The sequence below is a fragment of the Spinacia oleracea genome, chromosome 5 (genome assembly GCF_020520425.1).
Source record: "Spinacia oleracea cultivar Varoflay chromosome 5, BTI_SOV_V1, whole genome shotgun sequence".
Classification (NCBI taxonomy): domain Eukaryota; kingdom Viridiplantae; phylum Streptophyta; class Magnoliopsida; order Caryophyllales; family Amaranthaceae; genus Spinacia; species Spinacia oleracea.
In genome coordinates, this window is record NC_079491.1 from 36,968,070 (window position 1) to 37,040,158 (window position 72,089).

The 72,089-nt window shown below is 36.6% G+C and overlaps 3 protein-coding genes and 1 long non-coding RNA gene across 6 annotated transcripts; 1 reads left to right on the forward strand and 3 right to left on the reverse strand.

Moving 5' to 3' along the window:
- Window positions 1–7,614: 7,614 nt before the first annotated feature.
- Window positions 7,615–11,048, reverse strand: LOC110788564 (probable pectinesterase 15). 2 transcript variants are annotated; one of them, XM_056828563.1, is made up of 5 exons: window positions 10,457–11,048; window positions 10,166–10,337; window positions 9,788–9,994; window positions 8,536–8,786; window positions 7,615–7,867 (listed from the first exon to the last, which is right to left on the reverse strand). In XM_056828563.1, exons 1-5 carry the CDS (start codon window positions 10,888–10,890, stop codon window positions 7,843–7,845), a joined length of 1,089 nt encoding a protein of 362 aa, XP_056684541.1. In that variant the 5' UTR covers window positions 10,891–11,048; the 3' UTR covers window positions 7,615–7,842. The 2 variants fall into 2 exon arrangements, with proteins under 2 accessions (XP_056684541.1, XP_056684540.1); XM_056828562.1 differs by having other exon boundaries at window positions 7,615–7,899; window positions 10,457–11,041.
- A 2,406-nt stretch (window positions 11,049–13,454) lies between these two features.
- On the reverse strand, window positions 13,455–33,379 carry LOC110788572 (uncharacterized). Of its 2 annotated transcripts, XM_021993197.2 has the most exons (23): window positions 31,798–33,375; window positions 31,552–31,623; window positions 31,263–31,467; window positions 31,039–31,147; window positions 27,858–27,941; window positions 27,591–27,686; window positions 27,352–27,441; window positions 25,424–25,516; window positions 25,088–25,180; window positions 24,902–24,994; window positions 22,857–22,938; window positions 22,722–22,781; window positions 22,588–22,640; window positions 22,332–22,498; window positions 19,721–19,931; window positions 19,163–19,220; window positions 17,091–17,147; window positions 16,733–16,978; window positions 15,828–15,892; window positions 15,669–15,725; window positions 15,487–15,580; window positions 13,939–14,079; window positions 13,455–13,853 (listed from the first exon to the last, which is right to left on the reverse strand). In XM_021993197.2, the coding sequence occupies exons 1-23, from the start codon at window positions 33,001–33,003 to the stop codon at window positions 13,746–13,748; spliced, it is 3,540 nt and encodes a 1,179-aa protein (XP_021848889.1). In that variant the 5' UTR covers window positions 33,004–33,375; the 3' UTR covers window positions 13,455–13,745. The 2 variants fall into 2 exon arrangements, 1 of the variants encoding a protein (XP_021848889.1); XR_008921669.1 differs by lacking the exons at window positions 13,455–13,853; window positions 13,939–14,079; window positions 15,487–15,580; window positions 15,669–15,725 and having other exon boundaries at window positions 17,059–17,147; window positions 31,798–33,379.
- Window positions 33,380–38,647: 5,268 nt separating this feature from the next.
- LOC130462032 (uncharacterized) lies at window positions 38,648–40,521 on the reverse strand. Its single transcript, XR_008922143.1, has 3 exons — window positions 39,910–40,521; window positions 39,447–39,508; window positions 38,648–38,808 (listed from the first exon to the last, which is right to left on the reverse strand). It is a non-coding gene; the product is annotated as an uncharacterized lncRNA (long non-coding RNA).
- A 10,871-nt stretch (window positions 40,522–51,392) lies between these two features.
- LOC110799162 (uncharacterized) lies at window positions 51,393–53,679 on the forward strand. Its single transcript, XM_056829542.1, has 3 exons — window positions 51,393–51,811; window positions 51,932–52,196; window positions 52,240–53,679. The coding sequence occupies exons 1-3, from the start codon at window positions 51,393–51,395 to the stop codon at window positions 53,677–53,679; spliced, it is 2,124 nt and encodes a 707-aa protein (XP_056685520.1).
- The last annotated feature ends 18,410 nt before the right edge of the window (window positions 53,680–72,089 follow it).

Here is a 72,089-nt window from a genome sequence, read left to right on the forward strand (position 1 = left end):
AAGCTAGACAAAGCTAAAGGTTTGTGGGCCGAAGAGTTACCCAACGTCTTATGGTCCATATGGACCACATCAAAAAAATCAATGGGGGAAACACCTTTCTTACTAGCATATGGAGCTGAAGCTGTCTTGCCAACAGAAATGTGCGAACCCACCCTACGCGTCATGCTATTTGATGAAGATGCCAACTGGAAAATGATGAAGGCGGCTCTGGATTTTCTGCCAGAAACCATAGGAAACGCGGCTTTAAGACAACAACTATACAAGCTGCGCATGACTAGAGAATACAACAAAAAATTCTCTAGACGAATTCTAAAAGTAGGGGACTTTGTGCTGAGGAAAATGGAAGCCGTCGGACGCGCTATTGAGCAAGGAAAACTCACTCCTACATGGGAAGCCGTCGTGGGACAACCAGGTATATACATTTGCTTACTTCGAACATCTGTATGTGCTTTTTTATGTCCTTTGTTTGTTACATCTACAAGGCATTAGGAAATATTCATCAAGTTTTTTATAAGCACGCAGACACACTGCCTTTACGTGTACATATATGTTCAAGTTGGCTTCATTTTACTATCGTGGTGTTTTTTTCCTTCAAGCGGGCCGGTTTAAGCCCCCTTCAACTGCAAGCACCCTGGCTTCCATTTACCTTTTTTTACAAATAAATTGTTGCTTAGGGATTATTTGAAACTCGTGCATGCATCTTCTTGTGCATTTTCTTTTTTTAATTCTCTTGCTTTAATATTTTCTTGATGCATTCTTTATTCATCATAATGCTACCCACCTTAAACTCATCGACCTTTTAAAATGAATGACGCTGGAAAAAATTATGTTTAGGTTAATGGAGATTAATAAAACAAATGATGGTTAAACCATATAGAAGTTGTATGAATACTTGCATTTGTCATATTTGATTGAACGTAATATGATTTTAGGGAAGTATTTCCCGAATCCAGGAATCGGTTGTGTATGTGGCATATAGGAGAAAACGATGTGGTAAACAACAAAAATTTTAGGGATATGGAAGGGTTCAAACGTCGATTTGATTATGTATTGAAATATACCGACATAGTTTTTGGGTTTGAACATAATTGGAATAGGTAATAATATTTTTTCCTAAATAGACTTCATATTCCTTCGTACGTTCATTTGTTCTTTTTACTCCTTCGTATGTTCCTTTGTTCCTGTTACTTGTTCTTTTGAAACTAAATTCCTAATGTTCTTTTGTCATCACATATTTGTTCTTTTTTTTTTCTTTTTTTTAAAACCTTGTAATCATGGTTGTTTGTTCTTTTTTGTTTGTTCATTTTGATTTTGACATGTGTTATTTTGTATGTCTAAGATGTTCTTTAGACTTGTTTTATTGTGTTCTTTTTCTTAGTCTTATTATTCTTTGTGTCGTTCTCTTGTTCTTTTTCCAGTTTGATGGTTGATTTTAAATGTGGTACGCATAAATGGATAGAGAGGATATATAATTTGAAAGAAAAATGGTGTTCTGCATATACAAAGAGTATTTTTCTGGTAGTGTTTTGTCTTCTAAAAGGAGAGAGACTACAAACAATATATTTTAGGAGGTTGTATAAAACCAACGTTTTATTTGAGTTTATAATTGTGTTTTGGATGTAATTTCTTAACGGAGAAGTAAGGAGAATAGTGGAGATTATGATTCTGTTACTGGTAATAAGTATTATGCATGTGCGGACAATATGTTATGTTTGCATGCACGGAATGCATACACTATCATAATATATTTGATGTTTGAGCAATGGCTCATCAAGGCAGTGGGATTGTGGAGTCAACTAATCAGGGCGTCTTAAACAACTACTGTGCCAATTATGCATGTATAAAATATCTTAAGATTTATCACAATTTGGGGGCCATGTGACAATTATACATGTGCGAAATATCTGAAGACTAGATTTAATCCCATGCGATGCACGGGTTAATTTTTGTTTGTGTTATAGTATACTTCTATAATTCTATAATTCTTTATTTTCTGTAAGGTACATATTTTTATCTATAGGTCGGTCTTGTGTGCACCAGGTCACCTATGTTTTTGTAATCTCGTGACTTTAAATGGAGTATTGTAATTTTTATTATTTCCCCATAAATTATGTAGGTATGAATCTAAAGTTTAATAACTTTCTACTTTTAATTACATTAATTAATAATACTTCATGAACTCGTAAAACTTAAACCTTTTTCCCCCAAACTAATTAATGCTACACTTATCTAAGTATCTCTATTTCAAAGTAATTATCTTAAAACTATAACCCCAAAACTCATGAATAGTTATCTTTAAAAAAAATTAAACAAAACAAACAAAATATTCATAATATTTATTGCTCTTTACAAAAGAAATCTACACCCGGTATGAGGAATAACAAATAATGAATATTGTGTATAATGGGAAAGAAATCATATTACTGAATTACCTAACTATAATCTTACTATGAAAACTATTGTCATAGTTTAGTTTTCCAAAAATGATAACGTATTATTTTCAAACACATAAAAATAACTATATGGGCAGTAAATGCATATGATTAAGGAATTATTTTTGCATTACTTATAAAGGATAAAAAAAAAACTTAATCCTATCGAGTTTTAAAGTAATCTAAAGGGCTTACAAAACCTATAGCTAGCCACCAAAGATCTACATCACCAATTAAAAACCTAAAATACTCCTAATTATTACGCCGTACTTTATAATAATAATTATACAATACTTCGTATAAACTACTCCGTATTGAAAGAGAGATTAAAGGTTGTTGGTGTTTAATATACGAGATTACTGGTTTAAGCTTGTCGTCGAAGATCCTAGATCTAGTAGCCTACAAAAATCACATCCACACAATCTATAGAAGAAGTTATTACACCCAAGAGTCCAAGACAGTGTATACCACCATTATCTCAATCTTATTCTCTCGAATCTCTCATCGATCTCAAGCTTCCATTGTAAAGTTCAAAAACTTCTCAATGAACTCCTTCACTTGTGGATCGGTCACTTTGCTAAGAACAACAGGCTTTATTCCAGAAACAACGTAACCTTCTCATAAATCTGACCCGTCTACATTTATATTGTATGGTACTCATGAGTCCTGGTCTACATAGTCTATTGCGATTCTATCTTTAGTGATTGGAATTTTATCATTTCTAAATGTTTTATCCTCTTAATTAGCTTAGTATTAATCCAATTTTATTTATTATAATCTCATTATTTATTATTTATTATTTAAAATAAAATGAATATTTGATTATATGACTGGACAATCCTACGTGGACATTTTAAATGCTTTTGAAAAAACTCCCATTTATATATATATACTAGATTTTAGCCCGTGCGATGCACGGTTTCTATTAATTTGTTACGTTAAAATAAAACTCCTATATATATCACCAGCTATATTTTATCAATAATTAATTAATAAAAATATCTACGTGGCACCTAATTATTTATCTACGTGGCATTCGACTTTTTAATTCAAAAATAATTTCGAAGTCTTATTTTTCATTCCCCGAAACCATTAGATTTCCTACGTGGCGCTCTAATATTGGATTAATGTTTGATTTTGGATTGAATTTTATTTTAGATCAGTGTTTGATTTTGGATGAATTTTATTTTAGATTTATTTTTTAATTATTAGAGTGTTTGATTTTGGATGGAATTGTATATATTAGTACTTAATTAATTAATTTAAATATCTATATGGCACCTAATTAATTATATACGTGGCATTCGATTTTTTAATTCAAAAATAAATTAGAAATGTTATTTTTCATTGGCCGAAACCATTAGTAATCCTAGGTGGCACTCTAATATTTCAGCAAATATGCCTCATTATATATATATATATATATATATATATATATATATATATATATATATATATATATATATATATATATATATATATATATATATATATATATATATATATATATATATATAAGATTAGATTAGATTAATTAATTAATTAAAATATGTACGTGGCACCTAATTAATTATTTACGTGGAAATCGGTTATTTTTTAATTATTAGAGTGTTTGATTTTCGATGGAGTTGTATATATTAGTAATTAATTAATTAAAATATCTACGGGGCACCTAATTAATTATCTATGTGGCACTTGATTTTTTAATTCAAAAAGAAATTAGAAATCTTATTTTTCATTGGCCGAAACCGTTAGTAATCGTAGGTGGCGCTCTAATATTTCAGCAAATATTCCTCCATTGGCCGAAACCATTAGGTTTTTCTACGTGGCGCTCTAATATTGGATTAATGTTTGATTTTTAAATTGAATTTTATTTATTTTATTTTAGATTATTGTTTGATTTTGGATGAATTTTATTTTAGATTTATTTTTTAACTATTAGAGTGTTTGATTTTAGATGGAGTTGTATATATTAATAATTAATTAATTTATTAAAATATCTACGTGGCACCTAATTAATTATCTACGTGGCAATCGATTATTTTTTTAATTATTAGAGTGTTTGATTTTCGATGGAGTTTTATATATTAATAATTAATTAGTTAAAATATGCATGTGTGTAGACACCTACTTTTGTCCCCATTCCCGCAAGGGAAAGGTTCGATGATGAAAACGTAAATCTCCATTTGACAACGCATCTCCTATAAAATAAACGAATCTCGATTCCCCATTTCATTTCACCCGAAACCCGCTATTTATGGAAACCTGCTAAAAATAGTAACTGCCGTAAAAGGTAGCTTCTAAAAGTGGCAAATCATAAAAGATAGAAACCTGTCAGAATTAGGTGTTGCATTCCAACATAAATCCTAAATGAGATAGAAAACTGCGAGAATCCTATTCCTAATATGATTCGGAAATAAGAGTTACGTATTAATTGAAATCCTAACGACCCTAGAGTTCGTAATGGGCCCAGACGCATTCCGTCATAAAATTGATACGCGCTAAAAGACTCGAATTAATCTCAAACTCTACGGATTTCAGGAATCCGAATCTGACCAAAGAATTCTTCCAGACCCTATTTTCAACGCCCAGCCCTGGGCGCCGAAAATTCCAGCGCCCAGAGCTGGGCGCCGAAAATACCTGGGACGGATTCTTTTCCTAATCCGTTTCGTATTCAAATTCCTGAAAAACTATCTTTCTACGCCACTTTTTCCTATAAATAGACCCCTAACACCGACGTGAAAGGAAGACAACAACACACAATTATTTTTTGAGTATTGACTCCAACCCTTAGCCTAAGCCTCTCGCTGCGAAACTGTTCACGCGTTCTGTCGCAATCGATCCATAAATCGAACAGAACGTATCCTGTCCCATAATTGAGATTCGTTAAATAAAAAGGAGAAATAGCAAAGTCAAAGTGGTTAGTTTTCTGAGAACCGTGACGCACCTCTCAAGGGTGCGTCGTAATGTGTCCCTTTTCGATGATTTAACTGCTTTCCTCGCCCTTTTTATGAACTGTTAAACTAACCTAATCTGATTGTTCTATCACGCCTAACAAATATGATATTTTTGGGAAATCGGATTATCATGCTAGGTCCCTTAATGCTATTTAAATCAGATAATCACGATCGAATTAGTATTATATGTTGCATATTGCTAAAATCAACTCAGATTAGTTTAATAGTTAACGCATGTCCCTTCAATTATTTATGCTGAGCTAGTAAGGATATCCTGCCTCTGGAGTTATCGACGAGCGAAGTACTCCTCTCGGTAGTTACAGTCCCCCGAACCCTCAATCTCTACCTTGCGGGTGTATATTGAGAGATCCCCACACCAGGGATCACAAGGGAACCTACGGCCGTCGTGGTCAAACATAATTGTACTCCCTTTATGTCACGATAACCGGGTTTTGTCAGTTTTTCTCATTGTCGTTAAAAACTGAATGGCGACTCCTATATTACTAGTCAATTGGGTGTATACTCACAGGAAATCCAATTACACTTGATTGCATAAAAAGAATCGTCACACCCACGAGGGACGAGGTCACGCATTAGCCTCGCGCTTTTTCGACCCCTCACAATGTGGCACTTGATTTTTTTAATTCAAAAAGAAATTAGAAATCTTATTTTTCATTGGCCGAAACCATTAGTAATCCTAGATGGCGCTCTAATCTTTCAGCAAATATGCCTCCTTTATATATGTATATTAGATTAGATTAGATTAGATTAGATTATCAATGGTTTTTTTAAGATATAAGTCATGGTATTTTACTTAAATTGAAATGAGTGAAGAGGAATAAAACCCAAAAAACCCAAAACAAAACAAACCCTTCCCAAAAAGCCAATGCTTTGATTCTAGCGCGCTTTTCGTAACCACCTTCTCTAAATGTGTTGATTCTAGCGCACTTTCTACTTTGTATAATTATTTGCATATCTATATTATTATTAAATCTTCAAGACAAATTATGTTACGCCGTCATGTGTCACCTTCTCTAAATGTGTCAACAATGACATGGAGGATGTGCTTTTGCTATATTGATAGACAAAATATTTTTGTTAGGGTTCGAACACGGAACCAACAAGAAATATATGCTTTTTAACTCTATTTAAATATATTTATGTGGGATAGGATTAGTGTAAGTGTATTTATACTATTATTTCACATGGTTTATGTTATTAATTTTCTAATTTCACAAAATAGTGATTGCAAGAAAATTTAATTTTGTTACCATTATTGAAAATGGTTTCGAATAATGACTGCATTTTTAATTTGTCCATTTTCTACATATGATAAAACATATTTTTTCATTAATTAGTCAACAATTGTGTTAGCATATGTGGATCAAAACATATACACCAAAAATTTATTAGATATTAGAAATGAGTTACAAATATTAACAACCCAAAAAAAAGAAGAACACTATTACTTAAAATTGATACGTACTACATACAATACATCACATCAAAATAAGATAATCAATCTCCGGAAAGTTATTAAAAAAGGGTCAAACTCGCATTCGCAACACATGTAAATAATGCGTAAAAATTTCGTATATTTTCCAACATTGTAACCGGGGCATCGCTCGGGGAACACACTAGTTTTTTTTTATAGTTTTATTAATACTTGTAGGCTTTTAAAAAAATTGGGGGCCCTTTGGGCCTTAATTTTTTTGGGGCCCTGTATTATAGGTCTGTTTGCACATGCCTATAGTCGGCCATGTAACTAATTCACTTTGAGTTTCCTGTTTATGAGTATATATTGTATCCTACGAAGGCCTTCATCAAACACACTGTCAGATTTAATGAGCAAGAGATGGTTGTTGATTGTACTTACAAGTTATTCGGAGAAATAGTCATTCTTTGTTCTCATATTCTTAGAGCTTTTATTGTCCATATTGAAAGCTTCCCAATAGATATATTATGAAGAGATGGACCAAATAAGTTATGTGAACAATTGTTGTGGGAGGGGAGGATAGCGATAATGAAGTAAGTGTTGTTTCAGCTATAGGATTTAAACCATAAGGTATTGCATTAAAGTTATAAATGAAGCTCAACATTGCCCGACTGCTAGGAAAATTATTGATTTGAATGTGTTGGATATATATGTCAACTAAAGTAAAGGAGTTGATTAGTGGAGCTTAATGGGTTGGAGAATCATCAACTAATTTTGTGCGTAATGAAACTTTAGTCGATAAATAGGCCGGAATCATAACTCTCCAATATTGTTGATTATTACAAGTTAGAAGTATATTTACATGGAGTCCAAATAGAAATCAGTTTGTTTGTTGGTGTGTGGAGAATAGAATGAAAGAGTAGTTTGGTGAGGAAGAAGCCAGTCATTTCCATCAATATACGATACATCCAAAAACGGTGTTGCCTCAGATAGTTTGAGTTGCTTACTATAGGAAACCCTATTTGTGTAAGTTGCTCCTGGACCTGTGCATTCATATTCTCCAAACAAAACAGTCCTGTATGTAAGTTTCAAATTTGTAATTAATTAACACTTAGTAGTATTATTATATAGGATAAATTGTTTTTTACCATCTAAAAAAATCGAAAAAATATTTTTTACCACCTAAAAAACTAAAATTTGTATTTTACCACCTAAAAAAAATTAAAACTTGTTTTTTACCACCTTAAAAATAGAAAAATAATGAAAATATTATGTGAGGGGCCATAATAACGGTAATACTTTTGATATGTTTTCTTCTTCCACGATTTCATGTATTTAATTCTCTTATTCCACCCCCCCCGGTTTCTTTATCTTCCATGAATTCAAATAATTTTTCATCATCATTAATTCACAAAATTAACAAAAATCAATGAAATTAAAGAGAAATGAGTGAAATAGTTGAAGAAAATCACACAAGGATTTTAATAAAGTTGAAGGAAAATTGAATTAGGTAACCACACATAAAGGTTTCCTGCTATTTCGTTTTCAGGTGGTAAAAAATAAGTTTAAATGTTTTTTAGATGGTAAAAGACAAATTTTAGTTTTTTAGGTGATAAAAAACAATTTTTCGATTTTTATAGGTGATAAAAAACAATTTGTCCTATTATATATTATGGGTTTCAAAAAGAAGTGGAAAGATATGATGACGTACGAGTCTCTAGAGGGATCTCTCCAATCATTCCATCCATCAGGAGAAACGACATCGGACATGTAAGTGTTAGAAAACACCACCGTTGCATAAACTCCCCAAGCTCTACCAAGCCAAATTCTACCAATTCCGCCAATTTTACAATTCACAAAGGAGAAACCGGTACTTTCATCTTCTGATTGTCTACCGTGCGCCGTTATTGATCCATCCACCCCTTGTTCATTTCCTTGAGCTATCGAGTTTATTGTGCAATTCTACAATCAAAATAACACACATTCTTTTAAACATGCATGCATGCAACCTTAATTATATTACGGATTTTTCATATTTACCACCTTTAAATTTCAATGTTTTTGTATTTGCCACCTTATATGATGTAATTTCATATTTACCACATTACTTTTATGAAACGTTTTGTATTCACCACTTTTACAAAATTGACATGCTATATATTGACAATACGTAACAGTTATACAAAAATACTTCCTCCACGTAAGGATATCGCGGATGACTGGCAAATTCTTAGTGAGATCTAAGAGACCAAAGATTTCGGTATCTGGTCTCTTAAATTTATGGATAGGGAATTTAAAACTTATACACCTGTTATTTTAAAGTTTTGTATATTTTATGGGATCTTAAATTGAGTTATTCATTCCACGGCTTCAAATAGATACTACATGTCTGCATCAATTACAATTTTTAAAACTGCCCCGTATACACTAAGTTATTCAAATTTATCAAATAAATGTGATTATATTTACAAAAAATTAAATTATTACGTGTACTGTAACCAAAAAAATTGGTTCATAATTTTGTGAAAAACTTAACCGTTAATTAAATTATTACTAGCATTATTGTTATTGTTTAGCTTAATTATTACTACCCGTAGTACATCATTGTTAGAAAATGGGTACAAACTATAAGATTAAAATTAGTGGAATGAATTATTAACTCAAGTTTTATTTGGTAAAAACAAAAAATACTACGGAGTATGTATTATAGAGTTTTTTTTAAATGAGTCTAGTTTCTTTAATTTCCCTCCTCCTTCATTGGATTTCCTGTTAAAAAGGTTAATTAAGTACGTAGGACCTACCTGAAAGAAAAGTTGAATGAAATTTGTTAAGAAATGGTGAATGTAAAACATTTCATTAAATAAAGGTGGTAAATGTAGAATTAAATTTTATAAGGTGGTAAACCTTAAAATTAAAAGGTGATATTTATATTATGTATAACTAATTACTGTAATAGATAATACCTGATAGAGTGATCTAGCTTCTCCAAAAATGAAATCAATAGAACCTTGAATGAAGCAATCTTTGAAGTAATGTCTACCACGATCATCATTAAGCGTGTCTTGAGACCCATAAAATCCACAACCATAAAAGGCAGCTTTATCACTTGATATTTTTAGTGCCACTGCTTGCCCTCCTTTATCTCCTGGAGATGGTTCTGGTGCTGTATTCTTTTTTTCAATTCACACATTATTATTATTATTATTATTATTATTATTATTATTATTATTATTATTATTATTATTATTATTATTATTATTATTATTATTATTATTATTATTATTATTATTATTATTAATTACTAGGGTTGTTTAAATCTCAAATATCCCAAATTGTATTACCTGAAAGCTAATGTTGTAAGCTATGAAACCAGGTGCAAAAATGGTGACCGAGGCACTGTTAGCCGTGCCACCTGTTGAATTAGAAGTGTCATTCCATGCTATTGCTGTGTTTTGATACCCTTGGCCTTGGAAAATCAAGTTTGTTTTGTTAGCATTAATCATCACCTTCTCCCTGAAATCACAATAGCATGCATGCAGCTTATCAAACTCTGATAATAAATAAACGAATATTTTGTTATAATTAATTAATCTATCTTAGAATATATAGATGTATAGATTAATTTGACTGACTTGTATAGGCCAGAATCTAGAATGATAAGAGTGAAAGAAGAGCTAAAATCCGGTACAGCATCAACCGCCTTTTGTACACTACTGAAGTTACCGCAACCATGCAAATCCACCGTTATAGTAAGAGAAACACGGTATGAAGATGATAATGTAGACCCCCATTTCGACTCACTACACGTCATATCTGGCATTTCCCGGTGGTGGTGGTGGTGGTGGTGGTGGCTATGGTGATGGTGATGGTGATGGTGATGTCTTCTCAAAAGACCATCGGCGATTTCCTTAACAACACCTAGGAACTCATCTAAAGTAGTCGCTTGTTTAATGACAACGGACAAGTTAGAGGAGGGAGAGTTGAAAAAAGTGGTAGTGAATGCAATGGAAACAAGTGCAGTGACAAAAGCCAAGAGCCAGAACAAAGTGGTGCTTTTGAGTTTCATTATTAAAGCTCGTCTTGTTTCTAAGTTAGAGATGATGATATGATGAAGCCATCAACCGAAATAATTCAATCTTATAGTATGTGATCGACATGTTAGGAGTAATGTAGAGTGATTAGCGTAAAAGAAATGAATTCCAAAAAAGGGTGAATGTAATTTGCTTTAATTTGAATTTTTAATGCATGTCATGCTATGATGAGATGAGGTGATGAAGAATAATACCTTACATTACTATTCCCTCCGTCTCAAAATTATAGTCATATTTGACTAAAAACATGAATTTTAAGAAAAGTGGAATATAGTTTGTGGGAAATTGAAATATAAATGCGTTGATGTTAAAAAAGTAGAATATAGTACATGTAAAAATAAATAAAGTACATAGAGAAGAGAAAATAGTACGTGTAAAAATGAATAAAGTACATTTTCTAATATTTCATGTTCAAATAAGGAAATAGGACTATAATTATGAGACGCTTGATTTGAAAAACAGGACTATAATTTTGGGACGAAATGATCTGAGTATATTATTTTGAAAGTTTGGCAAAACAAATGCAATGGGACGATGACCGAGAAAGGGAGTAGAAATGAGTAAGAGTTTTGTTGCTTAAAAGTAAAGAGGGTAGGAAAAGGGATTATGGGCAGAAAGGAAGATTGGACGATGAAAGGGAAAGTGGTGATGATGAAAGAAAAGTACATAGGGTTGGGTTCTAGATGCGTGTGGATGTCATTCTCAGCAAGTACATTTTGACTTCTTCTCGAGGGATGTATGGTGGACGGTAAATTGAATCAACTTGATTATATTATGATGCTAATTGAACTAATTATATATTATTGATTATTAAAGTAGTGCATTCATTTTGCTTAAAAGGGATATCAATAGCACCACCAACCATTACTCGTAGTTTTCAATCTATATTTATATCTATCTATACATATTATTAAATTTCTAAGCCAATCCACGACAACTCTCCCTGTGTCACGATTACTTGGCATTTACCGTAATGTCAATATCATACACTCACATGATTTTTTATTGTGTCCTTACAAAAATAAAATTGTTGCTACCCATCACTGAAGATTGAACCTATGACCTAAATGCTAAGTTTTATCCATCACTCCAACGACACAACTTGTGACTCTAAAACAACAAAAAAAGAGAAAAATCGTATAAAAATTTAATGCCCAAATTTATGTATTTGAGTAACAATTATGATAACAATTTTTTCTTAATCTATTCTTTTACTAATCAAATCATATATATTTTCTAGAAATTTATTTAGATCAAACATAAAATCATGACATTAACAGAGAAAAGAATGGGAAAAAAATAATGTTGCACTTTCTTTTAGCCAATCAAAAGTGTTTTTTTCTCAAAAATGAATTTTGACTTTGTAACTCAATATACAATTGTAATTTAACTTTTTATAAGTTGTAATTAAAGTATTACAAAAAATAAAATTTTATACAAATAAAAAATTACTCAAAATTAAATTCAACAATTGTTGGTTAACCAATTTTATTCTTATTCTTAACAGCATGAAATTTATATTATTATCAAATCGCATATATAAAGAAATTTGAAATGAATAAAAAAAAAAAAATCAACTTATATGCAATACTCCGAGACATCACCCGAGACACTAACTAGTTGAATGTGAAACCTATCAAAATTAACCATATTGAAATTAAATAACCGGCTTAAACCAACTTTAAAATGAAAAAATATACAAGTAGTCCGTAGTTTATTATGGAAGTTACCCTCATTCTACTTTTCAAACCCAACTCCCAAGTCCTAAACTCTGTTCCTTGCCTCATCTGACTTCATACGTCCCAAATAAACTACCAAAGCAGATACAGTCCCCCAAGCGTATTCTTAAGACTAAGGGGTCGGGTGGAAAAAGGGGAAAGCTCTATGTTGTCCCTGATAACTGGATCCTCCAGAACCACAAGAATCCGATCTCTTTCACCACTCGCCCCCACTCCAAAAACCAATGACTTCGTTCTCTTTCTCCTAATGACAAGTCCTTGCCCACCACAACAGGATGCCTTCTGCCCACCAATAATAACATTATTTTTGAACAATTAAACATCCATTTATTAGCAATTAGGACACGCTTGGATTGGATGTAATGAATTATTGGGGTAATAAAAGTCAAACCACCAAAATAAAAGGACAATGAAGGTAAATTGTGGTGGTTGCATGGAGGGTGGTGTGGTGGTATTGGGATGAGAAATTATGGTAGTGGTGATGTTGTGAGGAGAAGGGAGGAAGGGGGGAAGTAATTACCCCAAATGAGGGTAATAATCACCCTAGTGGGATGGTGGGTAACTATTCCCCCCATGATGAGGGTATTTGTTCCCCCTTCCCTTTTATTTTCTTCTTGCCAACACTAGCTTGTTCCCTTTGCCACCACTTCATCCCCTCATCATCACCTTCAATTACCTTAGTTTGACTTTTATTACCCCTTTAATACATTACCCTCTCCAAGCATGCCCTTAAACAGAATTACTGGATGTTTAATTGTCCAATGAGCCCCTACTTGAAACCGTAATCAACTCACCACAGGCAGTTTTTCATGAGTAATTGAATAGTAATTTTTAGTTACTAAGCGCAACAAGGCAAATTAAAATAATACAACCTATCCATCGGCTCTCTCCCCCTTTCCCTTTTTTTTACTGTAAAAACAGACCATAACAATCAAACAACTGAAAAGATTTGGTAGCATGAATAATTACAGAACTTTTGCTGACCAATATGAATTAATATGAAAGAAAATCAAAACCTAGAACTGAAAATCTACTCTGTAATCAACCAAAAATGTGGTCTCCTACCAAGGTCTGCTCATTTATAAGCTAAACTATTCAGCTGTACTTTCAAAATCACGGCACTCTGGAACCGGCTTGTGTAGCATAGAGGTTCCCTGGAACCGTACTAATGACCACAAATTTCTCTTCATGTCAGAAATCTGCAGGATAAATATGCACTGTTACCTGAATGTCAAACAATACAAGAATGAGGCTGAAAATGCATAAACATGCAGAAAGTTTCACCTCGTCAACTGTCATCTTCGTGAAACCAAAACGAGCTGTCCAGATAGTTCCTGCCTCCTCGGCTGCTGGAAGTACTAAAGTCTTAACTTTAAGGAATGCCAAGAGTCTCTCGATGCATGCAAATAGTGTCTGGAAATAACCCTGCAAGAAGGTTTGACGACCATTCAGAACACCTAATTATCAGGAAACGCACAACATTACCCATTTCAAATATGAATTAAGCAAAAGGGATGCTTACTTATAGCTGAATTGAAAGCAACCAGAAAGTGTGGGAAGCAACTAATGAATAAAGATAGCATATACTCCAATATTTAAGATGAGGATGCAGCAGAAATATTGGATGTGCAACCTTGTCAAAAGAGGGTCAGAATGAAGTGATAAGAGAATAAGAGCCAAAATGGCAAAATAGAAACTCTTATCAGTGCAGGATGCAAGAAATGACCATTATTTTGTCTTGGGCAATTAAAAAAAGGCAAACTAATGCTCAAGTGTGACAATATGAAAAGTGATAATGTATACACCTAATCCCAATCAAGGCAATACTGACCTAATCAAGGCACCTAATGTATACACCTAGTTCTCAATCGAGGCAACCTAATGCTCAAGTGTGACACAAGAGACAGGGCCTAAAATACCAAGAAAAGGATACAGGAATCAATGCCATTACAATGTATACACCTAATCCCAATCAACGCGATCCTGACCATTTAATCCAGGCTCCCATACCTGCCGTGATCTCTCGTGTGTGTTTACTTTAGGCAGCAGTGAAGGATTGATCTTTCTTGTAGCCTTTCTAGATTTCCAGTCTTTACTACTCCCTCCATTTCTTTTTGATGTATCCATTTGGAATCTGGTGTGGTTTTTAAGAAAAATTGGAATATTGGTTTGTATGAGTATAAGTGTAATGATTGGGTGTAAGAGAAATGATTGAGTGTAAGAGATTATAATAAATAAAGGAGTGAGAAAATAATAAAGAAATAAGGTAAGAGAGAGGAGTGATAATGATGGATGATAAAGGAGGTGAGAGAGTGGGTATATGGGGAAGGGAAAATAATTAAATATTATGGGTGGGGAAAATTAGGTGGGAATATGGGTAGAATCTTTAGGTATTTTGGTAATTAAATAGAAATGTAAGGGTATTTTAGGATAAAATGTATGTCCAAAAATAGAATAGATTCTAAATGGATACAACAATATGAAACGCTTAAAATAGAAACGGATACAACAAAAAGAAACGGAGGGAGTACAACACATCCTCTCACATTTCTTCTATTGGTGCTATAAAAAATGCTCACTTTTACGGTTAGTACATTTTCATTTCACTTTTTTGAATACTAGTAAATATTGTTCTCTCAAGGCCCGATTGCAACTTTAATAAGACAGCTATAGGGGCAAAGCTGAATATATTTAAACCTTGTCATGTCCAACCAGCAGTGAAGCAATATTGAGGGGTAATTATCACGGGTGTTGTGGTGGTGATGCCACAAACAGTCACAAAGGGCGCAGAAAAATTAGAACACACTGCTACTTCTGAAGCTGACTACTTACTTTGCCATGATTACCACTGCTTGTTGCGACTAACGGGAGTTCTGCAACTTCTGGACCAAATATACGGAATATTCCAGCTGACACAACAACTTTGCTGCACGTAGTGAGGGGGAAAGATCATGTTACCTAAACCTCACAATTATAAAATGAATTAAATAGGAAAATTAAGAAAGCTTATTTACTTGGCGGTTAACACAGCACAGTACATCCCTCCGTATTCTTGGCCACCCACATTCCTCCTGTCAGGGAAAAAAAAATTCCGAAAATACAGCCAGATTAGGTGAAGTTATACCGACACAATAAAGAAATTGGAACACATTTTAGAAGGGAAAAGTGCATACCCATAAACCATTGCGGGTATAAGGTCATGTCCAGACACCACATCAATGATTGGGGCGAAAGATTCCTGAGGTATGAAGCCAAGAGATGAAGGAACTAAAACTTAAACCAGAATGATACAGATTACGGAACAAATCACTAGAATGTCATCGTCTGCCTTAATCATATATAGTTTGAAAATCTAAATCAAGCAGGCACTGCACAACGATGTTTCGACGCATGTGATACACAACGATACTTCGGCGCATGTAATACATGATAAACCATAATGCAAATTGCAAATGCAAAAGATATTTTGACTCATGTAATACATAACGAGCCTGCTTATACAATCATATAATTTAAACAAACTCGCCACAACACTTAATGCATCCAAAATAAAACAAAAAGGCTGGGGCCTATTGCCTTAAAAGCTATGAACTACATAAGAAAATGAATTTAAAAATAGCTTTGTAGCCATCGTGCTTATGAATGTACCTCCCCTTCGTTTAAAGGATAGCCTGAGGCTAAAAATACCTGAACACTAAATATTAACAGTTAAAGTTGCTTTCCCTCTTCATAACTGGTCAAAACATGCCTTAGATCGGAAAAGACATTTATTCAATTAGGTGCATTGACATCCACCTTTTTTTTCCTGCTAATTCTGCGACCAATTAAAGCATCCAGCAATTATAAACCATATTGGCACAGATAATATGCTTAACTAGCTAATTCTAGTTCAACAAGAAATAATTAACATAATTAGAATGTGGGTTTAACATTGTTTTCCAGGTAAACAATCATTATAAGTTTGTGTTTTCTAGATAGATCACGATCAATTTCCCATTGTCATACTTCAAGTATAACATATCAATATAGTATGAAAAATCAATTAGATATTCTTAAGAAAAGCATCTAAAAAACCTACATGGAAGATAGCTACAGCCTGCGAGAGCAAAGGTCTTGTTTCAGGAGATGCAATTTTTCCACTAAGAAGTCTCCAGCTTACTTCCAAATCAGTTCCACTATCAGAACCAATTAGCATGTTCTTTTTCATGATAATATCCAGAAGAGAATCAGGAAGCTTTTCAACTCCTCGAACCAGAAGATTCTGCAAAGAAGATTCAATCCTCCCACAGTCCATGCTACAAAACCAGTTCCCATCCGGCAACTCCTGTACCATGATGGAGCCATCCAAGCTTGAATAAAATTGCAGATAAGATAAACAGAAGGAAATTATGATATGTGACGGACCAAATATATGATATTATTGGATTGATGCATACCGCAAGGTCAGCCATATTATGATCCTTTAAGCAGCCAACATGATACTCCTTCTCACACTGGCAAGAAACAAAATCAAAATTAACTTAAAACGATTAAACAGCTTGAGGAAAGAATAATGGAAATCTCCGTAAACTGATACTCTTGCCTCTATTTTAGCTCATTTGCTTCCCAGTTCTAAACTCTTTTTAGAATGTGATTTTATTATATTCCTTTTATTGTGGAACTACATTCCAGTGGTAGTTCAAGAAAGATGGCACATAACCAAGCATATACCAAAAAAGTGCAAACCCAGAGGCACATTGGTGTATGCTACTATCTAATTGAGTTCCCTGCAGGTTCCAACCTCAACTCCCCTGCGAACACCTACCCCGTCTGATCCTGCAACTTACTATCAACTTAAGTAAATCCTTGAAGAAGTTCTTCCCGCTCTCATAAATATTGCAATTCCAGGCTATATCATTCTCTCTAATATGGGAGCAACAGGAAATAGCAACCTCAATGAAGTCAAGTCAGACAGACAATACTAAAAATTAATCCATGAAATCTAAGGCTCACTATGCCTGAGATGTTGCCTAAATAGGTAGTAATGGGCATAAATTAAGGTGGTATTTACTACAGGATTGGAATCTTTGAGGTAAATATTTAGGGAGGGCCTGCTTCAACCCTCAAATGAGAGTAAAAAATACCCCCCTCCCCCAAGTAGTGATTACTTGGGTAAGTGTAGCATAAACACATCATCTCCCTTTCTCTGAAACTAACACGTACTTTAGAGTCAAAGGCTGATTGTCCGTGACCATTTTCACTTGTACCTCTCTCTTCTCCTCCCTCACCTGTCTTAATTCCTCTTGCGTCATTGGTAACTCCATATTTTGATGTTCAATTATTTTCCTTTTTCAGAATTTTTTTGTTTTGTATTTTCCAGGGATTATGGATCTTTTGTGGTTGAAATCATGTGAAACCATTACTTTGACCTTTGACCCTTTAATTATACTTCCTCTGTTACAAATACTTTCAAGTAGTAGCAATGGCAACATACCTTTGACCCTTGGGTACATTTATTGAGAAAAAAGAGAAAGAAATGCTAATAAGAAAAATCAGTTTTGGTCCTCACATGGAAGGTAACCAAAAAATTAATGAAATAAATGGTTAGGAAATATTGGTAATAGCACATGCCCACAAGTTTGCCTTTGTTGTATGTTGCAAGTATTGTGTCATTTCCGAAAAAGGAATATGTTGCATCTATTTTAAAACGGAGGAAGCATATTGTAGGGTTAGTTGATTTGATTTTATTGTCAACTTTTGCTGCATTTGATTTTTTGACTAGTACTAATCAATTTTGCTTGAGTTTTGAAGGGTTCTAGAACTTTTTCAAATTAGTTTACTTTAGTTTCTGATTTTTGTTTTGCCATGCATTCATGATCTTTTACCAGAAGGGGAATGGTGGGTGGGAGAGCAGCTGCAAGGAAACTTGATCATGTAAATCCACTTTCCCAAAATTCGGTAGCTGAGGAAGTTCATTACATTCTTTCCTTCTTATTTTATTGCAGAAGATTGTAGGATAGAGATACACTATTGTATTACGTGCAAATCAAAATAAGCTTTGGTTAAAGATAGATAAATGAGTAATTAAAAAACCAAGAGAACAGCAACATGCCAATAAATTCAGAAAATATTTCAGTTAAACTTTAGCCAGAATGTCACTGTGTACTTAGTTTTTTTTTCTGAAAACACACTGCAGATAGTTTAAGGGTATTTCAAAAATAAAACCAAGAGAAATGAAAACCTGGTATTAAATTAAACAAACTATGCCTAATATCATGACAATAAATCCCAACCACATTACTGTTTTGCAACAACATTGTAAACGTTTTTAGCATACCACGGTCAATATATAAGGACAGAAACCACCTGCATAACGCAGAAGTAGTTGCATAACCTTCACCGCGATTTCATTTTGAGATTTAAAAACATGCACAGAACAAAAAAATTCCCGAAACTATGACATGCTTGGAACGCCAAGTTAGCAGGATTGGTGTAGGCACAAAGTAGAACATCAAAATGAGAAAGATACCTGATCACAGAGGATAATTGTACGAGGCCCGAATCCTGACTTGCAAAAGTCAAACCCTCTGCAGCCAAAGCAGTTAGGCGGAAATAAATACATCATTACACTTTAGATCAAATATTTCAAGAGAAAAAATCTAAGACAATGCATACATATCAACAATGACAAAAATGAGACACAGAAGCACACAAGTGATGATTACAGTCAAATTGCTTATCATTATGAGAGGCCCCAAAAAAATAGTGTAATCCAAAAAAATATTTTTTTATTTATAATCCACGTATTCATTTGGGCTTTAATAACTGCCAAAGTGAATGCAAAGATGCTGCGATGGAAAAACCAACGCATCCAAACATGCCCCGTCTTCCAAAAATTATCATGAAATGGCCTATACAAGTCAAGTAAAGCTGTAAGACACATACACTTGTTTTGCTCCACAAACGTGAACAAGTAAAAAGGCAATGTGAAATAAAAACTAAATATCAATCACTCTTCTCAAATAAGTCCGGCTGCACATGCATGCTGAAGATCAACTAAAACACGGAAAAGAGAGAATGGTCGTACCTGCATAATATGCAGGCACTAACTTCAGATGCAAGGTTGTTGACAATTCGAATTGACCGTGTAGTTATTTGTTCTATGGAATCAACTCCAGTTACTCTTCCAGCAGCAAGAGCATTAGCATTATGTGCAACAAACTTCTCCCTTTCAAACATGTTCTGGCAGTATTTACAATACCATTTCCCACGAGGTATGCTTGGCAAAGAAGCACACTCTGCATTTAAAGAAAAAATGCAATCACAGGAACCACCAAATATACAAGTCAACTCATTATATGGGTAATATCAAGACGTAAAAGGACAACAAACATGCATTTGACAATTAAAAACGAATAAACCCCATAGCATGAGCTCATGGCCAACTGACTAGAGATCTTCACATAAAAACAACCACACCTTCAACTTATGAAAGGAGAGGGGGGGGGGATATAGAACTATGTTACTCAGACTCGGGTACGAGTGTCGGATACGGGTACGTGTCCAAGTGTCCGACACGGCTAAATTGTGGAGAATTTCCTTGATTTTAGACCAAAATGAAGTGTCCGAGTGTCCATACCCATGTCCAAGTGTCGAGGATCCGACACGGGTACTTGAGTTAAAACGAAGAGTCCGAGTAACATAGATATAGAATCAAGAGTGGTATAACAGCACATCTGACAATTAGAAATCAAGGAAAACGGAAGTCAAAGTGAGTGCAAGTCAGTATCAAACAACTACACCTTCAACTTATGAAAAGAAGATAAAAATTAGGGGGTGAAAGGCAATCAAACGGCACATTCAAATACGGTAAGCTTTCAAGGTTCTTACACATGACTAATATTCCCATCTCATTGGCCCTCCAGAATCACCCAATAAAAATATTCAACGATATCCAAATCTTTTAAGGAGAACTTCAATAATTTTAATCTTGAAAGACAGAAAAGCTAACACCAAACCCGTACCTTTTTATTGCCAAGATATGCACCAATCGTACAACCCAAAATATAAAATATTATAAACAAATCAGTTTTTTTTTGAAGGGTTATAAACATACCAATTAGTGTGCATTTATACATCAACAAGACTCCAGTAAATACAAAAAATTTCAGAAACCCAAAGGTTAAGTAAGAAAAATAAACGTTGCCTCGGTTCCTCACCAGCAAACTCCTACTTTCATTCCTTTGATTGAATATGAGTCCAGTGGCCCACCAATTAATGTAAGGACTGGGAGCATTAGCCGGTATAATACTTCAAAGATAAAAGACTAACCACCATCACCACCAGTCCACTGGCCCCTGTTCCCCTCACAAAACATATAGTCAAGATGAAAACACCTACACAAATTCTCTTTGAGCTAAAAAATAATAACTTTGTAATGTTTGTATATACAAATTAAAGAAACACATAATTTAATGACGCGTTATTCGTATGGGACATTAGAATAAAAACATTTCCCCCGTTTCTTAATGTTCTACTGTAATTCATAAAGTTCTATTCCCTTCTACTTTATTCTACTTTTGATAAACACATTTTACCATCTTAACCCCTTTACCACTGGGGTAAAACTGCACACAACCAAATCCACACCCCAGCCGGCCAGCCCCTATACATGTCATTTACAGACAGTAACACAATGTCAACGTTGGTGTGGTATCAGCATCGACAATAAGGAAATTATATAAAGCAAACTTTTCACAAAAACATGCCGAGATAAAACCAAGCCAAGTGAAACAAACACAAATACCAGGCTCTCATTAAGCAATCATGTCAGCGTTATCCATGATTAACCAGAGCAGGACTTTTAATTGGCCTTTATCTGTTTTTTGATGCCACCATGTGTAGACAAATCCACAGGGATTTGTGATGGATCATGTCCTTCTATGTTCTAACTACAGAGAGTACAAAAACTCAGACAGACGGGTAAAATTACACACATGATAAGGAAAGGAGTTTCAGAAATAATAATGAAATATCTTCCTGGGGATTTGAAAGGTATACAAGTATACAACCCGTCTTTTCAAATCCATGAAACTTTTTAGGAAAATATATGCATCAGTTCATGAGAAAGCTAGTTTTCCATTACATCGCTAAATAAATTGTCCGCTTATTAACTAAGAATTGTATTCTACTATTACTACCACCTTGCTAGCAGAAGCCACCTACTCAAGCAATCACTCCCTCCTTATTAGGGTGCTTCAAAAAATTGTTTCTATTGTGAATCTTTGCCAACTTTGAGAAATTTATTCCCAAAATTACCCTCACGGAATAATTTTGTTTCCCAATATATGCCCATATATTTCGTTCATGGGGCCACTAGGGCCCACTACTATCCTTTTTCAAGAGAGATAGTAGCACATGGGGTTATTTTTGTAAGATTCTAACAGAGAGTATAAGGTTCTAGGCAAGAGTAGCATATGGGGGTTGCATCGACTTCTCCCGATTCGAACTAGGAACACCAATATGAAATAGAGGGAGTACTTATTAACAAACGAAACAGTATTATTTCTTGATTATAGCCTTACTGCAATTCCAGATAGACAAACAAGCAACAATACACAGCGCACATGTATTAACAGAACCCTAGAAAAATATATGCCCTTTCATCCCCCAAAGCCCAAGGTTGGTAAATAACTTACCCGTGTGAAAGGCTCTTGGACATCCATCGCAAAGAAGAAGATTCCCTCCATCAGCACAAATTGAGCACAGATCATCATTGTACTTGGCAGAATGCTGACGATCTTTGATTAGAGTTACCGATAACTCATGTAGTGAGACCCCATTTGATGTGTATATATAGCAATACCTGTCAAATCATTCCAAAGGTTAAAAGGTTGAACAAACAAACATACAGCTGCAAAATGAGATGGAATAAAATGCTATCATGAAACTTACGGTTTTCTCCGAGAAGCACAACCAGCATGTGCCTCAAACTGTGAAGCACTAACCTGCATTTTATGTTTATGAGAAAAAACAAACTTCAAAGCATATGAAAACATTGAGTGTCAAAGTAAAAACAGAAAACGCACCACCGAATTACAGCAATTACAGTAAATTCCAAAACCCTGTTTGAAGCCATCAAGTAATTTCTGTGCAAAAGAAAATATCAATTTAGAAGACAGCAGGATATTTGATGTCTAAAACTGATTGTTATTTATACCAACCTGTCCTCTCGCATAATAGCCAAGTTCAGTTCCATCGGGCAATACATCATCTTCAAAAACTAACTTATGTAGCCGAAGATCTCTGAACAATCACCAAAACAAGAAAAGAGAATATTCAGTGGATAAATACGAGACTTAAAAACTAATAGTTGTTTGCATATGAACCATGCCACTGAATATCAGTGCATGATTCAAAGTGAAATAAAACTTTCCCATACAAGATAACAAGGAAGTTCTGACTCTTCTGAGTGACTAAGTTAGGTAAAACAAATTCCAAATAGGAATTGCAATATGAAATGCACAACTACAACTCTGCAAGTTGCAGTGTTTTTACACTAAAAAGAATACTTAGGGTATTAATAAAAGATCAAATTGTTTTTAAACCGCCAAAGTAACTGTACTAATCTCTAAAAACCACAAAGTTTTACTTGATATTACTCCCTCCGTTCCACAAAGTTCTTCCCATTTGGAATCTTGAGTTCTTGACACTTTACAATGGAAGAGAATCTTCTAATTTCCAATATATAAGAAAAAGCATAGTCATATGTGGTCTTGTTTCATTCGTCTCAATAAGTACTTTAACAATATCAAAATCTTATATTTGTTTATAAATGTAAAAAGATTAACAATATAAAATATGCATTGGCAAATATGCCCAAGGGAAATGGGAAGAACTTCCAAAGAGGGAGTATACAACAAAGTGGGTAAACCCACTTCTAAAACACCAATGTTAAACATGATATTCATAAAACCCCAAACTAACAAATATTGACCCCAAGAACATAAACCTAGACCAAGATACTTCATAGCTAAAATTAATTTAACTATTTTTTTATGGTGTAAAACCAGCTGGATATAATGGAAAAAAACACTACATATATGCAAAAGAAGGGCTAAGGAAAATAAAAGGGGGGAGGTGCTCGGACTATCATGAAGCAATCTATCTAACATGCGAATCCAAGTATCCAACTAATACAAAAGCCTAAGAAAAGGAACTTGAAACCTTGACGAGGGGAGGCTAACCTTTACAATCGAATGGGTTTTTTAAGGTCTTGTAGAAAACAAAATAAATGTAAATTTTAATTTGATACATACTCATCAAAACATATTTCTAGCGCACTACAGCTTATAGCTTAGGCAGTTTATACAGGTTTGACAGTAATCAGAAATAATAGATAGTCAAGAGTTGTTGAATTAGACGCTCCCTCTTTGAGTTTGTAGTTTTTTTCTCATATGAGTTGGTAAATGTGTGAAAGCAAACCGCCTTTGACAAAAATTACTTTATTAGAGTCATCGTTAATAAGGGGGGGGGGGGGGGGGGGGAGGTTAGTGAAATTTGAATTCAACCTTCTCTCCTTCCCTCGTCAACCTCCTTTAGCCACCACCACCACCATAACTCATCTCCATCATCAAGGTACAACAGGTCCAACGCCATCACCCACCTTTTGTAATGGAATATAACTTTTAAACCAAACAATAATATTTATTGCTAAACACCGTTTTTTGTCCAAAAACAGAGCAATTAGGTTAGTTATGTAAAAATCAGAAGATGGCGAAGAAAATGATCCCCCATTTTGACGAACAAAGAATTTGGTGGCTACAAAATATTAGAGGAAAAATGAAATATTTGGGCAGCATAAAAATATTAGATTAGAGTTGATATCATGCTGTAGTATACAATATAAAAATACCAAATGAGAAAAAAAAAGGTGTGCATTTAGTGTTTTACAAGTACCTACTCTATCATATTAACTTGGTGGTTAAAACGAAACTTGGCTTCACAAACTAGTGTGAAATCTTAACTTATATAACCAGTTACTTAAACATTAGAGTTTATCCACGCAGCAGCATCATATTCAAGCATGAAAAGTGTGAATTCCCACATGGAAGAATCCTTCACTGGATTTCACTCACTGGAAAAGGAATGGTACCAGCCACGAGAAAATCAATCCATATGTTTCCAAATGCACTGACTATCGATAGTTCGGACCCTTTTACCACAACAACAAAAATAATATTGGCAAGAAAAAGGAAAGGGAACAGACTTTCTTGTAATTTTCCCACTGGTCTTCTTCTCTGAAGATATAAGAGCTGAAGAAGTCTTAGAAGCCTTGGGGGTCACAAGTTCTTCTCTTAACCTAAACAAACAAGAAAGTACGTTAAAAATGAAAAATCTACGAAAACCCTGCAGCACGATTTCACTTATCATTGAAGGGGGTTCAATCACGTACCTTGATGAAACTTTTGCACGAGTATTTCCAGATGAAGATTTTCCTACCAAAGTCGATTTGGAAGGCTTCGGAGACAAAGCTGGTTTAGATGACCTAGGTCAAAATTTTAGATGGAATCATGCTAATAAGGAAGAGAAATCTCAAACATCAACATGCATTTGCTTCAAACATGACTCAATTACAACAATGGTTAATCGCACAGGTAAACAATATTAAGATTCAGATCCAAACAAATACTTCAATAATTAATTTGAAAATTCATTCACAGCCATGTGACCAAAATGTATGATTTACTTGGACCCAAACCCAGAAGGAAATCTGAATATATGACCATACCTTCTATTCAATTTCTTGAGATGCTTTGCTCCCGAAGATTTTTCCATGACGGGACTGCTACAAGTCTTTGGTACAGTAGATGCTTCTGGTGAGCTGAAATGATTAAAAAAAATGTTGCAAATTTCTTTCTGGATTCCGGGAAATACTGGATGCTATGTCAAAATTTTCTTTGTTACCTAAGAATGAAGTCAATGAACCTAGTAGACAGTAGATTTCTTACCTCGCCATAACAAATCAAACTTTTCCAACAAAGTAAAGGGAGTTTCAATATTACCAAGGAATGGAAGTACATGTGCTAATTATACAAATTTAGGTTTAGGAAATAATGACAAAATGGAGGCTGAAATAGAATCCAAAAGATGAATGGAATTATCAGTCTACTGAAACAGACAAGACATAACAACACTAGATAGCCAAAGAAGGCCCGAAACAACGCAAGTCCAGCCCAAGTACAGGTTAATTTCTCCAGTGAAGTTATCATATTGGCCTAGAGCGTCAGTCACATAAAACCTCTCCGTAAAAAGTCAAAAAACATACAAAAGCAATTAATAATTGCTCTCCTAACTCCCTTAGTCCCTTCTCCCCCAGCTGCTCAGCCATCCTAAATCTATCTTTTTTCTGGCTAGAATAGTCAAATGGCAGAATTATCAATCTCCGATCCAAAGATCACAAGAAAAGTCATTTATTTGCATAGACACCTCAAAAAATAAGATCAGTGGCTGCAATGGTGCTAAAGAGTTACTTACATAAAAGATGCACTACTTTGACACAATTTCCCATGCGGCAAAAGAATAGATAGCTTAATTCACAAGGTGATAACAGCTTTAGCAATAATTTGTCATCCTTCCTAAGTATTTTTCATTCACCTGTATTGCAAGTCATATTTGGGACAATTGAAGACTCAGAAGTCAGAGCCTGAAAACAAAGAGCAACAGTTTCTGGCAATCAGGTTTATTTCCATACAGCCGTACCTATTGCAACACATTCCATACTCCCAATTATATACTACTACCATTATTTCTTCATATAGATTGAGATCTTCTTAACTTATATCACAAGTGTCAGGACTAGGGATATTTTTACATGATATAACCCTATTTTCTGCATCAAGAGCAGCCAAACTGTCGGCCAAGTCAACTAACACACCCACATTACAGCCTATGAATGCTATTTCACAAAGCAATCTTCACTTACTATCATCAACTACGTTCTTGAGGATCGGGTATAAGGAACCAATATTAAATAACATTCGAGGAGTCGACTTGGATTTTATTATTCAGAGATTTATCTGGAGTCTACTCTATTTATTTATCTAACTTGAAGTGCTTGACTCCCGAAACTAAGCAGACTTGGCTGTTCTTCAAGGAGCTATCTTTCTGTAAGTCGGATACACCCATGGGCCAAGACTCATGAAAGCTCATATTGAATATGACCACATGCATTGAAATGAAAATGAAGACAACAAAGTAATGTTAAAGTAACCTCAAACTAAACTAGTGTCCCTCTACTCACCAATCTTAATGAAAACTGAAGAGGCTTCAAGGCAGGGTACACCCCCCCCCCCCCCCCCCCCACCCACACACACACACACACACTTTCCCTGCAAAGTTTTCTATGTGAAACCAATGTGGTTTTTACAACAATACCGACTAATTGCCTCTGCACTTTTACCCCCTTTCTAACTGCTGCTACTTTCAAAATCAATAGACACTACCATTTTCTTTCAGTGCTTTCCAGTTTTCATTGACTACTTTTTCAGAAGTCTTGAACAGTTAGGGGGAAGCTAGATACATTTAGACCGCTCTAAAGTTTATACCCTCCCATAGAAAAAGGATCCTTGTTTGCAGTGGTGTGTGTTGTTTATTGCCCAAAGGGGATCATGTAAGTACCTACAATGCAGAAAAAAAAATTGAAAAATGCAACCATACTTTTTTAGTTCCTCTGAAATCTTTGTTTCTGAAATTCTTCCAATCCTTGAACTGCTGCGCAACTTCGGCGTAAGAAACACACCTGCTGATCTACAAATACCAAAGAATCAACCAAACGCATTATTATGAGCTGTTACGGTAACATATGACATCATTAACTAAAAAAAGCTGCAACCAACAGCAAATGTTTTATTCACAGAAAAAGGTAAAGTAATATAGCATTCACAAGATATACTAACCTTGCAACTGATTTTGATTGACTTCTATCTTGAAGCACATCAGGACAATCAGCTTGAGAAGTTCGCGACTTTGGAGTATGAAATTCCTTACCTGACCTGAATTCGCCATATAAGTACCCATCATAATTAAATACATGTAGATGACTATGGCAGATTCGCAGCAAAAGAACGCAAAACCACCAGCAAATGATATAGAGAGCCAGGCTAAAAAGGTATAAGATGCATACAATAAAAACACCATAGAGAGATTTACTTATTAATACTAACCTTTTAACTGAACTTTTAGGACTACTATCTTGAACCATGTCACATGCTGAAGCAGCTTCAGAAGGAAAACCAAAATTTGAAGACCTAAACATGAAAACACGTGTTATTAGTAGACAACACAAAAAAAAATGATTTTACTCATTCAGAGGCTATCGTTATTCGTCAAATTGACATCATAAAACATGCCATTTATATTACATGATCCTAGGAGATCAAAAATCATACTTAACCCATGATTTTCTATGCGCACGAAAAACTTCCATGTGGATCCTGTGTAGAACCAAATTATTCTAGACATCAAATTATATTGCACAACAGGAGACACCAAAATGAAATGGAAGCCAACTATGGATAATGGAAAAGATCATCTTCCCGTAGTAACCTGAGATTCCTTGCTGCTCAATGATTTAGCAAGGAATTTGATATCGCCAATTTTATAGCAGGTTTTATGATATACTACTTTACTAGCAACAATTGCCTCTTGTATCCAAGTGTTACAGAATTCAAATGGCACCTATGCGGTCAAAGTTTGTATTTCATAAAGTCGACTTAGAGTCAAAACTCAATTAGATCACTTGGCCAAAAATAAAAGGAAAGTATTACTGAACATTGGGTATTATATGCATCCAGCAAAGCCAAGACCCTCACGATAAAAAAAAATTAGATATTTTCTAGAAAGAGGGGGGTTTTCACCCACTTCAGGAGAGTACCACGAGATCAGTTAGGCCAAAATTTCACATTTCATTTCACATTTATATAGATAACAGCAAGGAATTATTTCACTGGACAAAAGAAGGCTAGGGAAAACTGAAAAACAACATCGTATCTACGCAAGTAGAAAAATACGAACACCAATGGACGATAGACAATCTTGCCTTAGAGTAATGCATATTTCTTAACACAATTTATAAGGGTAGACACCCAAGATGAAGCGCTCGAAAACAAGTTTACAAAAGCATCGAAAAAGAGCGTAGAAGCCTGATGCAGGTAAAACAAGTTGGTTGATTTCTACACTTGTACACCATTAATTTGGCAATGGAACTACCTTCTAGATTTCAAAACACACTAATAACTTTGACATTCTTTTTCAAGCTACGAACTAATCTTTGAGCTTACCAGGTTGAATCCAACAGACTCTAAACAAAGACACCGCTCAAACTGCTCGGGCCTTAGGGTTAGGTAAAGCGCCAAAGTATGAAGAACTTAAGCGCCGTTTGGTTGGGGGTATTTACGAAAATGAACTAGGCAAGTTCCCTTTGTTGTTGTTTGTTACATCATTTTAATCATTCCTTTACCCCCAAAGTGCTCTATTCTGATTCCCCACACCCCCCATGGTATTCCCATTCCCTTTCCTTAAGTCATCAACACACTACCACATCCACCAAGACCACCGATTAACCTCCACACCCACACCATCTCACAAGCACATGCCACCCTCATAAGCTCGTCCCAGCGCCGCCGGAACCGCCACCATCAGAAACACACCATCTCACAAGCACATGCAAAACTGTACTTTTTCTTCGAAGTGCATCCTTTGTCAAAGTAAAATCTTAGCAATCCCCCCCTTCCACTCGACATGGGCCTGTATGTTGACACTTGACGCTTCATTTTGGACCAAACTCACATAAATTTTATATAAAAAAAGCCAAGTCTGACAATAGGAAACACACCCGTGTATGACATGAATCACGAATCCTGGTAAGTAGCAACGTAGGGTTTTAGTGACAAGACCTCCAGCCTAATCTGAATGGAGTTCAGTGCAGGATAAAGATGCCATTATGGTGAATTAACTCTTGTCATTAGCATTAACTTCACATGAAGCAAAAAAGTGTTTCGCAATGGAATCAAAGAAGAATTATATAACACTCTTTGTTTCAAGACTATACCCATCAAACCTACAACAACAATTACTAAATAGTATTTAGCAACTGTTGTGATATTTCCATTTATGGGAAGTGTAGCAAGTATTATGAAACAGAGGAAGTAACTGAACGATATGAAACTCCTTCTAGAGACTAGAAAACCTTTTAGTCACTCCGGTTCAAGACTACCATAACTCTAACACAGCTACTAGCGTTGGGATTTGGTAACCGATAAGAATCCAGGTATTAGATTCCGCCATATGAGAATTTCGCATTTCCGATGCTTTTGGACCAAATGAAAGTCAAGTAATCATATTAGTGTCTAGTATCTAACAGATATTTGTGGTGTACTAGACAACCAATGTAACAAAATGGTATTGAGTTTCAGGCAACCTTATGTTGTCAGGGTTTTAAAGTTACAAAGAACTGAAGTAAGTACCGACAAGTCTGACAACTTACATTAGTAGTAAAAAGATTATAAACGGAGAAAAAATATAGAGAATCATGGAGTCCTAAATAGTATCCACTGTTGGTGGATATTCTTGCAATCCTTGTCATATTAGTACAAGAATGAAACTGACAGTTCTTAAATAAAAACTATAAAAAAGAAAGAAAAAGGCAATAGAGACTGAGATGCTGAGCTTGCCTAAAAGATACCAGAACAGCATCTACAAACTATGCTAGCGAGTGGATTATTCAAATACAAAGCAGATTGATTAACCCCAAAAAAGCAGAGATAAAAAAACAAGGAGTTCAACGTCCCCTATACTAGCCTGGACCAATATTAGGAGTTCCCGATGTACATTAACCATGGCAAAAATACCATATAGTCCCACACGTCCTGAAGGTTAGGGCACGAGGGATTTGAATGGAAAAAGATGTCTACCACTCTTACTCCCCTTGCTTCTTAGAAAAATAGTCTGTATCTGATACTCAATAGTCAATACGCCCAAGAATTTTTGATAGAGTTATTCATGCAACAAGACAAAACTCACCTAGAACAAGCTGAACATCAGTATAGAAGCTAGTATGATGAACATTTGAAATAGGAGGGGCAACATGACTTCTAAGTATGCTCTATAAATTCAGACTTCACACATAGTATATACACTTATGCTCCATAAAGCTTCAAAACCCTATTGATGCAACATCTCAAATTATACAGACAATATTGCTCTAAATTCAATGTTCCAAGTTTTGAAATCCCATAAGAAATGCAAAAAAGACCAGCAGAGTTAAAGAAGACAAGGTGCAAAATTTAAAGCAAAGAGCCTATGAGAGGTTGAGAAGAAGAAAGTTGTCGAGCTTCAAAATCAGACCTACACCGTTTACGAGTCGAGTACACTGGGCCAATAGGGGACAGATTCAACATCACACATTTACTGCAGACTGGCTCTGAACTTTCTGCGTCCATGGAGGAAAATGGCTCTAAAATCAAACAAAGCTCGTGGTCAAAGGACAGAGCATTATGATATATGCATTTTGAATTTCATCATTCATAAGTCTTAAATAAGTTACGGAGTAGAACAGAATGGTAACTCACCTTTGCAATTCTGACAAACAATAATTTTTTTTTCAGGCAAAGGACCAATAGCATTTTGAACTGTGGCTTCTAATGTGTTAAGACGAGTGCTCTTGCATGCTTTTAGTATATGAATTAAACTCCTCCCATTCTGAAGAAATATGTATTGTACTGCCCGTTTGTACTTGTTACAAGCATGAATCTCAAATAGAGAAGGAGGGATAACCTTCAAGGTGACAACCATTATAAGAACAGATTTGATAAAGAGTATGTAAATAATTATGGTAATTGTCTGACTGCTAATACTCACTTTGCATCCTCTGCACAAGCCACAAGAACATAGTATACCAATACCTCTAATTCTTCCATTAAGCTTCAACCCCTATAATGAAACAGTTTGAATCTATAAGCATGTAGTTCTCATATACATGTGAGGATATAGAAAATAGGGAAAGGAAACAGACAGCTTCTACTAAATGAAAGTCGACATCTATCATTCCATGTATGAAAAACACTATGAATAGCAGAAATGGTAAGCAGATGCTATAAAGGATACCTTGCCTCCATCATAATAAACTGGACACCCCTCCAGCAAACCTGTGGCAAGAAGCTCCTGAACATTGCTTGGGACTTTTGCATTGGATATCTGTTTTGACATTTTTATCTCCAACTTCTTCCTCCGAGTTGGTGAGTTCGGTTCTGCAATATCTTTGTCAACTTCACATTCTGCAATCTCATTGATCGTGACAGGCACTGCCTTTTCTATATCTAGAGTAACAGGTATGGCTTTTTTGCTATCTACAGTGACCAATACCGGCTTTTCCCTGCCTAGAGTGACAGGCTCCACCAAGTGCAAGTTATTGTCATCCACTTTAGGCTTCGACGCTGAACGAGTAACCCTTCTTGTATATTTCTCTACAAATGAATTCTTTACTTTATTACACTCTGTCATTGGAGGTTCGGAAAAGACTACTATTTCCTTACGAAGTTCTCCATTACCAGAATTTTCCTTATTTTTCTCTCCATTACCGGAATTTTCCTTATTTTTCTCTCCAGAGTCATTCCCTAATGTCAAAGTATCCACTTTAGATTTCAATGCTGATCGCGTAAACCGCTTTGGATATATATAAAGAGATGATTTCAATTTCTTGGAATTACCATTAGCTTTCAACGGGGATTTAATTGAAACTCCTTCCACCACCTTACCATTATCAAGTTCAATACTACCACCATTAGCCTGCGCATCATCATAAACTGCATCCTGATAATCTACCTCTACTACCCCAACCAAAGAGCCCCCATTGACATCCTCCTCTTCGACGGCGATTAATGAAAATTCATCAACATTCCCGACTCCCACATCACACACTGACTTCACAACTTCACTACATACCCCAGCTGCCACACCAATTTCTCTCTCCTCCACCTCTGCCACACCATTTTCTCTCTCCCCCACCTCTGGCACACCAATTTCTCTCTCCTCCACCTCTGGCACACCAGTTTCCACCACCGGTCGCACATCATGAGCCCCACTCTGTTCTCCTACAGCTCCACTCGCCTCCGAAACCTCGACGACACTACTACCACCACCATTACTCAACAACTCTGGTTTTTGAACTCGAACCGTCGACCTTTTCACTCTCTTATACACTAAACTCTCAGAAACTGTACCAGAACCACCAACAGAAAGCCTCTTACTTGAACGAGTCGTTCTCCCAATCACCGGAGACTTCACCTCCAATGCCGCTAACTCACGCTTCATTTCTCCGAGTTCAAAACATCAATCACAACAATCTCCTTCAACTTTTTTCAATTCAAACTATATCATAACTCACAAAACAAATTGCAAATCAATAACCCTAGATGTCTCAACCTTTTACCGAGAAAACACTCGTAAAAAACTAGATATTTTTTTCTTTTTTTGAAGAAGAAATTTGAAATTCAATGAAAAGTTTGAAATTAGGTTAACAAAGATCTGAAAATTTTGCGAAAAATTGAAGATCTTGAAATTTTTGCGAAAATTTGATTGGAATTCTGACAACGAACAGAAAAAGCGAGAGACATGTAAAATGGGGGAAATTGAGGAGAGAGAAAATTTGTGGAAGAAGGAAGAAAGCCAATGGCAGGTTTTTTCATAAATGTTTTTTTTAATTAAAAGAAGTTCTACCTCTTTACTAATATTTTTATTTTTATTTTAAGTATTTTTCGAGCGATTTCCTTTAATATTAAACTCCCAAAATACGAGGAAGTCCAAATACATGCCTGACATGTATTTGCAAAAATATGCCAACCCCAAATAAAAAGGTAAATGTAAATGTTAAATATTTTTGGGGGGAAATGTATAACGGAATTGTAAATTTGTAAAATGGGGTGGTGATTTGGCATTGCTGGGTTGGTATTGGTATTACAAAAATGGTATTGGTATTACAAAAATGGTACTAAACTTTTTTTTAAATGAAATTCATTTTCCTTAAATGGTACTCATTTTGTACTAAATTTTATAAAGTGGTATTAATATCACAAAAATGGTGCTAAATATTTTAAAATGGTATTCATATAACAAACGGGATCCAAGTTGGCAAACGGGGTTGACTATTCAACAATTTCAAAATGGCTGGGAAATTACAAACAAGCCCATGGCATGTATTTCATAATACATGCATGGCTGCGATTTTGACGCCCTCCCAAAATACGTCACTTCATAACATATTTTTCACCATACCGTCCTCGTCAGCATGAAAGAAAGAAAAGTTTTTTCGGTTCAGTATCACTCTATTACGATGAACTAATAAATAGAATTTATCACTTCGTATTCATGAAACATTTATTGATAAATGAATAACTAATAACGTGTAATTAACGATAATAATGAACTAATACCTAATAAGTTGTAAAATTTGTAAAATTTGTAAATACAAGTTTATCATATATTAATATTGGTTTAAACAGCAACGAGACTAAACAACAAGGAGGGTTAGGGTTTAGGAACTTGTTGATTTGGAATCAAGTTGTTGTGGAGAAACAAGCTTGGTCAATTACTAAGTGTAGACACCTACATTTGGTCTCCGGCTAGAAGCGATAAGTTCGATGATAAAACATGACAACCACTTGGAAAAAGCATTCCTAAACGACGAATATTCTAAGACTGGTTGAATCATTACCAAAGCCTAAAGTTTCAATTTATAGTGACTGCTATTTATAGTAGCTGGCTCTTTAAGTATCCGCTAAAAACAGTAAACCGTCCAAAGATAGATTTGTGTCAACGGAATTTAAATTGCATTCCAAGACTAAACAATGGAAACTTAAATAGCAACGAGACTAAGGAGGGTTGGGGTTTAGAAACCTGTTGATTTGGAATCAAAATGTTGTGGGGAAACAAGCTTGGTCAATTTCTCAGTGTAGACGCCTACATTTGGTCTCCGGCTAAAAGCGAATAGTTCTATGATGAAACATGACAACCACTTGGCAAACGCATTCCTAAACAACGAATATTCTAAATGATGAAACATCTTAACTCTTGTTAAGCGGAACGTTGTCCGTATAGGCGCCCGAATTAAGCCTGGATCCTGCCCAAGAGTCTATTCAAGTCAAGGAACGTTCGTTGAAAAAGGAAAGCCAGTAAAGCCAAGTGGTTAGTTTTTTAGAACCGCAATGTAGCAAACACTATATTGTAACGTGCCTAAATCTGATTTATTGCTTTAACCACCATTATATATTTGTCAAACTGAATTTGATTATTTATCACGCCTAATAAGATATTACTTGGACAATTCGGATTTATTGTTAGGTATATTAAATCATTCTAAATCACCTCTTGATGATTGTTAGTTAATACTTGTGCATTACAAGCAACTCAAATTAGTGATGTAGTCTAACGCATGGCCCGTCTCCGTTATATTGAATTAGTAAGGACCGCTTCATGGGCTAATGTGTGGCACTCCCCATATTAGTAAATGTCCCCCGAACCTTCAATCTCAACTTTGCTGGATGTATGTTGAGCGATTCCCACACCAGGAATCTAAGGTCGTTGTGGTCAAATACGTTGAGCCTGGGTCTCACAAGCTTGTACTCACGTATCACAATAACCAGGTTTTTTCAGTTTTGTAAAACTGAATGACGACTCCATAGACTAGTAAAAAGAGGCTAATTGCCCATAGTTAGTCCGATTTTACTTAATATTTCTTACTACACATCCGCAAGGGAAGAAGTAAGAAAAGACTCTAAACTCGTCTTTTTGACCCCCCTCACAGTGGCGACTCCGCTGGGGAGTTTATTGAAATACTCGCGCAAGTAGTAAGGGAACCTAGCCCAAGGGAAAAATCTACCGCTACGCTGCTTTTATTTCCTTATTAAATTGGGACGCCCTGAAATTTCAATGTACACGATTAAACCGGACATAATCGGCCAGACCGGCACGTAATCCTGGCTTCCTTGGCATGTTCTATCTCGGAAGTTGGGACTAAGGACACCTACTAGCCCCGGGGGGTGCACGCGCATCGGATATTGTTCACTCGCCACTGTGCATCGTAGCACACCCACCCAAATCGAATCACTTATCTCATAGGTCCATTCTCGATGCGCGCCACTCCAGCGTTTATCGGATAGGCCTTGATAAATTTCGTCATGAACCCGACTACTTATACAAAGAGCTTGTCGGAGAATTGACGATTGATTTGGTACCTTTTTGACACTGAAGCCTATTATTGACCATAGAGACTTACATAAAACTAAATGTGTATATTTTAAGTTCCATAAAATCATGCTCGTTGTTAGTTTCATGTAGAAAATTTTGTGCTATGTGCAAAACTAATTAACCAGACGCAAAGTTTGAAGTCAACGATATTAAAAGTGAATTAATAAAAAGGTTCAAAACGTTGAAAAATAAATAATTAGCTACGAATTGATTTAGAAAACAAAATTAAAATCCAGGGGTCGGAACTGGGCGCAAAACATTGTCTCACGCCAGCCCGACCCGAGAAACAAATTCCCAGCGCCCAAAAGGCAGCGCAAGAATTTTGTTGCGAATGGCACGCACATTCTGATATGCAACAAAGAAAAGTGAGCCTGCAACTTAGCGTGAGAAACAATTCACGCTTGCTGGCAAGCGCAGAACAGTTCTTGCGCCTAGCTCTGAGCGCGAAAGATTTCTTGCGCTCCGGGTCTCTGCGCAAGCTCTTAATAACGGCCACTTACCATATCATAATTAATTTTGTGCGTTTATGAAGTCAAAAATAAATAAATATGCGTACGTTGGTGCAGCTAATTCAAATAACCAAAACGCATTTGTGCTAAACGATACATTGGTTTAGTTAAAAACGTCCATCAAAAAAAGAAGTGCAAATTCAAAATTGCACTATAGGCATTTTTATGGAATTACGTTAATCAAACGAGTCATGAAATTAATCCAGATAGCATTTACAAATTACCCCAAAGGCTAGTACGCACAAATTATACTTTCATGTCGGAACGCATAATGTTTAAGTGCACGTACGCTCAAGAAAAGGGCATAATCTCTATTATATAAGCCAAGAGGGGAGGGGAAATTAAGTAACACCACTTTTCGTGTCCACCGAAGAAATTACGAAAATACCCTCACACCCTCTCATTTTTGTGTCCACTTTGATGAGCCTCTTAGACTCTCTCCTCTCACTTTTCACTCTCTTCACTTTTCCCTCAGACCCTCACCAAACAATAAAGCCATTTCTAGGGAGCCCCAATCTCATACTTTCTCTCCAGATCGGCCTCCGGTATGCCTCCTTTCAATCCCCTGCATGAGTTCTGCGAGTTTTGCATAAACCACTTATATCTGTTCATGCCTGGTACTCCTCCGTTCATCCAGTCGCTAGCGTCGCCGCCATAGCGGCTATGGAAGGAAGATCCGTCACAGTGGATGCTCTCCGATTCGCTTGCCCGATGACGTCTCTCTAAATGTTGCCACCGCTGAAAGGTTTTTCTTTTCCCCTTAGTTCACACTAGAGTTTTTCAGGCTTCAATTCGTCATTTTAGGTTTACATTTTTGTTGGTGAATTTGTTATTTTACGTTATGTTGTTGAAATTATCATTAACCGAGCGTCATAAGATTCACTACCACCATACCTCTTCCTTAGATCCGGTGCCATAGAAAGCGATGACGGTGGCATCAAGGAGAGGAACATCAATTGGCTGACTCAAATCCCTTAGCTTCAACGCCGCAACGAAGGTGAGAAGAAGAACTAGGGATTTCCCAACGCAGTCCTGTCTATGCCGCCGCCTCCACCGCTGGAGTTACGCGTCGCCGCCTCACGCAACCCGGGTTATATTTCCTTCAATTTCCAAACCCTAACTATATTTCCTGGGAGTATAGTGGTTGATCCGGACCAACTTCTATTTATGTTGGCGTCAATTCCTTATTCTATTTTATTTTTTTAATCAAATGCGATTCATAGAAAGCTGTATGTCTCTCTCCCCCTCTTTCTATATATCAAGTCAGTTTTGATTGGATTTGATAGGGTTGAAATTTACAAGGTTGAAATTTGGTGCTTTGCCACACTGGTTGAAATTTGGAACTGATAAACATCAGAATGGCTGACCAGTAAGGTAACCAGGAATTCTTATAATTTTGAAATTTAATTTAGTTTAGTTTATTCTAAATTGGAGTATGAATTGGTAAAGAAAATTATTTGTTTGTTTGATTGTAGGCTGAAAAAGAAGCAGATGAAGTGTATGCACAAATCATTTTAATGCCTGAAGCAGATGTAAGACTCTTTGAAAATGATGTTATTTTTTGCTTGATTTTGACATGGCCTTTGCATCTTTTGATTTGGTTGTTTATACTATTTTTGGGGGGTGTTTTCTTTATTTGATTTTCTCCTGATAATTGTAGTTTATGTCTAATTTTGTGGCTTTTGTCATTTGGGTGTGTAGCAAACTGAATCGCGTAAACCTGATCCCTGCCCACCTGAGCCACCGAGGCCATCGATTCGGTCTTTCTCTAAGGTCTTGACTGCATCCGACACTAGCACTGATGGTGGGTTCTCGGTTCTTCGAAAACAGGCGAATGAATGCCTTCCTCCATTGGTATATATTGTTTTCTTGACTTTTGTTGAGTTCATAAGTAGCTTAAGTTTCTGGTAATAATTGATGATCATCCGATGTTTTTTGTGTGTTTGGTTCCTTAGGATTTACTGTTGTAACACCCCGACTTCTAAACACCATTAATTAGGTTAATTATCTTTAATTAGCAGCGGAAACCCTAATTTAGTCGGAGCGTTACTTGCCGTATCTCCCTCGTGGGAAATACAAGGCGACATAACCTTTTTACATTTACTGACTACTGTTGAGTAACAGTAATTATACTTCACTTCGATTAATCCTTTAAAAATTACATTGAAATCTAAGTAAACCTTAATAAATATTTCTAACACGTTTAAACATTAATTTGAAGATCTAACTCAAATCGTGAAATCAAACTTAGAGTTTAATTAATACATCCCTTTATTACTAATGACATAGTTATCTTTACTAAACATCGATCGTGAATTTGATGGTTGCATCCTCACTCTAAGGCATCCCATGATCTTCTTCGTACCTAAAACAAAAGCAACATCGTGAGCCGAGGCCCAGTAACATACTACCCTAACAGCGTAAACTCATTTCAATTCATTTTATTTACTTTGCAATCAGGGAGAATAGAACATAGTAAAACATTTTCATAAATGCAATAAAACATCATTTATAACTTGAAACTTTGATAGTTCCCATTATCTTTCATAAAACCTTCTTTTTACTTGGTAACTGACAAGCTAGCCTTGCGGGACGTCTCCCACCTTGCGATAGCCCTCAAGGAGCACTCTCCCTTGTTGGACATACGCCCATACCTAATTTGTTTCTTTTTTTTAGATTGCGGTAACCCTCAAGGAGCACTCTCCCTTGTTGGGTGTCCCGCGGTACGGCGGTACGTGCACGACCTAGAAATAGTAACCCCACTAACTGCCAGAACCGGTTACACTTTTATTTATCATGTTTCGTATCTTATTCGTAACTTATAAAACATCATTCTTATAAAATCATTCATAAACACATTTGAATATCATCATGCATAAAACACACTTTATAAATACATTTCATATCCCACAATCCAATAAAAGCATATCATTATAAACACATTACATAATCTCATAAAACACATTTCATAAGGAGATTGTGGGTGTTAGCAATAGACGTTACCTCAACCGTAGTTTATACTTCCTGTTCGATGGATCGTTCTTCCTGAACTCCGAGTCCAATTTCTTTCAAAATATTAAATAATTGAATTAGTTATTAATATGGTAATAATTTAACTTAGAAATTTCGAATTATTATAAATAACGAATTTTCTAAAAAAATAAAGTTAGAAATATATAAATTCATAGTTTTAATGAAAATATAATTAAACACCAATTTTAGTAATATATATAATTTATGGAAATTTCAATCGAAGTATATATAAATTCTAAATCAATTACACAAGATTTATTTAATTATGTCCTTGATAAATTAAGTACGGTAATTTATTTTTCTTAAACTCGATAATCAAATTTATTTATTTCCTGAAAATAATAACAATTCATTAGTAAATAATTTATATCATAAAATTTATTAAAACATGAATATTAAGGAATTGAAAATCTGAAATTCATGTTTGTCTTACCCAAAGCCCAATTGATTGGCCCAACTTAAATATGGAGGAGTAAAAGAGGTTTCAATTTCAGAAACAAAGTTTCTGAAATTGAGCAGCAAGGGGAGCAGGGCACGAACGAAGCAGGGCACGAACAGGAGGAACACGGGGAGGAGGAAGAGAGGAGGGAGGCTGGGGGCTCAGCCTGGGCGGTGAAACCGCGCTGAGAGGCGACGGTGATGGTGGTTTGAGGCGGCAGAAACAGGCGAGGGAAGGGGGAGAGGGGCGCGAACAGGGGAGAAATCAGGGGAGGAGAGGGGTGATGGTGACCGGAGGTTTGGGCGGAGGTTCTGGGCGGACTGGGAGGCGGCGCAACAGGGAAGCGCCGGAGAGACGGTGGTGGTGGTGGTGGTGTGATTGTGGTGGCTGCAGCAGGGGAACGAAAAGAGGGAGGCAGGGGAAGGGGGTTGCGAAACAGGGGAGGAGCAGGGGTGGTGTTTCTCGGTTGGTTCTGGGAGGAGGGTGAGGCGGTGATTGGTTTGGTGCGGGTGCGGGTGGCTGGGAATGATGGAGGCAGCAGGTGGTCGTGGTGGTAAACGGTGGTGGTTGATGGTGGTGGTTCGACAGAGGAGAGAAAAAGAAGTGGAATTGGTCTCTTGTTTTTGCAATTAGAAATTCTGAAATTGTTGAATTTGTAAAGGATTGAAGTGGAAGAAGCAAACTTGATTTTTTTGTTTTGAATGGAGACTGAAATGAGGGAAGAAGGAAGGAAGGAAATTTCCTCCTTACTTTGTACGTGGGGAGCAAGGAAGAGAAGAAAGGAAATGGAATCTTGGTACTCCAAGGGCATTTTCGTAATTTCACATGGTTGGCTAAAATTCAGAAATTCTGTTTCTATTTTCGGAAATTACTAAAAATAGAAATGTTTAATTAAAACAAAGTCTCGTGAAATATATCGTTAACGAAAAATAAATAAATTTTCGTTTATAAATTTATCGTTTAAAATAAATCGTAAAAACGTTTAAAATAACGAAATTTTTAAATTATTTCTAATAATTAAAACGAAATTACGTTAATAAAATATTATTAATTTTAATAAATCGAGTTTAAAAATTTCGGGGTATTACATTCTTACCCCCTTAGAAAAAGTTTCGTCCTCGAAACTTGAAAATTAGATTTATAAAATGTTTGTTGAAAATCAAAATCATTCGATTAAAAGTACGATATTTATTTTAAAAACCAAGATCTCACAATTTCATTCCAATTCCGACAATGTCTAGCTTTCATTCCGCCATCTTCTTTGATGACTCCGCTTCAACTCGAGACCTAGAATTGAAGAGTAAAGAATACAAAAGGGGCAAAATTATATGTTGATCTTAATCGTCATTAAGGTCAATTATATTCCGCCATCGTCTTTTGTATCTCTACTTTACTTCATAAAATAGGATCGAGGAGCAAAGAACATAAAAAGGGCAAACTTGTTAGCGTAGACTAGGCTCCCATTTTTCTTTGTGAGATCCCGTTTGAAAATATTTTCTACCAAAAGTAGTAATATTTTTAATGCAAAATTATAATTCTGAAGATAGATATAATGACAATAAGTATTTACCTACAATTATAATAGTCAAATAATTTTGTAAAAGTCATTTGTTATAATAATCTCGTACTCTGAGCTCAGGAGAACTTCCATCGAAGACGACTTTCATACGTAACGATTAGTTATTACCAATACAATCATGTCAGCATAAACATAATCCATAAAGCATATCTTAAACACATAATTCTTTAATTGAAAATTTCATACATAAGCATAACATTCATATAACTGATGATGGTAATACAACTTAGTTAGATACTCGATTAGCGCATATTACTTTCAAAATTTCCATCATTTATTCTAAAATATTCTAGATGTTCGATCGCACGATTTCAAAAGGTCATTATGCTTCATTCTTCATTCCATACTAGCGAAGTCGTCATTGTCATTTGCATCATCGTCTTTTCCTTGCATTAAAAACACTCGTCCATTCGATGTTGGTCCACGTGGGGGATTACGGTTGAAATTTGTAGTGCCACCATTTCCTTTGTTTTCATCGTTTCTCCTATCACCTTGCTCTCGATGTATTTGCGGACAATCTCTGATTTGGTGATCTTTGCTACCACATTTGAAACAATCTCGCGTACCAATTCGACATTCTTTCTCTGTATGGTTCCATCTTCCACACTTGGCGCATCCGCGATTCTTGTTGAAGTTTTGGTTTCCGTTATTCCCTCCTTGATAGCCGACATTGACATTTTGTTTCTTATTGTTCGGTTGATTTTCTTCGAAGCTTCCTTTTCATTTTCCATATGTTTCTTCTCGAAGCTTGATAATTCTTTCGACGTTAATTGCTCGATCGTACAACTCTTGGAAAGTGGAAATTCTAGAACTCGAGAGACGATCACGGATCTCAATGTTTAATCCTCCTTCAAATCGATTCATCCTTTGCCTATCAGTAGTCACCAGGTCAGGGGCAAATCGAGCAAGCTCATTGAATTTCACTGCATATTCCAGAACATTCTTCTTTCCTTGACTCAGTTTGATAAATTCCGATTCCATTTGCATTTGCAGAGAATAGGGATAAAATTGTTCCCGTATAGCTTCCGTCAGCTTTTCCCAACCAAAACCAGGCTCATTTTGGATTCCTTTAACACTTTTCCACCACAGGTTGGCTTGTCCTTTCAAGTAAAATACGGCGTAGTTGACCTTCCATTTCTCGGGGCATTGAGTTGCATCAAATAACTTCTCCATATCGCTAATCCATTCCTCAAATTCAGTAGGGTCTGGCTTGCCATCATAAGTAGGGGGTTTATGAGAAGCGAACTTCTTGAACATGTTGGAGCATTCTTCTTGCTCTGACCTTGGCTTCTGGAGATTTCCTTGCAGAAGTTCCGACATTATCAATCTCATTAAGTCCATTCGATTATCGCTTGTTTCTCCTGGGGTGTCACCGAAAATGGGATCCTTGCGCAATTCTTCAATTCTTTCTTGCATTCCTTCCAGCGCTAATGCAGATTTGTGATTACCATTGCCATCGTTAACATCGTTATCGTTTCTAGTGCCGTCAATAGGAATATTTCCGCTTGAAGTCATCGCCGATCTGATCGCAAGGATACAACGCTTAAGATAATCTTTTCTTCTTGAAATTAGACTAAGAAATTCTGCAAATCATAATAAAGAAAACATTCCCGTTGCGTTCCCCGTCCTACCACTCACACTCATTTCATTTTAACTTAGCATGATTTTAACTTATTCTTTTTACTTATTCCTTAAAACCTAATAAATTTTATTTCGTGCAAAACCCGTAAAGTTTAGCACTTATGGTCGCAGAACCTTGGCTCTGATACCAAACTGTAACACCCCGACTTCTAAACACCATTAATTAGGTTAATTATCTTTAATTAGCAGCGGAAACCCTAATTTAGTCGGAGCGTTACTTGTCGTATCTCCCTCGTGGGAAATACAAGACGACATAACCTTTTTACATTTACTGACTACTGTTGAGTAACAGTAATTATACTTCACTTCGATTAATCCTTTAAAAATTACATTGAAATCTAAGTAAACCTTAATAAATATTTCTAACACGTTTAAACATTAATTTGAAGATCTAACTCAAATCGTGAAATCAAACTTAGAGTTTAATTAATACATCCCTTTATTACTAATGACATAGTTATCTTTACTAAACATCGATCGTGAATTTGATGGTTGCATCCTCACTCTAAGGCATCCCATAATCTTCTTCGTACCTAAAACAAAAGCAACATCGTGAGCCGAGGCCCAGTAACATACTACCCTAACAACGTAAACTCATTTCAATTCATTTTATTTACTTTGCAATCAGGGAGAATAGAACATAGTAAAACATTTTCATAAATGCAATAAAACATCATTTATAACTTGAAACTTTGATAGTTCCCATTATCTTTCATAAAACCTTCTTTTTACTTGGTAACTGACAAGCTAGCCTTGCGGGACGTCTCCCACCTTGCGATAGCCCTCAAGGAGCACTCTCCCTTGTTGGACATACGCCCGTACCTAATTCGTTTCTTTTTTTTAGCTTGCAGTAACCCTCAAGGAGCACTCTCCCTTGTTGGGTGTCCCGCGGTACGGCGGTACGTGCACGACCTAGAAATAGTAACCCCACTAACTGCCAGAACCGGTTACACTTTTATTTATCATGTTTCGTATCTTATTCGTAACTCATAAAACATCATTCTTATAAAATCATTCATAAACACATTTGAATATCATCATGCATAAAACACACTTTATAAATACATTTCATATCCCACAATCCAATAAAAGCATATCATTATAAACACATTACATAATCTCATAAAACACATTTCATAAGGAGATTGTGGGTGTTAGCAATAGACGTTACCTCAACCGTAGTTTATACTTCCTGTTCGATGGATCGTTCTTCCTGAACTCCGAGTCCAATTTCTTTCAAAATATTAAATAATTGAATTAGTTATTAATATGGTAATAATTTAACTTAGAAATTTCGAATTATTATAAATAACGAATTTTCTAAAAAAATAAAGTTAGAAATATATAAATTCATAGTTTTAATGAAAATATAATTAAACACCAATTTTAGTAATATATATAATTTATGGAAATTTCAATCGAAGTATATATAAATTCTAAATCAATTACACAAGATTTATTTAATTATGTCCTTGATAAATTTAGTACGGTAATTTATTTTTCTTAAACTCGATAATCAAATTTATTTATTTCCTGAAAATAATAACAATTCATTAGTAAATAATTTATATCATAAAATTTATTAAAACATGAATATTAAGGAATTGAAAATCTGAAATTCATGTTTGTCTTACCCAAAGCCCAATTGATTGGCCCAACTTAAATATGGAGGAGTAAAAGAGGTTTCAATTTCAGAAACAAAGTTTCTGAAATTGAGCAGCAAGGGGAGCAGGGCACGAACGAAGCAGGGCACGAACATGAGGAACACTGGGAGGAGGAAGAGAGGAGGGAGGCTGGGGGCTCAGCCTGGGCGGTGAAACCTCGCCGAGAGGCGACGGTGATGGTGGTTTGAGGCGGCAGAAACAGGCGAGGGAAGGGGGAGAGGGGCGCGAACAGGGGAGAAATCAGGGGAGGAGAGGGGTGATGGTGACCGGAGGTTTGGGCGGAGGTTCTGGGCGGACTGGGAGGCGGCGCAACAGGGAAGCGCCGGAGAGACGGTGGTGGTGGTGGTGGTGTGATTGTGGTGGCTGCAGCAGGGGAACGAAAAGAGGGAGGCAGGGGAAGGGGGTTGCGAAACAGGGGAGGAGCAGGGGTGGTGTTTCTCGGTTGGTTCTGGGAGGAGGGTGAGGCGGTGATTGGTTTGGTGCAGGTGCGGGTGGCTGGGAATGATGGAGGCAGCAGGTGGTCGTGGTGGTAAACGGTGGTGGTTGATGGTGGTGGTTCGACAGAGGAGAGAAAAAGAAGTGGAATTGGTCTCTTGTTTTTGCAATTAGAAATTCTGAAATTGTTGAATTTGTAAAGGATTGAAGTGGAAGAAGCAAACTTGATTTTTTTGTTTTGAATGGAGACTGAAATGAGGGAAGAAGGAAGGAAGGAAATTTCCTCCTTACTTTGTACGTGGGGAGCAAGGAAGAGAAGAAAGGAAATGGAATCTTGGTACTCCAAGGGCATTTTCGTAATTTCACATGGTTGACTAAAATTCAGAAATTCTGTTTCTATTTTTGGAAATTACTAAAAATAGAAATGTTTAATTAAAACAAAGTCTCGTGAAATATATCGTTAATGAAAAATAAATAAATTTTCGTTTATAAATTTATCGTTTAAAATAAATCGTAAAAATGTTTAAAATAACGAAATTTTTAAATTATTTCTAATAATTAAAACGAAATTACGTTAATAAAATATTATTAATTTTAATAAATCGAGTTTAAAAATTTCGGGGTATTACAACTGTTCAGTGTGTTCTAACGGTGGCTAAGGAGAAAGTGAGTGAACAGATGGTTAAGTTTGCTAATGATTTGAGCCGCGAGTCCATTGTTTATATTGAGGGTGTTATTTATGTTCCTGGAAAACCCATTAAAGGCACCTCTCAACAGGTAACGTAATTATTCCTAAGAAGTTGAAGGAAATGTGTCCTTTACCCAAGGTGCATTAGGTCTAATACCAAGGTTCAGATTAATTACGAACAATTAATTCAGTGAGATCAAGTGATCGGAACAGCTAGCTGGAGCAATGCTTCCGATCAGTGAGTTATGATCTATATTAGACTCACATTTTACTCTTGACTGAACCAATAAGGTCACACCAATGGCATCTAACAGATCAACAGATTAAATGAATCGGAAATTCATTTAATAGCTTTTCGGGAATTAGTTCGGAAAAACATAATATACGATACGACCTTGCATCGGAATTGTATATCGTATCGCGAATATTCGTAAGCTGGGCGAAACAAATAATCGTATCGTATGACGGTGATTCGCCGTGTACGATACGATAAATAATAGTCGTAAGGCGTTAGTCGCGAATACGAGCCGCAACGGAGTTGCCGGCCCGTCGAGCCAAGCGTGCATGCGCGCAAGGCCCAACGAGCCAGCAAGCTTGCGCGCGGCAAGCAAGCCAGCCCGCGGCACGAGTGTGCGCGCACAAGGGGCAGCAACGCAACGAGCATAGCAAGCGTGGCCCACGGCCCATCGCTGCTGCTCGGCTGTTGTGGGCTTCGGCTATCGCTGGGCTTGCGTGTGAGTGTGCGCATGCGTGTGGCCGGTCAAGGCCTTGTGCCTTGACCGGTTACACAAATATAACCTTAGGGTTATATTCCACACTCCTAAGTTGTTTTCCTAACCCTAAACCTAATTCAGAAATTACGTAGTTTCAGTTTTGCTCTCTACACAAAACTGTTCTTCCCAAAAAGAAAACACTCTTGAATATTGTCTAAGCTACGATTATCAAGACGGATCTGAACGTGTTGGTGAACCAAATAGAGGAACGAAAATTGGAGTTCTTTGTTCGCGTTCGTTGATACTAAACTCCGGAAAACACGCTTCGAATGTAAGTTTTCTTAATCTGTGCTTTATACATGTTTCCTCGCTTTGGGGATTGTTCCGCACATGTTATATGTATTTAACTGTATTCCCCTACAGTGGTATCAGAGCCTTATGTATTTAAAGCACTTTTTAGCATGATTATATGTTTTTGTATGCTGTCGAATTTTCCTATATTTTTTGTAATTTTTTCGAATGTTTCTGGATAATTGGATAGTTCGCAGGAAGCAGTTCTGAATTCGAAAATTGTCGAAATTTCAATTATTTCTGACCCTAATCTGATTGAAAACAATATTCTAAGATCAACTCACAAGAACAAAATTGCAAAAACAGGCCTGAAGTATGAGTTTTTAGGCATTTTTGTTAATTAACGAATTAAAATTAACAAATTCGGAAAGTTTTTAAATTAATTGGTCAACCTAAACTACTCGGAATTGATTGAAATTTTTTCCTAATGTTCTTGGGTATATTTTAAAATTATGGTAAAATTTTCGGCCATAAATGTTAAGTATAAACACTAATTTCACTTTTTCCAAATTCGTAAAGTTTAGATCGCTAATTGATTTTTAAAATGATTTAGATTTGGAAATTTGGTTAATTGGAAAAGGGAATATAATTTCATATAAAGTGGAAAATTTTAAAAATTATTGGATTAAAATTTTGATCAGCTTCGTTAATTTTAATCAACACTTAAACCAAATTGATAAAAATCTGAATTTTGAATGTTTAGAACGATTTAAAATTTTAGATTCGATTATCAAAAATGTTCAAATTTATGTTGACATTGTTCGTTCGTTAAATTTGAATATTTTTAGCCTAGATTTAATAAATTTTACGAAATTGGATTGTTGTAAAAATTAATTAAATCGTAAACTTGTTATTTTTCGAAAATAAAAACGGTTAATTTTGTGAAAAATAACTAATGCAAATATGTTCGTGAAATTGATTTTTTTTAATTAGTTAGTTCGTATGGCACGAACCAAAGGAACGAACAAGGGGTGTGCGGTGCGTGTGGCTCGTCGTAGCCCATGCGCGCTGCTTCCCCGCATCACAGGCGCATCAACGCGGGCAACAACAAGTGAGTTGCGTGCTGCGCGCGCTGGCCAAGGAAGCGAGCAAGGCAGGCAGGCCTTGGCTTGCGAGCTGCAAGCAAGCAAGGGCAAGGCTGCCTTGCCTTGCGCGCACCGATGAGCACGAGCACAGGCCACGAGCAGCCACGAACTCCGGTAGTGTGCGGTAAGGCTTGCGGGGCATGGGCGATGAGCTCGTGGCCTCGTATGGCCACACACAGCACATGGCAGTGCTGGGTTGGGCGCAAGCCTAGGCCGCATTGCACAATTTTCGTTCGTTGGGCTTTAAATTTAATATTTGCATTAAAAATGGCTAACGGGATAATTAATTAATTATTTTATTTAACTTGGGTCGGGCTGTGAGTTTAATTAAATATTTAAATATTAATTATCCATACTAAAATATTGGTTTGAGTTGGAGCCGCTTAATGAAATAAAAATGAAATAATTATTTTAATTATTTTTCGTATGGCGCTTTATTTTAATTAAATTAAATTTTGATTAGAATAAATTCTAAGGATTAATAATTCGGAATTGATTAATCTTTTAGGACGCGTTTATGTGAACGTGATTTTTAAATAAATCACGTAAATACTTGCATAATTTAATTGGGCCATTCGTTTTAGGATGCGAATGGATGAATGCATAGAATGTATATTTTATGTAATGCAGGTACTCCAAGTTGATTAGTATGACAATCTAGGACAGTTAAATACGGTCTGCCAACCGTTTTATCTTTGAATGTAAAGTTTTAAATATGGTTTGCGTACCATTGAATTTTAATGTAATTTTTATTATTTCAAGTATTTCTAGTTTAGAACTTTAAGTTAGCGTTGAATGAAGATTCAAGACGATGACAAGCTAACAAGATGGTGAAGAAGATTGGATGCTTCAAGACAAGAGTTTTGGGCCATACTAGTTCACCAATTTTATTTCTGCACTATATATTATGCTTGAATGAATAGATTATGCATGAATGTTGTTTGTATGCTCGATTAGATTTAGTTCACTAAATAATCGAACCAACATAGAAACAACTAGGTCCAAAGTAATATTGAGTTTAAAAATTGCCTTCCAAATCAGGCACTTACAAAAATCTATGGATCTAAGGTAGTAGGTTTCCGCCAAAGCGAGGTCTTATTTCAGTTGACTTATATGGTAAGGTATCCCAAAGGAACACGTTGATTGTGGTTTTAACTCAAACAACAATGGCATATGTTGTGGCAATGGGACAAATTATGGTATTAATTTATTAACCAAGAGTAATTTGGAGATTACAGCAATAGGTTTTGCTTACCTAGAATCTTAAAAGACTTAAGACATGCAAAGTTGCTTAAGGATTTAGGACTTTTAGGGTCTTGGAATCGTTTCATTCATTTTTGGACCATGTTTTTCTTTTGTATGAATGAAATGTTTAATAGCTTTAATGATTACATGTTAGCATTTATTTCAAAGTTATTAAGTTATGAATGGTTATTTATTGCAAATTCTTTTCAAATGTAGTAATCAAATTGCCGCAAACAATAACAACTCGTTCAACCTGCATTCAATTCTCGATAAAGAGAAGTTGAACGGAAACAATTTCCCCGACTGGCAAAGGAACTTGTAAATAGTTCTAATGCATGAGGAAAAAGAATATGTCCTCGAGGAAGAGTTACCAGAGGCTGCCGGGCCGGAGGTGACTCAAGATGCCCTTACCCGTTGGATCCAGGCCAACAGGGATGTCAAATGTGTGATGCTTGCATCCATGAATCCCGAACTTCAGAAACGTTCATTAACTCGGATGCTTACCAAATCATCTCGGAGTTGAAGAACATGTTTCAGGATCAAGCCAAAATCGAAAGATTCGAGACTCGGAGGTTGATCCTTGAGACTAAGCTCAAGAAAGGAGAACCAGTGATCCCACATGTTCTTAAAATGATTGGACTCTTTGAGAACATGAGAGCTCTAGATTCTGACGTCTCAAATGAAATGGCTATTGACATCATTCTCCATTCTCTTCATAGTGGATATGATCAGTACAAGTTGAATTACAACATGAACAACATGGAGAAAACTCTTACCGAGCTTCACGGTATGCTGAAAACCGCTGAAAAGACGCTCAAGAAAGAGAATAAGCATGACATGCTTATGGTGCGTAAGGGAAAAGGCTTCAAGAAATCAGGCAAGGGAAAGGGCAAGGCTGCGCCCACACATAAGTCTAGTGGCACCAGTTCTGGTAAATAGAAGAGGGTGACTCGTTCTCCTGCCGACTCTGAATGCTTCTACTGCAAGAAGAAGGGGCATTGAAGAGGGATTGCTTGAAGAGAAAGGAAGATGAGAGAAGAACGAGAACGTTGCTTCTACTTCAAGTATCAGGGGCGGAATTAGGGGGGCCAGCGGGGGCCATGCCCCCCCCCCCCCTATGGCCCAAAAAAAAATCTGTGTAATAGGCCCAATTCGGGTAAAAAAATAATGAAAAGTAAACTTGACTGCACGGCCCACGAGTCAGAATCACTTAAATACAAGAGACACATAATTAAGGAAACACAAATACTTCCTATTTAATATAGGAAACAAAAAGTCAGTGAAAAGTATATATATAGGACAAACTACCTGCATACCTAGCAATATTACTGTACCTAACACCTAGGTTTTGGCGTTTTGCCTGTTAAAATATTAAAGTCGCAAACTTGTAGCCTTGTAGGCGTGCCAGTGTCTATCACAATTGCATAATCATCAATTACAACTTGCAGGAATTGTTTTGTACTTTTGTGACTTTTGTAATTGTCGCCATCAAAGTCTACAAGAAGTATGCAATTTTTTGATATATTTTTCCTTTTTCTCTTTTTATTAAAAGCTTTTGTCAAATGTCATTGTCATACTTTTCTTTTAATTATTCAGTAAATTTATTCAACAATCAAGAAGGAAGCTAAGTTACGGAGTACGGAGTATCAATCGTCGATCAAGATTAACTGATTAAGGTATGATTTTATTTTAGTATTTTACTTTTTGTTTTTATGTTATTTTCATAAAAGTATTAGTTTTTTTTTATACTTTAACAGTTTAAATCATTGTGGAGATTTAGATATTATTTAAATTTATTTTAGATTATAGAACCAACACTTTGATAGTTAATCAAATAATTAATCATGTTATTATAATATTATTGTTGTTAGGTGTCGATATGAAGAGAAAAACAATTTATTCATATTTTTCTAAAGCAAAACCTCTTTCCGAATTAGACATCGGAAACTCAATTCGAGTGAGACTACTGAACCTGATATTAATGTCTATCCTCAAACATCTACGCAAATTCCTGATGAAGAACCCACAAATTCATCTACGATCCAATCTACTATTAATTTTGGAAACACAACTTTAATGCGCGATCCTGCATTGCGCAAGCTAATTGATAGTTACCCTTCAAAAGAGCAGGAAGATATTGTCAATGCATATATTCATTACGGTCCTTATCGGTTTCCTCTCTCTGAGTATCCTCCTTCTGGTCCAATAAATCATCCACGGCGATTCCAACATGCGTGGTTTAAGAAATTTAATTGGCTAAGATACTCCCCTACAAGTGATGCTGCTTATTGTTTTCCATGCTTCCTTTATTTGAAGGACCCACTGGGGAAATCAGGCTCTGATGCTTTTACAGTACAGGGATTTAAAAATTGGAAGAAGGTTGGGGTAAAGAATGCTCTTTGTCAACTCATATGGGGAAAGATACCAATTCAGCTCATGGATATTCAGTTTTATGTTGGGAAAATGCAAAGAAAATTGATACTCATATTGACAAGGTGTTAGAAAAACCAAATCCCCAATTGATTGAAAATAATCTTTTAAGAATTAAAACTTCAATTGAAATAGTTCGATGGCTTAATAGTTCGATGGCTTACATTTCAAAATTGTGCATTTAGAGGACATGATGAAAGTTCAAAGTCAAAAAATCAGGGGAGTTTTTTAGATATGTTAAAACTCTTAGCTTATTATAATAAGGATGTACATGATGTTGTGATGGGTAATGCTCCTCAAAATGCTAAATATACATCTCCTGCTATTCAAAAAGAGATTTTAGAAGTCTTTGCTTACAAGGTGCAAAAAACAATTCGTGAGGAGATTGGTGATTCAAAGTTCTGTATAATCGTTGATGAATCTCGAGATATATCTAAAAGAGAACAAATGGCATTTGTAATAAGATTTGTCGATAAAAATGGGTTCTTAATAGAGCGATTTTTTTGAGCTAGTACATGTTAAAGATACAACCTCCAAGACTTTGAAGGAAGAAATTTGTATAGTATTACCAAATCACGAGTTGAGCATTCAAAATCTTAGAGGTCAAGGTTATGATGGTGCTAGCAATATGCGGGGAGAATGGAATGGTTTACAAGCTTTGTTCATGAGAGATTGTCCTTATGCGTATTATGTACATTGTCTAGCACATCAATTACAATTGGCTCTTATTGCTGCCGCTAGAGAAGTAGGTGAGGTCCATGATTTTTTCAAAGATTTGATTTTTATTGTTAACACTGTAAGCTCTTTTACTAAGCGTCATGATGAATTGCAAGCTAGTCAAATTGCTGAATTGGAGCATTTAATTAAGATTGAGGAGGTTGACACGAGGAAAGGGTTGAATCAAATTGGTACTCTCCAACGTCCTGGAGATACTAGGTGGATCTCCCATTTAAAGTCAATTTGTAGTTTGTTAAGAATGTTCAACGCAACTCGCTCAGTCCTTGAGAAAATAGCCATTGATAGCCAACAATCATATGCTCAACGCGGGGATGCTAAATCTGCTCTTAAAAAGTTGTTGTCATTTGATTTTGTGTTTATTTTACATTTGATGGAAGATATTATGGGGTATACAGATGGACTTTGTCGAGCTTTGCAACACAAATCACAAGACATTTTAAATGCTATGCATTTAGTTGTTGGTACAAAGTCCTTGATTCAAAAGCTTAGAGATGATGGTTGGGAATGTCTATTACAAAAAGTTCATTCTTTTTGCAATAAACATGGTACTGAAATAATAGATATGCAGGTTTCTTATGCCGAAATAATTCGATCACGGCGCAACAAAGACACTATAACAATGGAGCATCATTATAGGGTCAATGTATTTTCTACAACCATAGATCAACAGTTGCAAGAGCTAAATAGTCGTTTCAGTGAGAAAACGACAGAGTTACTTACTTTAAGTGCATCTTTGAGTCCTATTGATGGATACAAGCACTTTGATGTGGAAAATATTTGTCGTCTTGCAGAGAAATACTATCCCCGGGACTTTTCAGAGTATGAGATATCACATTTGAAGTATCAACTTGAACTCTTTTATTGTGATGTTCCTAAGCATCCTGATATGAAGAACTTGACTACCATATCTGCTTTGTGTAGAAGCTTGGTGGAGAATGGGAAATCAAATGTCTATCCTTTAGTAGATAGATTGATTCGACTTATTTTGACCCTTCCTGTTAGCAATACAACTTCAGAGAGAGCTTTCTCAGCAATGAAAATTGTGAAGACTAGTCTTCGAAACATGATGGAAGATGATTTTATTTCGGATTACTTGCTAGTGTATATAGAGAAAGAGATTGCTGGAAAGTTCGAAATTAAGTCAATCATAGATGACTTTTATTCTATGAAACCTCGGAGAACTCGAGTTAAATGATTATGACAAATTATTTTGTATTTAATAAATTTTTATTAGGCATATTTCTTTAATGTTGAATATTTATTACTACTTAGAAACTACATAAGCATAAATAATTATTCATAGGTATTATTTTTCTAAATCGTTTAGGCCCTGCCCCCCCCCCCCCAAGAAAATTTTCTGGTTACGTCCCTGTCAAGTATGTATGTTATACATTGTAATCTTGCTAATTCTACTTCTTGGGTATTAGATACTGGTTGTGGCTCACACTTATGTTCCAATTCGACGGGACTAAGGAGAAGTAGAAAGCTTGATAAAGGCGAGATAGATCTGCGCGTGGGAAATGGAGCACGGATTGCTGCATTAGCCGTAGGATCTTATTTTATTTCTTTGCCTAGTGGTTTTGCTTTGGAACTAGAAAACTGTTACTATGTTCCTAGTATCACCGGAAACATCATTTCCGTTTCAAGTTTGGATTCTAAAGGTTTTAGTTTTCAATTTAAAGACAATAGTTGCTCTTTTGCTTTGAATGGAATGTTTTATGGTTCAGCACAACAAGAAAATAGTCTATATGTGCTAGATACGAGCAAACACATTTATAACATAAATACAAAAAAGGCTAAAACTGGTGATTCCGATCTCAAATATCTGTGGCATTGTCGATTAGGTCATATAAACACAAAACGTTTGGAATTACTTCAAAGGAAGGGAATTCTAGAATCATTCGACTTAGAGAAGATTGATCAATGCGAATCTTGTTTACTTGGCAAATTGACAAAGCGACCTTTCTCATAGGTGGGAGAAAGAGCAAGCGAACTACTAGGGCTAATACATACGGACGTATGTGGGCATATGAGTACGAAAGCTAGAGGTGATTTCAGCTATTTCATAACGTTTACGGACGATTTTAGTAGATATGGATATATTTACTTAATGAAACACAAGTCTGAATTGTTTGAGAAATTCCGAGAATTTCAAAATGAAGTAGAGAATCAACATGGCAAGAAAATAAAAGCTTTAAGATCAGATCGAGGAGGTGAATATCTTAGCCACGAGTTTGATGACCATCTAAAAGAATGCGGTATTCTTTATGAATTGACTGCTCCGGGGACACCTCAATGGAATTGAGTGACGGAACGGAGAAACAGGACCTTACTCGATATGGTCAGGTCAATGATGGGTCAAGCCGAACTTCCTTTACAATTTAGGGGACATGCGTTGCAAACAGCAGTACTCACACTGAATCATGCTCCGTCAAAAGCTGTTGAAAAGACTCCATACGAATTATGGATCGGGAAACTTCCAAAGTTGTCCTTTCTAAAGATTTGGGGTTGCGAACCATATGTCAAGCGATTAATTTCGGAAAAGCTCGAACCAAAATCTGACAAATGTTTCTTTGTTGGGTATCCAAAAGAAACAAAGAGGTATTACTTCTACAACAAGTCAGAGAACAAAGTATTCGTTGCTCATAAAGGTGTCTTTTTGGAAATAAATCATATTTCCAAATTGACAAGTGGGAGAATAATAGACCTCGAAGAGATTCGAGACGAACAACGAACCAAGAACTCTTTAGAAGCAGTTCAAGGTGAAGAACCTCCAAGGCCTTTAGAAGAGCCAGTGGGAGTAGTTCCTCAAGACGTTGTTGCCTCTCGTAGGTCACATAGAACTAAGGTTCAGCCGGACAGATGGACGGGCGTCCTCTTGACTGAAAACTTATGTAACACCCCGACAATTCTGAAGGAAATAATGCCCTTGGTCCAAGTATGCATTCAATGTTAAGTCTAATAAATGCGGTTCAGTATTAATTAAACAAGTTAATAATTCAGTGAGATCAAGTGAGCTGAATGCCTGACTAGAGGCCGCTTCAAATCAAGTGGAATTAATTATATTAATCCACAGCTTACTCTTGACTGAACCCGTAGGGTCACACAAATAGTACGTAAACGGATCAAGTATTTAATGGCATTAAATACTCCATCTATGGATATTCGGAATCGACGGATCTTGGTTTCAGTGGGAGCTGAGATCGTCACAGGCAAGAAATGAATACTCCGGAAACGATGATATTGCCGGAAACGGAAATATGGATCGTATCGGAAATATAAATATTATTCAAGTCGTAGATGTTGCCGGAAACGGAAACATGGTACGTATCGGAAAATATTATCGGAAATGGAAATATTGCCGGAATCGGAAATATTGCCGGAAACGGAAATATTGTCAGAATCGGAAATATTATCGGAATCGGAAAATAATTCCGGAAACGGAAATATTAAATATTTGTTCGAAACGGAAATTGATTCCGGAATCGGAAATATTAAATATTGTTCGTATCGGAAATGAATTCCGGAACCGGGAATTTAATCGGAAGCGTATCGTACGAATAAACATCGGACGAGCTTGCTAGACGCAAGGCCTAGCACGAAGCTAGGCCCAACGCCTAGCAAAGCCCGCGCGCGACCAAAGCAAGCAAAGCCCAAACGCGAGAGCAAGGCCAGCAGGCGCGCGCCCCTCGTGGGCTGCGAGCACTTGCTGGGCCTGGGCTCAGGGCGCGCGCGCGCATGGCGCCCCTCGTGGGCTGCTGCGCCTGCGTGTGTGTTTGTGCTTGCGTACGAAACTTTGATCGGTTAGGATTCGTATAAGATTGATTTCCTAAGTCTACTAGATAAATTAAGTGATTGAATTTTAGATTAATTCAGATTCACTAAATCGTTTCCTAGTAGGATTCTAATATCCGATACCTATGCCCTATAAATAGGTGATCAATGCTCACAATTTAGATCGAGTATTCAAGTATTCAAAGTGATTTTTGAGAGCAAAAATTCAGTCATACAATTGCCTATATGTGCCGAAAATTCTAAGTACCTTAAGGGCGATCCTAGTTGGTCAAGCTTAAGGCGGATCCGGACGTGCTGTGGACTATCTACGGAGGGACGACACTTGGAGTCCTAAAGACTTGTTCTTGTTCGGTTCGGGCGCAGCTAGGGAAGGCACGCAACAAAGTGTATGCATCTAAACTATGCTAAATGATTATGTGTAAATAATATGCTTTCCTGGCTTTATGGTTTTTCCGCATGATTTATGAATTGTCATATTTATCATAACCTAACAGTGGTATCACGAGCCTCTTATTATTTTCATAATCTAAATTGCATGAACATGGTTAAATATTACAAATTTGCAAGAATTAAAAGGGGTGATTAATTTTTGTAATTGTTAATTAATTGCAAATTGCGTTTATTTAATTATTCGTACGCAGTTTTTCGGCAGTTTCTTCGTTACTCATCCAAATCGAGTTGTGTCAATTCCGCATGTAAAAGGCATTCTAAAATTTTGACAAAAAAATTATTTTTCGGCCGAACCCAGAATTCTCAAATTCGAAGCCTAACTATGACTTTTCGGAGGTTTTAGTTTTTCGAATGCAAAATTTCGTAAATTTAAGATGTTAAATTAAATATTTGCGATTCTTGTTGATAAATCTTGAATTTTTGATTGACCTACTGTATATGTTTAACAAGTTTGAATGCCTAGCCTTGTTAATTATGCAATCTAATTTGTAATTATGATTAATTTGTTGAAAATTAGAATAATTTAGAATTAATTTGATTTTCATAATTAATTATAATTTAATTAGACACCTATGATTAAAAACCACCATAAAAATTGTAAATTTATGTTAAATTTTAAATTTTTATGACCTAGACTTGAATCCATGTTAATCGGAAATCAATTAAATAATAAAATTTCGATTTTTCGCCCTAAAATTATGAAATTAATATTATTTATTAATTTGTCATTAATTTTGAATATAAATTTTAAATTTTTATGTGATTCGCTCATATAACTTGCACGCACAAAGCAATGGACGCTACGTGTTACCCTTAAGGGGTGTTGTATAGTGCGGGCATGTGACGACGAGCAAGGGAGCTCGTCGCCCATGCGGTACGAATGCAATGAGCAAGGCCATGGTGCACGAGCACAAGGCAGCAGCCCTGCCTTGTGTCGTGGGCTGTGTGCGATGGGCGAATGGGCGAGGGCGAGAGCAAGGCACGAGCAGTCGCGTGTGGGCAGCAAGCGAGCTGCGCCACAGCGCGCACTGCCTCGCGCGCAGCGAGCGCAAGCTCGCGTGCCACGAGTGCTACGCCCCAGCATCGATCGCTCGCGCGCAACGAGCGCTATTGTGCGTGCGACAAGCGCTGCGCCCAGCGATGGCGTGCAGCGTGCTTGTTGCGATGTGCGACGAGCGCTGCGCCAAGCGATGGCAAGCAGCTTGCTTGTTGCGACGTGCGACGAGTGCTGCGCCCAGCGATGGGCTGCGGCAGCATGCTCGTGCGTCGAGCGCTGGCGCGCGCAGCGAGCACCAACTCGCGTGATGCCTTGCGATGGTGAGCAGCAGCGATGCGACGCAGCGCATGGGCTGCGCGCACATGGCCAGCGATGGCTGTGTGCGTTTGGCCCTTGGGCGTGCGTTGCGTGGGATTGTTGCGTTGCGATTAGATCGTTTTGAAATTTTCAGTTTACATAATTTTAATTAATTTTAAAATTAATAATTTAAATTATTTTCTTGGATTTTAATTTTGAATATTGTAATTATAATAAATTTTATTTTTTCTAATTATTTTACTAAAATTAAAATCATGAATTAATTTAAATACGACTGAAATTAAATTAAACTTTTTGGATTCAATTATAAATTTATATGAGCTTTAAATTTTAATTAAATTTGTATGTTTCCGGTTAGACTAGAAATACATTTTTATGTTTAAAATTAGTAAAGCATATGAATTTATTGGTTTAAGTGGGAGCCCTTTTTAGTCATAAACTCTTGATTAGGTCTACAAATCCTTAAGGTTAAAACAACTTGATTAGAATTAATAAGGACTGAATAATTTGTAGATTATTGGTGCCCTTGATTAATTGCTGCAAATGTGTATGTGATGCATAATGTGTTTTACTAACCAGCTATGTGGGCCATTCATGATAATGAATGGGTGAATGGTATATATTGTATATGTACTGTTTTGCAGGTTATGAAGTGACTAGTATGGCCCAAATAGGATAGAAAATATGGTCTGCGTACCATTAATTTGAATGTAATTGGTCTAAAGTACCAAAGTTGTTTTTCAATTCAAAAATGGTCTGCGTACCATCAAATAGTTGTAATTAGTTTTAATTATAGCTTATCCTATTTGAAGAAAATGGTGCCTCCCACGGAGATTTTCAAGACGGACTTTGAAGTTAAAGCTTCAAGATGAAGTCGGGCCATACTAGATCACATTTATCTTATGCATGTTTTAAGTTATTTATTGCTTTTAAATATGTCTTAAAATGCATGAGATCAAAAGCTTGATTATGTTGCATGATTAAGGATTTTAGTTCACTTAAAATCTAACCAACATAGTAAGAGCCTTAAGTTCCAAACTTAAAAATTGAGTTAAAAGGTGCCATGCCAAAATATACACTTGCTTGGATATCCTTTACATCAATCTAGTAATAGTTTTCGCTCAGCGAGGTGTTACTTATTGGTCCTAAAGGGGCAAGGTACACAAATAATTGTGAGTACGTGTTAGTTTTGGTGAAACTCAACGATATAAGTAAGGAGTCCTTTTATGTCGTGGCAAAATCGATAGGTTTACCTAATAAGTTCTTAGACGTACCTATCAACCAAGAATAGTTTCTAGACTATTAGCAAAAGGCTTTTGCTTACCTAAGATGTTTTCGGATTAAGTCGACAAACTGTGCTTAGTTCTTCAATGATTTTAGGATCTTGGAATCATTTTATTCACACCTGCCGGAACACATAACTTGAATAAAATGCTTAATGAACATTGAATTATGCATGTATGCTAGAATTTAAGTTTATTAAGAGAAACTGTGAATGGTTATTTATTTGTTTATTCTTTTCAATTGTAGTTTTAAATATGGCAAACAACAATTCATTCAACATTCGATCAATTCTCGAAAAGGAGAAGTTGAACGGGAAAAACTTCCTTGACTGGCAAAGGAACTTGCAAATAGTTCTTATGCAGGAACAAAAGGAGTATGTCCTAGAAGAGGCGATGCCCAAAGCCGCAGGCGACGGGGTCACTCAGGCAGCCCTCAATCGTTGGATTGATGCCAACAAGGATGTGAAATGTCTAATGCTCGCCACCATGAGTGCAGATCTGCAGAAAACGTTCATCAACTCAGATGCTTTCACAATCATCAGTGAGTTGAAGAACATGTTCCAAGATCTGGCTCGAGTCGAAAGATTCGAGACTCATAGGCAAATTCTTGAGACCAAGCTTAAGAAAGGCGAGCCCGTAAGTCCACATGTTCTCAAAATGATTGGACTAATTGAGAATATGAGTCGGCTGGATCAACAATTTTCTCAGGAAATGGCTTTAGACACCATCCTCCATTCTCTTCATAGCGGGTATGATCAGTTCAAACTGAACTACAGTATGAATAGTCTGGACAAAACGCTCACTGAGCTTCACGGTATGCTGAAGACCGCTGAAAAGACGCTCAAAAGTGATAAGCAAGATGTGCTTATGGTGCGTGGGGGCAAGTTCAAGAAATCTGGAAAGAAGAGGAACGCTAAGAAAGGTGGCAACAAGGCCAGCCCAACTAAGCAAACTGGCGCCAAATCTGTAAAGAGGAAGGTCAGTCAACCCACTTCTGAATCCGAATGCTTCTACTGCAAGAAGAAGGGGCATTAGAAGAGAGATTGCTTGAAGCTAAAGGAAGATCAGAAGAACGGAACAGTCGTTCCATCTTCAGGTATTTTCGTTATAGACTGTATACTTGCTAATTCAACTTCTTGGGTATTAGATACAGGTTGTGGCTCACACTTATGTTCCAATCCACAGGGACTAAGAAGAAGTAGAAAGTTAAGCAAGGGTGAAGTCGACCTACGAGTGGGAAATGGAGCACGGATTGCTGCATTAGCTGTAGGAACTTATTATTTGTCGTTGCCCTCCGGGCTAGTTTTGGAACTGGAAGAATGTTTCCATGTTCCAAGTCTTACTAAAAACATCATTTCAGTTTCTTGCTTAGATGCTAAGGGATTTTCCTTTTTAATAAAAGACAATAGTTGTTCGTTTTATTTTAAAGAGATGTTTTATGGATCTGCTATATTAGTCAATGGACTTTATTTATTAGATCACGACAAACAAGTATATAACATAAATACCAAAAAGGCCAAAAAGGATGATTCAGATCTCACCTATCTGTGGCATTGTCGATTAGGCCATATAAACTTGAAACGCTTAGAAAGACTTCAAAAGGAAGGAATTCTAGAACCATTTGACTTAGAGGATTATGGTAAATGCGAATCATGTTTACTTGGCAAAATGACAAAGCAACCTTTCTCTAAAGTTGGAGAAAGAGCAAATGAACTATTGGGTTTAATCCATACAGATGTATGTGGACCAATGAGTACAAATGCTAGAGGTGGTTTCAGCTACTTTATCACTTTCACTGATGACTTCAGTAGATATGGTTATGTCTACCTAATGAAGCATAAGTATGAATCCTTTGACAAATTCAAGGAATTTCAGAGTGAAGTAGAGAATCAATTAGGCAAGAAGATTAAGGCACTGCGGTCTGATAGAGGCGGTGAATATCTGAGCTATGAATTTGATGACCATCTGAAAGAATGTGGAATTCTATCAGAATTGACTCCTCCTGGAACACCACAATGGAACGGTGTGTCGGAACGGAGGAACAGAACCTTGCTAGACATGGTCAGGTCAATGATGGGTCAGGCCAAACTTCCATTAGAATTTTGGGGACATGCACTAAATACAGCTGCACTCACTATAAATAGAGCTCCGTCTAAAGCTGTCGAAAAGACTCCATATGAATTATGGTTTGGAAAGCCTCCAAATGTGTCTTTTCTTAAGATTTGGGGATGTGAAGTATACGTCAAACGATTAATTTCAGACAAACTTCATCCAAAATCTGACAAATGTATCCTTGTGGGCTATCCAAAGGAAACAAAGGGGTATTACTTCTACAATACATCTGAGAACAAGGTGTTTGTTGCTCGAGATGGTGTCTTTTTGGAGAAAGATCACATTTCCAAAATGACAAGTGGGAGAAAAGTAGACCTCGAAGAAATTCGAGTCGAACAACAAACTCTAGAGAATGCTCAAGATGACATTCAGGATGAAACTCAGAGATCTTTAGAAGAATCTGGTGAGAATCATGGTCAATCTAGAAATGTTACCCCGCGTAGATCGCAAAGATATAGATCTCAACCGGAAAGGTACTTAGGTATTTTGACGAACGAGAGCTATGACGTTCTATTACTTGAAAGTGATGAACCTGCGACTTACAAACAAGCTATGACGAGCCCTAGCTCCAAGCAATGGCAAGAAGCCATGCAATCTGAATTAGACTCCATGTCTGAAAACCAAGTATGGGATTTGGTCGATTTGCCAGATGGCTACCAAGCCATTGGAAGCAAATGGGTTTTCAAACTGAAAAAAGACAAGGATGGGAAACTTGAAGTTTTCAAAGCTAGATTGGTTGCAAAAGGTTACAGGCAAGTCCACGGTGTGGATTACGATGAAACCTTTTCACCAGTTGCAATGCTAAAGTCTATTCGGATAATGTTAGCAATCGCTGCATATTACGATTACGAAATATGGCAGATGGATGTCAAAACTGCTTTCTTAAACGGCATTTTAACAGAAACTGTGTTTATGACACAGCCTGAAGGTTTTGAGGATCCAAAGAATGCTAAAAAGGTATGCAAGCTAAAGAAGTCAATCTACGGATTGAAGCAGGCATCCAGGAGCTGGAATATACGTTTTGATGAAGCAGTAAGTGACTTTGGTTTCATCAAGAACGCAGATGAATCTTGTGTATACAAGAAGGTCAGTGGGAGCAAAATTGTTTTCCTGGTATTATATGTCGACGACATATTACTTATCGGAAATGACATTCCTATGTTGAACTCTGTCAAGATTTGGCTTGGGAAATGTTTTTCGATGAAAGATCTAGGAGAAGCACAGTACATATTGGGCATCAAGATTTACAGAGATAGATCTAAAAAGATGATTGGACTTAGTCAAAGCACTTATATCAATAACGCGCTTGATAGGTTCAAGATGGCGGACTCCAAGCGAGGCTACCTACCCATGTCTCATGGAATAACTCTAAGCAAGACTCAGTGCCCAAAAACACTTGATGAGCGTAGACGAATGAATGGGATTCCATATGCATCATTGATTGGTTCAATAATGTATGCTATGATATGTACACGCCCGGATGTTGCGTACGCACTCAGTGCTACGAGCAGATACCAGTCAGACCCAGGAGAGGCGCATTGGACTGCTGCCAAGAATATTCTGAAGTACCTGAAAAGGCACAAAGATGACTTCCTGGTCTATGGTGGAGATGATGAATTAATTGTTAAAGGCTATACGGACGCAAGTTTCCAAACCGACAAAGATGATTTCAGATCACAGTCTGGGTTTGTCTTCTGCCTCAACGGGGGTGCAGTAAGCTGGAAAAGTGCTAAGCAAAGCACCATTGCGGATTCTACAACTGAGGCGGAGTACATTGCTGCACATGAAGCAGCAAAGGAAGCTATATGGCTAAGGAAGTTCATAGGTGAACTTGGTGTAGTCCCCTCCATTAAAGGACCAATAGCCCTGTATTGTGATAATAACGGAGCTATTGCACAGGCAAAGGAGCCTAGACACCACCAGAGAGTCAAGCATGTACTTCGTAGATTTCACCTTCTACGAGAGTTCGTTGAAAGAAAAGAAGTCGAGATAAACAAGATTGGAACTGATGACAATATATCAGATCCATTGACTAAACCTCTGCCGCAGGCGAAGCACAACTCGCACACTGCAGCTATGGGAATCAAGCATATTGGAGAATGGCTTTGATATCCCTGTTTAATGTTTTAAAGTTTTAGAGTTTAAATCTTTGTAAAAACATTATTGGTTAATCATTCACAATAAATGAAAAGAATTCATTTTTTCCATTTAATTTGTGGTTTATTAAATGATGAGTCCCTTCAATTTGACGATGTATTCAAGATAGACTGTCAGGACCAGTCCTGTGACTAAGAAATGTCTATCAAGTGAACTTGAATGTCAAAGGTTGAAAATGGTCCCTAGTCGGAGTTTTCTATAAAATTGGACGCATAGAAAACGTTAGACGATTAGAATGCAAGATGACTAGTAGTTCTGTTTCTTGAACTATGTGGACATGGCAATGTCATAATCATTTGCATAGATACTTACTTTGGGAAGACTAGTATCGGACAAGACCTATGAAACTTTAATGTAAGAGATGAAAATCTGTCATAAGTAAATTTCATTAAAATTATTAGACACTAAATCCTCAATACCTGAGTGATTTGAGATTACTTGTTTGAGAACTGGTTGCTTTGACGTTGACCAACCGTCGCACCGTAAAAGGAGGCTATAAAGGCAACGCTCAGGTAATCACCTATCAAACGAAGTCTAATCTCAAGATCGCAAGATTGGGATTATCCTCCCATAAATCGGGATGAGATGCTTAAAAGTTGTACAAGGCCACTCGGAGAGCTAGAAACTGTGAAATGCATGGCCGTGCTCGGATGAATCATAGGCTATGATTATCTGTTTATTTGATCAGTTGAACTCTGAAACCGAGGAACACCTCTGGACATAATAAGGATGACAACTCTTACCTTATGTTCAAGAGCAAGCATCGAGCGACAAAGGAATTAGGAAATGCACACTTGTCCCTAAGGACAAGTGGTAGACTGAAGGAAATAATGCCCTTGGTCCAAGTATGCATTCAATGTTAAGTCTAATAAATGCGGTTCAGTATTAATTAAACAAGTTAATAATTCAGTGAGATCAAGTGAGCTGAATGCCTGACTAGAGGCCGCTTCAGTTCAAGTGGAATTAATTATATTAATCCACAGCTTACTCTTGACTGAACCCGTAGGGTCACACAAATAGTACGTAAACGGATCAAGTATTTAATGGCATTAAATACTCCATCTATGGATATTCGGAATCGACGGATCTTGGTTTCAGTGGGAGCTGAGATCGTCACAGGCAAGAAATGAATACTCCGGAAACGATGATATTGCCGGAAACGGAAATATGGATCGTATCGGAAATATAAATATTATCCAAGTCGTAGATGTTGCCGGAAACGGAAACATGGTACGTATCGGAAAATATTATCGGAAATGGAAATATTGCCGGAATCGGAAATATTGCCGGAAACGGAAATATTGTCAGAATCGGAAATATTATCGGAATCGGAAAATAATTCCGGAAACGGAAATATTAAATATTTGTTCGAAACGGAAATTGATTCTGGAATTGGAAATATTAAATATTGTTCGTATCGGAAATGAATTCCGGAACCGGGAATTTAATCGGAAGCGTATCGTACGAATAAACATCGGACGAGCTTGCTAGACGCAAGGCCTAGCACGAAGCTAGGCCCAACGCCTAGCAAAGCCCGCGCGCGACCAAAGCAAGCAAAGCCCAAACGCGAGAGCAAGGCCAGCAGGCGCGCGCCCCTCGTGGGCTGCGAGCACTTGCTGGGCCTGGGCTCAGCGCGCGCGCGCGCATGGCGCCCCTCGTGGGCTGCTGCGCCTGCGTGTGTGTTTGTGCTTGCGTACGAAACCTTGATCGGTTAGGATTCGTATAAGATTGATTTCCTAAGTCTACTAGATAAATTAAGTGATTGAATTTTAGATTAATTCAGATTCACTAAATCGTTTCCTAGTAGGATTCTAATATCCGATACCCATGCCCTATAAATAGGTGATCAATGCTCACAATTTAGATCGAGTATTCAAGTATTCAAAGTGATTTTTGAGAGCAAAAATTCAGTCATACAATTGCCTATATGTGCCGAAAATTCTAAGTACCTTAAGGGCGATCCTAGTTGGTCAAGCTTAAGGCGGATCCGGACGTGCTGTGGACTATCTACGGAGGGACGACACTTGGAGTCCTAAAGACTTGTTCTTGTTCGGTTCGGGCGCAGCTAGGGAAGGCACGCAACAAAGTGTATGCATTTAAACTATGCTAAATGATTATGTGTAAATAATATGCTTTCCTGGCTTTATGGTTTTTCCGCATGATTTATGAATTGTCATATGTATCATAACCTAACAAATTTTCCTTTTTCTAAAATAACCTTTTTTATAAATATAAAAATAAAGAATTATCAAAGTATTATCGCTCGTGTGAAAACGTAACGACTTATTCAAAATTTTGCAGCGGAAAACATAAAACTAACTTTTAGGTTTACAAATATTCGATTACAGATTTAATCCCAAAAATCAATTAACGAAATAAGGAAATGTAAATAGTATGACAAGTTTAAAGTCCAAATTAACAACCCCAAGTCACTTTGCAAAATAAAATAAATACAAGCTCTCTAAACCCGATCCCAATGATGCATCATCTTCAAACCTGTAGATGGACAACGCTTATTGATCCTTAGAGACTGCTCACCAAACATGGGTCATCACAGGATCAATAAGGCATAGCCATGATCAACACACACAAACAAAGCACGTAATCAGCAAAGCTGAGTACTACATACTAAAACAATAATAGTCCTAACATGATTCTATTAAACGAACAACCCTAACATGATACTAATAAAACATAAGCAAGGATAACCAAAACATATTGACTTGAAGACTATATTAGACTGAACTAGACCTTTGTGTCATTAACATTATTTTAATTGAAATAGTAAATGGATTGAGTTGTCTACTAGAAGCCTTCACTAAAGAAGACGAGGTACGGGCGCGACTCCGTAACCCCAGTGACCTGCGATATCGAGGAACTTTTGACTGAAATAGAACCGGTGATCAATCCGGCCTAGAAAAAGCCATAGGCGACCCATGACCCCAACTCCTGATTGTCCTTCACTTCAGACGTGCACAGTCTATAGCTATTGCTACTCAGTTTCACTTTACATGATTTACAAATTAAGACTCTGTTATGACTCAACAATCACATAAGTCATACAATCAACGATTATTCCCAACTATTTTATCTTGGAATTAAGTAAGTGATCACAGAGGTATCAATCAAGACTTATTCCAATTAATTCAACCTTTCCTTTAATACTGATCAACCCCTCTATATGGGTATAAGGTTTCAACTAAACAAGGTCCTCGACCCTCATAAAGTAGTGAAAAACTAAAAGGGAACAACGATCAATCGATCTGAATCAACGTATATAAAATAATCTAATGTTCCCAACCAACATGTTTGCATCAATCATCCATACTAACATGTTATAATTCTCATAACGAAATATATGTTCAACATGTCCATCCAACAATATTAAACATGTAATTTCAACATAACCAAGTTCATCAACAATTTCAACATGGTTTCAACAAATAACACACATCTCCAAGCACACAGGTATGTACGTACCTTGTGTAAACAAACTGATAGGTCACTTTAACACTTTCAAAAGTCGCCTAAAGAGAATTCTCCGCCTAAAACAACCAACAAACCTTCCCAATCAATTTCTAATCGTTCGCAACCATAATAAAGCATTCTAAATACATCCTAAACATGTTTAGAACCTACCCCAATACTAAAACTTCAATATTTGATTTCCTAGCATCATAATTATTGAATTAGTGATTAAAATTCGTTGAAAACTCTCCGCAAACATTATACTTTAATTTTCAGCAATATAGACTCGTTTACAAATTTCCCCAACACCAAATTATCATGACCAGACTATAAAAAAATTAATAGTTTTAATCATTCCCTATCATTCTACCATGATTTAAAACCATTAAAACTTAAAATTCCCGCTTTAATTAATTCAAAATCTCGTTTCAATCAATTTGTGAAATCTGAAAATTAATATTTCAATTATGCAAACATTAAAATCTGAAATTCATAATTAAATAATAAAAACTATACATTTAATTCAATAAAACATAAATTACATAATTAAAACATAATTTAAAACATTTAATTCACTTAGGGTTTTTTAGGGATCAACCAAAAAGGAAGGGAGGACGAAGGTGGCCGACGGTGAGAGGCGCGGCTAGAGGCGGCAGAACTTGCTCGGCGGCCGCGAGTGGTGGTGGTGGCTGTACGACACAAGCACGATTAATGGGGGAGCGAAAATAAAAGAAAGAGAAACAACAAAGGAGAAATAGGGAGGGACGTACAAGAGGGACTACCGTGCAAAGGGACAACGTTCAGGCGATGACACGGTGGCTGAAACAAGGCCACGAACGCTAGTGGCAGCGTGGTGGCGGCGCTGTGCGAAAGACAAGAAACACGCACGTAAAGAGGAGAGAAAGAAATAAATTGCGTGAAAAGAAGAACGAACAAGAAGAAAGAGAATCAAAGGAGAAGAAGAAGAAGAGATGAAGGTTACCGGTGGTGAGGAATTCCGGCGGTGGTGGCGGCTGAGAAGCAAGGACGACGTGAATGGAAGCAGAGTTTTGAGGGTTGAGAGTTCACGTGAGTTGCAAGGGAACAAGAGGAGGGTTTTGAGTTTTACGTGAAATATTAATAGAATAAGGGAGGGTTTGAGTTTTGGGTTTTTATTGTTTGGGCTTTGCCAAGTGGGCCAGAATTAGGATTTAGTTTTAGGATTTAAATCCAAAACCGAATAGGGCCGATTTCTAAATCAATCAGTTTTCGTAATTCGATTTCTATTCAACTTAAAGTTCTAAAATTATTTTGATTTTGTAAATCGTTAAAAAAATTCAAAATATAATAAAATAAATATACGTTAATTATATATTTATTTCTAAAATCCGTAAATTCTAATTTAAATATAATAATCTATACGTTAAAATAATGTTTCTAAATTTACGGGGGATTACAACTTAGTTGTTCTCATATTAGATAGTGATGAACCTATGACTTACAATCAAGTTGTGACGAGCCCAAGCTCCACTAAATGGTTAGAGGCCATGAAATCTAAGATAGACTCCATGTCTGAAAATCAAGTCTGGGATTTGGTAGATTTGCCGGATGGGTTTACACCGGATGCAAACAGGTCTTTAAATTGAAGAAAGACAAGGATGTAATTGTATACATATACAAGGCTAGATTGGTAGCAAAAGGTTATAGGCAAGTTCACGGCGTTGACTACGATGAAACCTTTTCTCCAGTCGTGATGCTTAAGTCTATTCGGATAATCCTTGCGATTGCCGCATTTCATGACTATGAAATATGGCAAATGGATGTCAAAACTGCCTTCTTAGATGGTGTTCTTGAAGAGACTGTGTTTATGACATAGCCAGAGGGTTTTGTCGATCAAAAGAATCAAGGAAAGGTATGCAAGCTTAAGAAGTCCATTTATGGATTAATGCGGGCATCAAGGAGCTGGAATAAACGATTTGATGAAGCAGTCAATAAGTTTGGCTTCATCAAGAATCAGGACAAATCTTGTGTATACAAGAAGGTTAGTGGGAGTAAAATTGCATTCCTAGTCTTTTATGTAGATGACATACTACTTATTGGAAACGACATTCCTATGTTGGAGTCTGTAAAGACTTGGCTTGGAAAGTGTTTCTCAATGAAGGACTTAGGAGAGGCACAGTACATATTGGGCATCAAGATCTATAGGGATAGATCTAAGAGGATAATTGGACTAAGCCAGAGCACTTACATTGACAAAGTGCTAGCTAGGTTCAATATGATGGAAGCCAAGAGAGGTCATCTACCCATGACACATGGCACATATCTAAGAAAGACTCAGTGTCCCAAGACATCTGATGAGCATAGAAATATGAGTGGAATTCCATACGCTTCGGCTATTGGATCCATCATGTATGCTATGATTTGTACAAGGCCGGATGTTTCGTTCGCACTCAGTGCATCGAGCAGGTACCAGTCAGACCCAGGTGAGGAGTGATGTGGCAAAAAATAATTGGACATCGTGTCCCAATGATAGCTTGACACATGTCCTCCATAAATGGCACGAAGGCCCAACTTGTTTGACAGGCCCAGTCCTAAAAAGGCACCTTAAAGCCCTTTATTTCAAAAACGCACCAGATAAGGACACATGTCTTCATCTCTAAAGATCAGCCAGTCATATAGCTAGGGTTTTTGGACACTTCCCAAAAACCCTAGCCCTATATATAGTCCAATTCCCAAGGTAAAAGGGGCATTGAATTCATTCCCACCAACCTAAACTATCTTTGCTCTACCTTCTCTCTACAAATTACTTCTCTCTCTAGCTTATACTTACTTAAGCATCGAAGGGAATATTCCTACGGGAATATTCTTGTTTTGCTGGTTGCAGAAGTTCGTGCCAGCTCATACTTGATACCTCCGAGGAACGCGTGACATGTCATCACCGTAAAAGATCCCACAACATTTAGCGCCGTCTGTGGGGAGGTACAGTAACATGGCCGATCAACAACTTGACGTTGAAGCCGAACAATAAATTGGCTCAAGTGATCGACCTCCTCGAGGGAGGGATCCACGCACCTAGGGGCATTCGTGAAGCCCTCGACACGGAAGCCAAAAGCAATTTACCTAACGGCATATTACATGACATCAGCTGACAAAATAACACGCACATATTACATTGATTAAACTAGCTGCAATTATTAACAATGCAAGTTAGCAAGTGGTCCCCACTTGCAATATCCTAGCTCGTCCATCATTTTGCCCCAAGTAATCCCCATCATTGAATTCATTGAGGCGTACCTTTACTGCAAAACAACAAGCAAATACTGGACATCGTGAGCAAGCAAATATGGAGCTCGTCCACCATGAAATAGCAGCCGAGCAAGCAAATACTGCAAAACATTGAATTTTGCCCCTCGTCACCCCTGGACATTTGCTCATGCAGTATTAGGTTGGCAGTAAATGTGGAGCTCCCCTAATGTACCGCCAAGTAATCCCCATCAAAGACCAAGAAAATATGGAGCTCGTCCACCATGAAATAGCAGCGTCCATGTGTAGACACCTACTTTTGTCCCCATTCCCGAAAGGGAAGGTTCGATGATGAGAACACAAATCTCCACTTGGCAACGCATCTCCTATAAAATAACGAATCTCAATCACCCTTTTCATTTCAGCTAAAACTGCTATTTATGGAAACCTGCTAAAGATAGTAACTGCCGTAAAAGGTAGTTGTTAAAAGTGACAAAGTCATAAAAGATAGAAACCTGTCAGAATTAGGTGTTGCACTCCAACATAAATCCTACAGGAGATGGAATTTGTATTCCTGGTATAATTCGAAAATAAGAGTCACGTATGAACTAAATTCCTAACGAACCTAGAGTTCGTAACGGGCCCAGACGCATTCCGTCATAAGTTAATACGCACTAAAAGACTCGGATAAATCTCCCAAAAAGCTCCGTGTTCTAAGAGTCCAAATCTGACAAGAACTCGGCCCAGATCACATTTTCAACGCCCAGCCCTGGGCGCCGAAATCTTTGGCGCCCAGCCCTGGGAGCTGAAAATGCCTGGGGCCGTTTTATTTCCGGATTCTTTTTGGATTCGTATCTTAAAATCTATCTTTCCACACACTCTTTTCCTTTAAATACAGCCTTAAAACCGACGTGAAAAACACACAATGGCATAATGTAACACCCCCAAAATATGGACCTTTTATATAATCAAAAACCCTGTTTTTATTTAATAAATTGATCGTCCAAACCTTGGGAGTGTCACTGCTACATTTATTCTCCTTAGAAAATAAATGCAAAGCAACAAGACAATTTAAAACTATTAAAGTCAAAATTAACTAAGTGGTCTAAAGGTGGCAAATAAAATATTACAACCAATTAATCCCCATAAAATAAACAACAAAATCCAACTTAAATTGAAATAGAAATTGTCCCTTGACTAGGTGATTATTCTAAACGTCTCCTCCCTCGTAGCCAAGTACCTTTACCAACCTGCAATATAAATAGAAAAGAAACAAGAGAGACGAACTCCCAAAAATCAGATAAACTGAGTAATTCCAACTCCATCCCGTAAAATAAATAATTTTGATTTGAAAATGTTTTGAGTATATAAAATAAGTAATTAAAAAACAAGTATCAATTTAATAACTCCGTTATTAAAAAATTATCACAAAAGATCAATATTAATTAAGTGAGGGAAAGAGAACGCTAAGGGTCGCGCGTAACCCTTGAGAATGGCCAAAGCAAGATGAGTACAGAATGTCCCTAGTGTGCACACCCATCACTAATTAACTATGGGTCTCCGCGACCGCGCACCAATAGAATTAGGAGGAAGACTAAACAGAAAGTTTGACAGAATAATGCAAACCTACTAGAAGCCTACCGGGTCTCCACTTAAGTGCACCGATAGAACAACATCTAGAAGGACAACCTGTTCCTAGCCCTTACGGGCTTTTCCCTCTGAGATTACACTTTTCATAATTAGTATTTTAATAAGGCTTAAGCACATAACTAATACAAGTAGCCACAACAGAGCATTACCAAT

Coding starts and splice junctions, on each gene's coding strand:
- LOC110788564 (XM_056828562.1), bottom strand. CDS start 10,890: ATGAAACTCAAAAGCACCACTTTGTTCTGGCTCTTGGCTTTTGTCACT. Junction 10,338..10,456: donor CTAGATTCTGGCCTATACAA/GTCAGTCAAATT, acceptor TTGTGATTTCAG/GGAGAAGGTGATGATTAATG. Junction 7,900..8,535: donor AGAGATCCCTCTAGAGACTC/GTACGTCATCAT, acceptor ACTTACATACAG/GACTGTTTTGTTTGGAGAAT.
- LOC110788572 (XM_021993197.2), bottom strand. CDS start 33,003: ATGAAGCGTGAGTTAGCGGCATTGGAGGTGAAGTCTCCGGTGATTGGG. Junction 19,932..22,331: donor TCCAAGAGCCTTTCACACGG/GTAAGTTATTTA, acceptor CTTTAAATGCAG/AGTGTGCTTCTTTGCCAAGC. Junction 16,979..17,090: donor ATAATATGGCTGACCTTGCG/GTATGCATCAAT, acceptor ATCATGGTACAG/GAGTTGCCGGATGGGAACTG.
- LOC110799162 (XM_056829542.1), top strand. CDS start 51,393: ATGCGCGATCCTGCATTGCGCAAGCTAATTGATAGTTACCCTTCAAAA. Junction 51,812..51,931: donor TTGATACTCATATTGACAAG/GTGTTAGAAAAA, acceptor TTGTGCATTTAG/AGGACATGATGAAAGTTCAA. Junction 52,197..52,239: donor TATCTAAAAGAGAACAAATG/GCATTTGTAATA, acceptor GGTTCTTAATAG/AGCGATTTTTTTGAGCTAGT.